The sequence below is a fragment of the Mytilus californianus genome, unplaced genomic scaffold (assembly GCF_021869535.1).
Source record: "Mytilus californianus isolate M0D057914Y unplaced genomic scaffold, xbMytCali1.0.p SCAF_14, whole genome shotgun sequence".
Lineage (NCBI taxonomy): Eukaryota > Metazoa > Mollusca > Bivalvia > Mytilida > Mytilidae > Mytilus > Mytilus californianus.
The window spans coordinates 39397320-39460254 of NW_026262626.1; the positions used below are offsets into that span (position 1 = coordinate 39397320).

General features: G+C 32.3%; 1 protein-coding gene and 1 long non-coding RNA gene across 2 annotated transcripts; both read left to right on the top strand.

Moving 5' to 3' along the window:
* Positions 1–25435: 25435 nt before the first annotated feature.
* On the top strand, positions 25436–27167 carry LOC127724524 (uncharacterized). The gene is made up of 2 exons (XR_007992544.1): positions 25436–25587; positions 26858–27167. It is a non-coding gene; the product is annotated as an uncharacterized LOC127724524 (long non-coding RNA).
* Positions 27168–31249: 4082 nt separating this feature from the next.
* Positions 31250–60076, top strand: LOC127724964 (probable DNA double-strand break repair Rad50 ATPase). Its single transcript, XM_052231964.1, has 3 exons — positions 31250–31649; positions 57051–57107; positions 60006–60076. The coding sequence occupies exons 1-3, from the start codon at positions 31277–31279 to the stop codon at positions 60074–60076; spliced, it is 501 nt and encodes a 166-aa protein (XP_052087924.1). The 5' UTR covers positions 31250–31276.
* The last annotated feature ends 2859 nt before the right edge of the window (positions 60077–62935 follow it).

A 62935-nucleotide genomic window follows, 5' to 3' on the forward strand; every position in this document is an offset into this window, starting at 1 on the left:
TCGCAGGCAAAGATGACCTATGAATTGGCTATGTTAGGTCATTGCTGGTCATATAGCTTTATATGCGTTTTGGTCTTGTAAATCCTCGTCTTTCAAATGCTTGGGATTGTGCGTTTCTGATGAAGGTAAATCCAGAAAAGCACTTCGTGATCATTTGTCCATTATTGATTCTAAAACGTGTTTTTCTTTCAAAATTTGCATAGGGTTTTATGTCGCCTTTTGTTTTTTCGTACTACATGATTTTGTTACCTTGGTACGCAGCATTATTGAGGAATAATAATGATTTAGACAGAAATGATAATGCAACCGATTTTTCTAAGATCTGAAGTGAAATTGTATTAAGATAGTTGTATATAAATAATAATGGAAAAATGGATTAAGCTTGAAGTTTAACTCGAACTCCAAGTCTAAATGTTACTCTAACTCAAAGTTTAACACGACATGGAAATTGAAAAGAAACTCGGACTGTTATTTGAACCTTGACTCGAATTCTTACTCAGATCCAAAGCATAACTCAAAATTAAACTCGAACTCGAATTATAACTTGTAACTCGAAAAACTCGAACTTAATTTGAGCTCCAACTCGAACTTAATTCGAGCTCCAACTCGAACTTTAATTCGAAGTTGACCTTAACTCGAACAGTGAGAAAATAAATAAAATCGAGAACAAAAAAATCGGATACGTTTATGCAGTTTCTATACAAAAAAAGAATGATGTGAATTTATTCTCACAGTTTTACAAAAATAAATAATAATTTAAATATTCATAATACATGTAATGTTGTAATCAATTATTTCTTTCAGTTTAGACTTTGTATACTGCCACCTTAAAATTAATTAACTTAATTTATCTCCATAATTGATCGTTGTTTGCTTCAAGTCAGGTTGCAAATTTGGACTCTTCGCCAAATAATAAAAAAAAAAAAAAAACAATCTGTATATCTTGATAACTAATTTTCAGAGTTTTTTTAAATTTTTTTTTAAGGAAAAATTGAAATCATACTAAATATTGTTGAACTAATATGCACATTCACGGTACTACAATCTGTCTATACCTATATTTTTGCATTGCACAAGGCTCCTAAATCCATTGTACTGGATGTGTACTGATTGATATCTTGGTCTTAGATACATGACTTTTTTATAAGTTTTTATTGGCTTTGAACTAGCGATCAGTAACTACTGCAAGTACTCTCAGATCTGTACTTTGTGTCTTTTTTGTTGTTAGGGATGTATACATACCCTGCATCGTCAGTTCTGTGTGTTTTGATAGATTTGTTTTTTCTGATTTGTATTAAACTTTTGAGTAAAAAGATGAAAACAACACGTCAAATAATTTTATGCGGCTGAAGCGCTTTTCTGTATTTACCTTCATCAGGAACGCTTAAAGCCGAATATTTGAAAGCCGAGAATGTGTAAGAACCGAAACAGTTGAAGAGCTATATGACAAACAAATACCTAAAAAAATAACCAAATCCATCTAAGGGCAATTTTGCCTGAGGGGTTGAAACCTTAGTTTCTTTATAATTTAAAAATTTATAAACGGTCAATTGTAGAAAGGTTTGTTCTAAATCTTGTCAGTAACGAAGTACTGACTACTGAGCTGATGATACCCTCGGGGACGTAGTCCACAAGCAGAGAGGTATCGACCCAGTGCTGTAAAATATTAAAACAACACGTTAAATGATTTCATGTGTCCGAAGCGCTTTTCAGGAGTAAAGCCCTTTTCAACTGATTTTCATAGTTTGTTCATATGTTGTGCTGTAACACCACTGAAATATACTATTACGAATACTCTTATAATTGTTTTGCTCATTACAACAATGAGTCTCCACACACTGTAATGACCGGAGTTCACACTTGCATGAAGTCTGATATTTGTAGATTTTTTAACCACTTTTAGATTTCTCTATCATATTTGACTGTTGGTTTTATACTCCGTAATTCAAGGTTGTGTATTGTATACAACCGGTGAAAATACTTTTGACAGAACTGCGTCTTCTTAAAATTATACAACACTTAACAAATGATATGTAGTGGTCTCTAGGATACCATGTATGGTGTATTACAGGCCATTTGAAATAATTGGCGCTCTTAATTAATTATTATTAATATTATTACGTTAAATAACTAACCATTCTATAACATGATGTCATACGCTAGTATATGACGTCATTTGAAAAAAGAAGAAAACATAGAGTGTCATTATCATACTTACAAGAAGTTTAAAATGAGTAATTTTTTGTTTACATTATTTAATTATTTATGCGCTTCGATCTTTACGCTAAAAGTAATTAGTTAATGAAATATCGGTAAGTAAAACTTTCAAATTTTGTCAATTTTTTTTCAATCATACGACATGAACAGAATAAACATTGAACAATTCATGGGATCATTTTAATTTATTTGTACTTTGTCAAGACTTTATTTAATCCTTGCCGAAACTCATCCACATCGCAAATTTTAAATACGCCTATGCTTGATGGTCAGTTTATTTTGGACCAACACTGAATATACTTATTATAATGTAGTTTTAATTTATATCGCTTATTCGGAGACTTAGGGGAAAACCATTTGATTTTCTTAATGTTCAATATTTTCATATTCCATTGTTCTTCCTTTTAATATATTATAAATGATTATAAGAAGAGTTTGTTTTCTATTACAGTATCACATTATTTTTCTATATTCTAAAGAATATTCTTTGTTTTAATCTTTTTTTAAAGTTTTTTCAAAGATGTCTTCACTGGTTCTTGAAAGATGAAGATGCACTCGTGTCGTTCCTATTTAAGTTTAAATATATTTTACATTTAAAAAACCTAGTTGCAAAATTTAATAGAATTAGTACACTTGTGTTAGTATTATAGTAAATAATACTTATACAATATGTTTTAAAAAATATAAATTTTTCATTAAATATACATTGAGTTATGTCATGACTGAACATTAAGATGTAATTTTTTAGCATTTCTGGAGCAGTAGCCGTACCTTTCTGGTTACTAGTTGTGTGTTGCATATGCTATAAATTGCAACACTTCTTAGTGACTGGATTGGTTGAATAGAATCTTCCAAGAAAAAAACAAGCAAAGAACTTGTTATCGGATAATGTAACATAAATAAATAGCTAAGTATACAAGGACAGTTCCAGGATGAAGGTACAGAAATTGTTACATTAGAAAGGAGTGTTTCATTAGAGTTGATAAAAGTTTATAATTAACGCTATCAACGATATTTCTCAACAATGTAACTTAAAAGTTTGTCTCTATCAAATGCTATGTTATTAGTAATGTTACAGTAACGTTAGTTTTATGTAAATATAAGAAATGTAACGGTAATGTCAGTTTTATATAAATATATAACGTAATAAGAAATGTTACTCCAACGTTCGTTTAATAATAAAGTATGACGTGATAATGGATGTTACGCTAACGTTAGATAGTTGTAAGTAAATAACGTAAACAAAAACGTTACTTTAACGTTAGTTATATATTCTTTTTAACGTTTCTTAGAACGTTGCTTTGACGTTGCTTGGAGTCTACAAAATGACGTTAAAAATACGTTCGTCAGTACGTAATTATAACACAAAATTTTACGTTATAATAACATTTTATTAACGTTATTTTGTTTGCTGGGTTACTTTCGTTGGTTTGTCTCGTAAAGATGTGGTAATCTGCATATTTCATAGCAGTATATTTGTTTGTTGCTCAATGTCACCTTATTTCATTCCGCTTTTTATGCAATAATCGTCCAAACTATCTTCATATATTTGTGTACGTAAGATATCATAATTAATCAAGGACTTAAATATGTAGCAAGTAAGCACAGGCTAATTGACAAATATGCATACAGGTAATTTGGTGCAAATAAATTCCGAATTCTAGCGCAATTAATACCTTAAAATTAAAAAAATTGGCACCTAAAAAAAAAAAAAAAAAATCGGCCGCATTGTTCAAAGCCAAACAAAAAACCAATAAAAAAACTGCTGCACTGATATTTTTGCATGAACAGTTAGTTAGTGTTAGGCGCAACTTTTTGGAAGTTTTGGTCCTCGGTGCTCTTCAGCTTTGTTCTTGTTTTGGCTTTCAAACTTTTTTTATCTGAGCGTCACTGGTTGGTTTTGTGTGGACGAGACGCACGTCTGGCGTATTGAATTCTAAGCCTAGTACCTTCTGCTAGCTATTATTCGTGTGTTTCTTTGTCCTATATGTTCTCCCATTTATTTGTATTGTGGTCCTGTCATGTGATGTTGTCGTTTTGGTGTTGTGTTTGACGTTGCCATAAAAGCGGGAGGTTTGGCATGCCACAAAACAAGGTTCAACCCACCATTTTTTTCTTAAAATGTCCTGTACCAAGTCAGGAAAATGGCCATTGTTATATTATAGTTCGTTTCTGTGTGTGTTACATTTTAATGTTGTGATTTTGTTGTGTCGTTGTTCTCCTCTTATATTTGATGCATTTCCCTCAGTTTTAGTTTGTAAACCGGATTTGTTTTTATCTCTATCGATTTATGAGTTTCGAACAACGGTATACTACTGTTGCCTTTATAATGTCCCAATGATGAATATAGGGAGCCAAGGTCACGCCGAGGGGCATTGCAGCTCCGAGGCTAATATTACAGACCTTGGACACATATAACTGGACCATTATGAACTCACTCCTGACTTAATACATCTGTTAAACACTAGACAGATGATATATTTAATAAACCAACTAAGTAAACTATTGCTACACATCCCAGCTTTCATTATAAATCGAAACAGTGCCTATTACAGCAAAAAGGCATTATTTCAGGAATGACTGTTATACTTTTTTGTCTATGAAGCAATACCATCAAAAATGTGGTGCACACTGAATAAAACGCGTACTTAAAAGCGTGCATAGCTTACTGTTCGGTGTGAGCCAAGGCTCTGTGTTGAAGAACGTACTGTGACCTATAATAGTTTACTCTTATAAATTTTGACTTGGATGGAGAGTTGTTTCATTGGCACTCATACCACATCTTCTTATATCTACAACATGTTTAAGGTTATTTCGAATAGACAGAAAAACATATTACAATCAGTCCTTATAATTTAATTCATGAAAAAACGTTGATGACGTAACGGTCACATGACAAAATTATGTCAATGAGCTCATAGGCATAAAACTTTCAGCCAATCAGAAGAAGTGTTACATCCAAAATTAAATTATTTAGGGATAATCGTAAATAAATCATAATCGTTAATAAAACCAGTCGTTATGAATTTTTATGAAACATTTAATATTAAATCACATTCCGTAACCTGATTGGGCATGGTGTCACCATATTTACGTTACTTATAATAAAAGATTGCACGGTTCACCGAACAAGCAAACTTGCCTTGTTTTAAGTACATCAACTCTTAATTAGCACATACTTAATTACAACTTCTCGTCCAATCAAACTGCTTGAATTTGCCTTCTATGTTTCATAGAACATACCTTTCCGGTGTACTAAGTAACTATGCATCATTTTTTTACTAGATAACATTTTTGTTCGCTATGGAGATTCCGTATATCGTCAAGTTATCTGAATTCCAATGGGAACTAACTGTGCACCACTTATTGCGGACCTGTTTCTATATTGTTATGAGTTACAATTTATGATTAAAATCAGCAAAGAACCATCGAAACAACATCTGATACAAAAATTTAATAACACTTTTAGATATTTGTTTGATATATAGACTCTCAATAATGACGACTTCAGTATGTACACTAAAGAGATTTATCTGGTTGAACTGACTTTAAATCTATACTACTAAAGGAAGATCTATACTACTAAAGGAAGAAACCGATTTCATTGAGCCGCAACTCCTCTGAAACCATACAAAGTCAGAAATATTTGTGATATGACGTATAAATGTAGTGTTTTGTATTACCTAAATTTGTCTTTAAAACAATCTTTTTTTCCACAGAAAACGCCAATATTTGAGAAAATCTCCAAATTCGGAGACCGTTATCGATCCGTGTCTTATACGCTTTCGGGCATGCTCAGTCGACGTACTGCCCGACAACTCGACCCACGGCCAACTCGCACCACTCAAACACTCTCACTAATTATTACAACTTGCATCACTTTATCAAACTCGCACCACTCAAAAAAAAAAAAAAAAAAGAAATATAACAAACTCGAAGAAATGTGTTTAATCATTAGATTGTTTTCTTCTTCTTTTAGTAAATTCCTCCTTTCTCGGGGCACCCGTGTCACACAGAGACAGAACTCGCACCACTCGAAAAAAAAATATACTACAAACTCGCACCACTGAAGAAATGTTTTAAATCATCAGAGAGTTGTAGATTGTTTTCTTTTTCTCTGAGTTATTTCCTCCGTTCTAGGAGCACCTGTGTTACACCGAGACAGAAGCTACTAATTGGGCATTCAAACTCCTATGGAAGAAGGACTGACAAACTAATAAAAACATAATGCGTCAGTGCATAAAAACAGTTTGAGAAATACGAACCCAAGCTGTGTATCAACATAAACATTTCAAGTAGTCTTTAAGCTGCGCTCGCGCGATTTATTTCTCGTAAAGCTATACTAACAATGAACACTGCCCTTTCCTGGATCTTGATATCTATATATTTAACGGGAAGCTTAATACCAAAATTTATAGTAAAAGTGATGATTTTTCATTTCCTATTGTTAATTATCCATTTTTAGATGGTGACGTTCCTTTGTCACCATCTTATGGTGTTTATATATCTCAACTTGTTCGATTCGCTCGTGTATGTAACAACGTATAAATTGATTTTAACGAAAGAAATCTCTGTTTTACTGAAAAATTATTACACCAGGGTTTTCGATATCACAAACTAGTCAAAACATTTGCTAAATTTTATCATCGGCACAAGAACATCATTCGTAAATATAATTCAACATGTAGACATCTTATACGTTCAGGTATTTCACATCCAATCTCTTATGGTAATATTCTTTACAAAGCACAAAAATGTCGGCATTCACCTCAAAAACTAACCAAACCTTTAAACGGACTTATTCAGAAGTGATATAGTTACGATACTGTTGTCAGGTCATTAAAGATGGCATATTTTGGTAGTAATATTGATTCACTCATAGGGTCTTTGCATCGGAAATAAACACATTTCTTCTAAAACCAGTTGTTGGCATGATACGGGGTATGTTCTTCTCATATATTTTATGATGGTATGATACTAAACCCCTAACGGTAGGGATTGTGCTTGATTTTCATATGATGAAGACATAATCTTTCAATCAGTTTAATTGAGTTCTGGAGCTGGCATGTCAGTTACTGCTAGTAGTCCTTTGTTAATTTATGTATCATTGTCCTTTTGCTTGGTTTCTTTTGTTACCTATTCTGAGATCGGACTCGGACTTCTTTTAAACTGAGTTTTACTGTGCGTATTGCTGTGAGTTTGTATTTTTCTACATTGGCTAGAGGTGTAGGGGGAGGGTTGAGATCTCACTAAACATGTTTAACCCCGCTGCATTTTTGCGCTTGTCCCAAGTCAGGAGCCTCCGGCCTTTGTTAGTCTTGTATTATTTTTTATTTTAGTTCATTGATATGTTTTGGAGTTTAGTATGACGTCCATTTTCACTGAACTAGTACACATTTTTGATTAGGGGCCAGCTGAAGCCCGCCTCCGGGTGCGGGATTTTCTCGCTGTGTTGAAGACCCATTGGTGGCCTTCGGCTGTTTTCTGCTCTTTGGTCGGGTTGTTGTCTCTTTGACACATTCCCCATTTCCATTCTCAATTTTATCAATCACCACAAGGGTAAGATTTCATTGTCTCGTAGTGAAAATATTAAAAACAAGAAGTTCCACTGGCTATTTTGGAATAGCTATATACACCGTGTATCATCGGTACAGCGGATATAGGTACTAACCAAGCGGGACTAGATCGATTTTTACCTGACACGGTAAGAAAATCTTTGTTTTGTTTTATCTACATTCAGTGTACATTTCTCAACATCTGAAATTCCTGCTCCCAAATAATTTTCGCATTGATTTTTTCCTATTTATAAGACAACTTTTATATTCTAATAAGAACAATAAACTTTTATATGCGCAAATAGTTGTGAATGTCAACACCAACTTTCAATTTTGATACAGTTGTCGAGCCATTTACATGTTTTATAACTGAATGAAAGCTAATACAGGGCAAAAGTAATAGTTACCAATCATAAACCTACCTGTGATAACTCATTCCATGAAACATTTTGGGTAATAAACAAGTGTGGAAAAGCTTTATACCGTGCATTCACTTAACAATGCACCGTACAGAAGGATTTATGTGGTCAGCTATACACCGTACACAACGCTTCTTTTCGGAATAAAATATCGAAAAATAACATACATGTATGTATGAAAGATTTCAATGCCAATTATCGAAACAGCTATACTTATTACGCACACACAGTGGCCTTCTATCAGAAAAAGAGTTGCAATGAATATAGAATCATATCGAATGAGACGAGCGCCAACTTCTTTGACAAGTATTTGCACATGTTTTTAGTAAGCGTTCTTGTTTTGGGAAAATAATGAGACTTCTCTAATCATCAACCTACGACCAAATCATTTCTTAAAACAACAATTATGTTTAGATTGAATTACACATTGATATTATGTTAACAAAACAAAGATTTTCCTACCGTGTCAGGTCAAAATTGATCATACCCGCTTGGTTAGTACTTATATCCGCTGTACCGATGATACACGGTGATATATATATAGTATTTTGTGTCCCAAATTAAAAAAGCATAAATAGTTTTCACAGTGATTTTTATCATTCCATGACAACTCGCTCCATTGCCTTATCGCCCCATCGCATGAAATGTAGACTAATGCCGATGATTTTAGGCTTACCAACTCACCTTACTATTGAAAAGTATTCTAATCCCGATGAATAAAGGTCTGCCAAGTCGTCCCACTTATGAAAAAAAAATTAAATCGTACTGAATTAAGGTCAACCAACTCTCCCCACATAAGTTCAGTTCAGTTCAGTTTCTTGTATGTTCCTCCATTAATTATGGAGCACTACCCATAGGGTATAATTGTAGCAACTATATACACCTTAAAACATAGGGCAAAATATAAAATTATGTAAAGATAAGTGAATAAAGGCAATATTTTTATTAATTAATAGGATAGTTATTACAGTTTTAAACCATAAAGTTAAATAATCATAATGTGCTGAGGTGTATGAAAAAGTTAGGTAAGAACTGAATATATTCACAAGTAAAATTTGAAATTTAAAAACGTTTAAGTTAGTTTAAAATTTAAATTCTATTGGTTAGTTTAAGGTGCTATTCTTACATCAGAATTTATAATGAAAAGATAATTTAAAAATGGTGTTATGTAAATGGGTTAGGGCTTAGAACAAATCAACGTATATACATACGTTTTTCTTCACAATTTAAATTATCTATTTTATAGATATTGTCATTATTCTTTAAGGGTACTTGATATATCTTGAAAACTTTGAAGAAGTTTTTTTTAAGTCTTTAATTATAATAAAATAGAAAAATGATAAAAAAGAAGGAACTATTTTATTTTAAATTATCTTTTATACTGTACTTGTGATCAAGCTTTTATCCTTTTTGTGCGCAGCATGTGCATCTCATAGCACATATTTCTAGCCAGAGTCTCAATGTTTTTATACATGGTTGAATAACAGTATGTCCTTGCTAGTACAATCCATTATGAGGTAGAGTAGATTCCCTTGTTGTATGATCTTCCTGTATGTTGAAGTATCGATTTCATCCATTTTCTGTTTGATTTTTTAGCAATATTTAGATCTTTTTTCTCCAATTCTGTGCAATGTAGAATAAACTATTCTAGATCATCATTTTCCTGTTTACGGATTGTACATAAAGGGTTAACTTTTGGATCGAAATTAGCTCTTTTGGCTTGGAATATGTACGTTTGAGTACTTAGTCTTGCTTTTATTTCTCCTGCCCTTACATCTTTAGTATTGTTTTTTTACACTTTTCCATATATTGTGAGCTTAATTTAATGGATTGTCCTGTATCTCAATGTATTTAAGCGATGTTTTTTTCCATTTTTTCGTTGCTCAATGATTCCTTTTGATTTCTGCATGAGGTTTGGTAGATCTTTATTGATGATTTCCTTGTAGATTTGGTGGTCACAGTCAGCCCATTTAGGTTTTGCTATGATAGTTGTTGCTTTTTCCCTTATTTTTTTCAGTTGGCAATTCAGTGTCAGAATAACAGGTACATGGTCCGAGGTATTCTGTGGGTCAGTAACAAGGACATCAATTTGTTTGAATTTATTTGTGATTTCCGAATTACTTTTGAAGAGGAAGTAATCAATTTGTCCTTTAGATTTACCATTCTGGTGATAAACAGTTTTTTTTCACTGGACATTTATCAGTATTTCCTATACATTTTTCCTTGCAGAAAGTCTGTAGAATTTTATCATGAGGTGTAGAGCTTCTGTAAAGTGACCCGTTCATGTCTCCACAGACTATGATTTCGTGTGTATCATTATATATCTCTATCATTTCATCAATTTGAGCCAGAGTGTCTTTGTGTTATATATTGGCATTTTTGTTATCTGATGGCATATACATATTTATAAGACATGTTGGTTTATCTCCTTGTTGAATATGTTTGGCTTGTATTCTATTTCCACCGTCTATCAGTTCCTTTATATTTTCATTGATTTTTTTCCAGGCTATGGCTACTCCACCATATCCCCTTTTCATTGATACTTTGAAATCAGGGTCGTCATTATCATCAACGCTTTTAGCTATATAATCGCTATTTTCAGTAATTTCACCCATGATTTTCTTTTCCACATTGAAGAGCCAGTGTTCTTGAAGTCATACCACCTGTACATCCCTTAGCAAGTTTTTAATATAGAGAGCGTTTGATTTCACATTTTGTACATTGAGTGTACGTATAATGATGTCCTCCCTTTTATCTTGTTTGGCCACTGGCTAAGAAATGATTTGGTTTCTTTCTATTCCCATCTTCTTTGGTTTCTAGATTGTCAGCCTGAACTAATCCCTTTAGATGCTTGGGACAACCAACATTGGCCACCCTCTGAGAGGGAAACTTCTGATGGCAGTCCCATTCCAACCGCTAGAAACCGTTGTGATAAGACCAGTTCTGGACTTGACTTCTACTTGATGGTTTACTTCTCTATGCGTTTTACGTTCATCATTTCGGCCGAATTATTTAGATTGATGTTCATTCTAAATTCTTCTGTTGGTTCTATGTTTTCATTGTTATTATCAGCATGTTTTGTTTGGAGTTGTAATTGATTTTTTCTTTCAATTTCGTCTGCCTGACTTTGTTTAACTATTACTGGCTTGCTAAGAATTAAATGAATACTGATGAAAACCTTAGAAAGGCATCTTGTTTTTTTTACTTCTTTTATTTTGGTTGAAACAAAGCAGAAAGACGTACGTATCAGCTTTTCTGTGACGTACGATGTTATTGACCATTGTAACTATTTATGACGTTTGTTTTCTGGTAAATATAAAAAAGGTTTTACACGATAAGGCAAGAAACATAGATGTTTACATAATTTTATTCTCACCTGATAAGTTTTTAACATTTTTTTAGAAGTGGGGCCGGGGAGTTGGAAGAACGAAATTCATCGTGATTTAAATCTATTCATAAGTCGGACGAGTTGGCAGGACTAAATTCAGCAGGATTTAAATCTGTTTCGTCAATGGAGCGAGTTTGAAAGTCTAAATTCAGCGGGATGAAACTCTTTTTCATAAGTAGTGCGAGTTGGTTGAAAGTTGGGGCGATTGGATCTAGGCCGATTTGGGAGTGGGGCGAGTTGTCGAACTTCAATTTAATATATCCGGCAAACGGTTTTAATTCTTTTTTGAAAAGGCAAGTTTGAACTTTCTGTCATTTATATACAAAATAAACAATATTGTTCTTGATACCTTGATTAGAGTAAAAGGCAATCTTATAATTGTGATAATTCATCATCCATTCAGTTATATTGTATTGTGAAGGGAAATTCAAGCAACTTGATGATGGTGGCAATCAATTTTTAACGTTCTTACGGAACTTGACCCCTTTCGTCATGAATGGACAAATCGTGATTATGTCTGAAGGGATTGTGCCACCAATATCCATGATATCTTTATCTGATAAAGCTTTTAATTTTTATTTGAAACCGTGCATTGCAATTTAATAATCCTAATAACAACAAATTTCTCTATAAACATTTCAATCAGCCTGACTATTCTATTGTTTCAATGAAAGTCCGGATTATAGAGAAAATATATCATTCAACAAATGACCCCATATTGAGTACACCATATCGTTTACAAAGAGAAGACTTTTGGACAAGAGAGTTGGGAACAGCCATTCCCTATGGATGCAATGACAAAATTGATGGTGTAGGTATTTTGTCTAGTCCCAGGTGTAGTACTGTCAATACATTACAATTATTTAATACTTCTGCCCGACGAAAAGAAGTCATGGTCACAGAAAATATATACCACCTGCTGTGCACACCGTGACAATTGATAGTCTGTTAACGTCTGTTCAAAAAATTTTAGGAATTCATCATATCCGAACTAAATTATACTCCATTCCATTGTCAAAACTTTTTTTACTATTTCAAGAGGCCCAAAATACTTCCGTTACTGATTCTCGTTCTGTTTTGTATAGATTAGTTGCAATAATCATGGACATTGCTAACCATAGACTATTCAAACCCGTATCGACTACATCCAAAAATGAGGAAAACGTAATTTGTTTAAGGTACAATTCGCCAATAAAGGTTTAGATGCTGTAAATATTAGCAATATTTTCCATCAGAAATCTGTACAAAAAACTATACCCGATTACTTCAAAAATAAAGCTACACCTGTTATTTTTTATACTTACACCAAGTCCTAGCATCCAAGATTTTCAACCACAAGAGAGTTTTGGAGGCCTTTAATCTTAAAAATGTGAAATCCAAGCCTCCGGAGTTGCTCATGTGCATCGTCATAATACAAGTATAGTCCAGCTGGTCATGTTATTACTGGTGACCTTAGCATCGTTACCAATGAACAACTAAGAGAGTTGTTAGCCAAGGGACCAAAATATAGAATTCCCCAGCCCTTCAACTGGAAAAAGAATTTCAAGTTACTGATGGATGCAGTTGAGGACTATGCAAGAAAATGGGTAAAGCACGAACCAGACAAACCAGAACTGGACACTTTGTCTGAATGGATCAAAGCTATTCGATCATGCATTCAGAAGCGCATTCAAAAACTACGATGCAATATGAGCACAAGAGTTACCAACCCTTTCAAAAATCAGGATGTTGTGGATGCTTTATCCTCTTTGCATGACAAATATGTCGTTGTTCCAGCAGATAAAGCCTCCAATAATATTGTCTTCATATGTAAAAACCATTATTTGCAATGTCTCACAACAGAGTTTGGAATAAATAGAACTACTGGTAACCCTACATATTCTTTAACATCATTTACCAGGGACGAAATTTCACAAAATCACAAATCTGTCCTTCTTTCTTTTGGTATCAACATCAAAGAAAACGAAGAAAATTTACCATCATTATACTGGATACCAAAACTACACAAAACTCCATATAAAGAACGATACATAGTTGGGTCATCAAAATGTTCGACTAAACATCTTTCTAAAGTACTGACTACTATTCTTTCTACAGTTAAAGATGGGCTTCAAAAATATTGTGATGAGTGCATATGTATATTCTACCAGTGGTGTTAACCAGATGTGGATTCTCAAAAATTCAAAAGATCTACTGCTTAATCTTCGATCACAATCTTTGCAATTTTGCAGCAACATAAAGACTTTTGATTTTTCTACGCTTTACACTACTATTCCCCATGCTCAGTTGAAAGATCGACTTCACCATCTCATTAAACAGAGCTTTTTCTATAAAAATGTGAATCGTAGATACAAAATTCTTGTTTTGGGTTACAATAATTCATATTTTGTGAAAAACCACACTGAATCTACCAGAAAATATACTGAAGATGATATTATCAAAATGCTGGACTTTTTGATCGACAATATATTTGTTGAGTTTGGAGGATTTATATTTCAACAGACAGTCGGAATTCCAGTGGGAACTTATTGTGCACCCCTACTGGCCGATTTGTTTTTGTACTCGTATGAAGCAGAATTCATTCAGAACCTTCTAAAAGACAAAAAGAAAAAGCACCATGCGAAATTCTTTAATTTTACTTTCCGATATATTGATGATGTTCTATCATTGAATAACCCATATTTCAGCCAATATTTACATCTCATATATCCCAGTGAACTTGAAATTAAGGATACTACTGATACTAGAAGGACTGCTTCATACCTTGATCTTTTCCTCAATATTGACACAGATGGACGACTTCACACGAAAATCTACGATAAACGGGACGATTTCAACTTCCCAATTATCAATTTCCCATTTCTCAGCAGTAACATACCCTCTGCCCCTTCGTATGATGTTTACATATCTCAATTGATACGTTATTCTCGTGCTTGTTCACACTATACGGACTTCATATACAAGAGTGTGCTCCTTACGCAGAAACTGCTCCAACAAAGTTATGAAGAGGACAGATTAAAAATGACACTCCGTAAATTTTACAGACACTATCACGAATTGGTTGATTCATACGATGTGTCTTTGTCCAAACTAACTAAGGACATTTTTACCACGTGTTAGATTGTGGTTTGTCATTACGTCGTCTGATCTTTTAATTACCAAACGTGACTTTTTCCCGATTGTGACTGTTTTGCTGAGTGTGAAACCGCATTGCTATAAGACGTGTCACGGTACTTTTCTATCCCAAATTCATGTATTTAATTTTGATGTTATATTTGTTATTCTCGTCGGATTTTGTCAAATTTCTTAACGTCTTTTCTGTTATATTCGTGTGTTATGGTAAAGATAATTAATCACCCCCTTCATTTATTAGATTTGAGTTTAGTTCAACGAAATTTATACGATATATTTGGTTTACAGTTTGATTCAGAAGAAACACCGACATAATTAATTATCTATATCTAATTACTACCACAATTTGATATTAATAAGTATTGTAATTTTCATTGTTATTAATAAATGTAATGTCAGTATTACAAATCTAATCTTGAATCAATCCTAATCCTTTCTTATTTTTGGGAAATATTTTTACAAATTCAAATGTGACGTCACTTTGTGTGTTTTTTTCTAGAATTTAAAATGTGACGTCACTTTGTGCGTTGAGGCTTTGGCTAACTCGGCTGTGTATTTTTATGAGTTGGATTAAGTTGTTTTATGTAATGTATCCGTTTTTATTCTGTAGTTAGTCCCCACTTCGGTTTTATCATGTATATCTATTATATAGTCATTCTATAAAATTTACTGTTTGCAAAATTATAAACTATTCTAAATAATAAGGATGTTCTTGTCCCTGGCAGAAAACCCTGGCCGCGTTAGGCGCAACTTTTTGGAAGTTTTGGTCATCGGTGCTCTTCAGCTTTGTACTTGTTTTGGCTTTCAAACTTTTTTCATCTGAGCGTCACTGGTTGGTCTTGTGTGGACGAGACGCACGTCTGGCGTATTGAGTTTTAAGCCTAGTACCTTTTGTTAGCTATTATTCGTGTGTTTCTTTGTCCTATATGTTCTCCCATTTATTTGTATTGTGGTCCTGTCATGTGATGTTGTCGTTTTGGTGTTGTGTTTGACGTTGCCATAAAAGCGGGAGGTTTGGCATGCCACACAACCAGGTTCAACCCACCATTTGTTTCTTAAAATGTTCTGTACCAAGTCAGGAAAATGACCATTGTTATATTATAGTTCGTTTCTGTGTTTGTTACATTTTAATGTTGTGTTTTTGTTGTGTCGTTGTTCTCCTCTTATATATATTTGATGCGTTTCCCTCGGTTAGAGTTTGTAACCCGGATTTGTTTTTATCTCTATCGATTTATGAGTTTCGAACAGCGGTATACTACTGTTGCCTTTTTTTAACTATGTATGCTTGTTTTTTATCAACTTATTTTGTCATTTAACCATGTAAAGATGTAGACATCGCTTTATCTTAATATACAGTCATACTTAAGCAAATATCTGCCATCTTTTCATTCTGGATTTAAGGGCTTTTAAAATCACATATTTTTTGTTATGTGAGATTTACTTATAAACCACGAAGTTCTCAATTCGTGTTTGCTGCTTTTATAAACTCGTGATCTGGAAAATCGCAGTCACAAATATGATAGCTATGAAACTAATGAGTAAATTTACAAAACATACAACTTAGTTACTAAACTCCGTTTTACAAACACATGTGAAACAAGTAGACAGTCAAAATAAACTATCAATAGACCAATTAAAAAAGAGTACAATGTACGTTAAAGCAAAAGAAAACAATATTACTATACAAAAATGTGTGTTGATTTCATTCAAGGTAAGAAAGTTAATTTGATGAAAAGCAGAAAAATATGCAAATTAATTTTAAATCATTTCAGACACGTGTTGCAAGAGAGTTGGTGCACTGAATGAGTAAAAACTATCGGACTTCAATGAAATCGATAACAAACATAGCCAAATCGTATAATTAAATTAACTTAACAACAAACACTTTTCAGTTCATTTCTACGTTTTTAAATAAAAATGAACAGCAGTTACATTCCTCTTTTAATTCAGATAATTAAATTTCACAAATTGCCACAAAAGCAAGGTGTTTTATCGATGAATATTGTTACTTTTCCTTTTTGAGACGGTTATTATAAAAATAAGAAGATGTGGTATGATTGCCAATGAGACAAATCTCCACAAGAGACTAAATGACACATAAATTAACAACTATAGGTCACCGAAAGGCCTTCAACAATGAGTAAAACCCATACCGCGTAGTCAGCTATAAAAGGCCCCGAATGATAAATGTAAAACAATTCAAACGAGAAAACTAACGGCCTGATTTATGTACAAAATAATGAACGAAAAACAAATATGATTTACAGCTACAAACGGCAACCACTGAATTACAGGCTCCTGACTTGGGACAGGCACATATAGAATGTGTCGGGGTTAAACTAGTCTGAAGGCGCCAACCCTCCCCTTAAGCTAGGACAGTGGTGTAACAGTACAACAAAAGAACAAACTATAAAAATCAGTTGAAAAGGGCTTAACTCATCAGATGGATACAAAGCAGAAATATGTTCCTTTGACCCCTATACCTACTGTGTAAAAATAAGGAGATGTGGTATGATTTCCAATGAGACAACTATCCACTAAAGTACAAATGAAGTGGATGTAAGCAATTATAGGCAACCATACGGCCTTCAACAATGAAAAAAACAATACCGTTTCGTCGGCTATAAAAGGCCCCGACATGAAAAATATGAAACAATTCAATTGCGAAAACTTACGGCCTAACTCATAACAAAACAATTTACGAAAAACAATTATGACAGACACGAACCAAGACAACTACTGAACTACAGGACCTGACTTGGGACAGGCACATAAAAAATGTTGCGGGGTTAAACATGTTTGAAGGCGCCAACGGAGAGCTACATGCCATTTCACAGTACATCATAAGAACAAACTATAAAAATTAGTTCTGTATTGTATACTTCCAAGCTCGTGCACCATGTACTAAGTTTAATACATAATCATATACATATTGCTAGCCAATTATTATGATCAAAAGCGTTTTACTTTTTTTAACTCGATCGCAACATGTTCATGAATTGCAAATCGACTATTTTAACTCGCAACTCGACTTTTTTTTAACTCGCAACTCGACTTTATTCACTCGCAACTCGACTTTGTTTTAACTAGCAACTCGACTTTTTCTTAAATTGCAACTCGAAAATCAAAAATATTGTAAAGTTTTCTTCACCTGTGATCATACACCCGAAAAACAGTTTATGAATAAATGTGAAATTCTGGAAAAAGATTAAAATACGCATTAAAGAGAGACGTATTTATGATACACATTTCTTTTAATTTTCGAAAACAGTATTAATTTATTCAGGTAGATCTTTATAAGCATTATATATACACCCGAAAAATTTTGACAATAACCTTGCAGAAAACTTGCCCGGAGACGTCGAAATTTTCAGGCAGCCACGTCGTGCATTTTCGCAATTTTGAGGTTACCAATGTGGGTTTCAATTTGGGGTATTTTTTGCGATTTTATTTGCCAGTACGTGACATATACTTTTTATCTATTATTTCAAGAAAGCATGCATGACAAAAGGCAGTTTATATAGAAAAATGAGAAAACATATATTTTCACCTTATTTTTACTTATGGCTTAAAAATGGATCCAATCTTATTAAAACATACTCTAAAATTTTTATAACTATGCTTAACATTTTAACAAAAGTGCAAAAATCCTAAACTTTCGGCGTCAATTTTTTTTTTATTTGGTGATTTTTTTACAACTCGCCTTGGCCTACAGCATATTTCACAATTATAAGAATGACAAGGGAAGTTGACACTATATCGGGTGCTCTTAATTATTTTTTGTTCATTGTTTCGTGCCGTTAGCTCAATGTTGAAGACTGTAAAGTTGGTCGGATTTGCCCTGGTAACGTTATCCCCTTTCTTTGTGCAATTTCACTAGTCTCGACCTCCTAAGAATGAGAATGAATGGTTGGCTTGTACAAAACCGCACATATTGTAATAAGGGTATTATATATTTACGACACAACTAGCATAACAACTAGCCCTACATATATATAACATAAAACAATAAATACATTTTTATGATTATTTCACACCAAACGACAATAATAGCTGTTCCACTCTACTGACCATGATCACAAACAAACGTTATATTTCCTTTAGTTACAATTCATACAGACTGGCTTCACCATCTGATCTTATTGGCTGATACATGTAATACTGAGACTAAGCAAGGATGACACCCAATATGATGCATATACAATCGGAGGTTTCATAATCATTAATTAAATAGTAAAATTTCCGAAAATTACATCACGTCAAAAAGCTTAAATGGAGATGGATTGAAGTGTTGCGTTTCTTTTATTCTGCATACAACTAATTCTGTTTCAAGCAACAGAGGGTAAGTCCATAGTTATTTTAAAAAAAATGCTCCCAAGGGAAATAGTCTAGCTAAAGTATTATTTAGATAAATTCTGGAATAAAAGACAAACTTGCATCTTTGATGTTTGAGCTGTAAAAGCATCATTGTATTTATCATTTTCAGGCAATGATAATGATTTTATATCAAGCTCTTAAAATTAAGTCTTAGATATTGCAAATAGAAAAAGAAAGTGTCGAAATGATTAGGAATGTGTGCTTTAAAATATGCTGTAAATTTTGGACTGAATGAAAATATAGGGGTAACCTCTGGGACTGATAGTCAATAATGCATGCATCATCGGTACTATAATTAGTAGTAATAAAACGCACGTACAAGACACATATGTCAGGAAAAATGCTGCAGATAAAAAGTGTTGAAATCTTTTTACATTTTATTTGAGAGCAATAACTGTTTACAATAGCAGTGTATAAACAGAGGGCTGTCTGCCATTTAAGTTATATCAATATTTGTACAAATCATCGCAAAACCATGATGTCATTTTGATTTTTTTATTTAGATTTTAGTATTTATAATATATAATCTAAAATTTGGTTAAAAGAAAGAAAGTAACCACTTTCTCCTTTAGGTTCAGCTGAATGGGGATATTATCAACGCGGTATTCGTAAGTATATAATTAAATGAGGGTTTGGATGGGGGTCCTTCATTTCTGTATTCTTCAATTTTTTAGGCCATTTTTCTCTTTTCTTTATACTTTTCGACCATTATTCTCGATTCTTTGTTTTTTTGGTCCATTTTTCTTTATTCTTTTATAGTTTTTGCCCATTATTCTCTATTCTGTAAACCCCCCATCCACACCCTCTTATATTGTCCTAGTAATCAAAAACATATCCATGTTTTACATCAGAAAAATCGTTCAAAGTCTAAATAAATGCAACAGTTATCAAAATATTGATGTTAAGGTGAAGGAACAGTAAATGGGCTATGTCACAGATTTTGGTAAAATTTTGCTAACAACTTTGACTCGTTGAAATTTAGGTGAAAATCGGAAAAAAAAACAAAACAATTTAATGCATTATCTATTTTATTGTCTGAAATGTTACTGATTGAATTCTTTCACATAAGGTGAACATTTGTATATAAAGCACATAAAATCGGCGTTAAACGTTCTCAAATTTGTCTTAAAATCAACAAATCTCCATATAATTAATTTATATCATTAAAACTGAAGTTTATGTATGAACAACATATAATTTAAAAAAAAAATATGGATTTGAAATTTGAGATTTGATGATTATAACACAAACTAAGAACGTTTACGTTTATTTGATGTGTTTTCTATACAAAAGTTAACTTTTTCAAAGAATCAAATCAGGAATATTTCAGACAATAAAAGAGACAAATGCATTATTTTTAGATGTTCAGTTATAGTTCAAAGAGCCAAAGTTGTATGCACAATTTTACCAAAATCAGTGATATAGCCCATTTACGGTTACTTGACCTTAAAAATATCTTAAAAAAGAGTTGTGATGAAATATTATTCAAATGTTCGACAATCTAAGTGTCATTAACTCCACATTCTCCAGATACAACAAAATAAACAACAAATACCAAAATGACATTAACCAACCACTAACGATGTGTTTCAAGTTTAAAAAAAAAAGACCTTAAACGTATATAGACAAATATCTAATTGAAGATGACCATGTTTTAATCATTTAATTTAATATTTTTAGACGCCTTTTGGTTTTGGTTTTGGTTATTAATTTGTGTTTCTGTTTTTATTTCGTTTTCGTTTTTGTGTCGTTTGATGGCTTTTTCATTGGTCCATACTTTTGTTAATCACACCTCTTCTTTTGCATATGCAATATTTAAAAAAGAAAAGAAAATAACTAAATCCAAAAGTAATAGCAAAGATTATCGCTATTTTACGAAAGTTTCCTTTGATCTTGCTGACTGATAATTTCCGTTCTCAGCGGAGTCGAGTGCTATGAAAACGGAGTCGAGTGATATGAAAATTATCGCTAGAAACTAAGGGAACACGTGCCGTTGTCAAGGAAATTAACATCGTCTTGATAGGTAAAATAGCGATAAACAGATTATCATTGGTCATCTCAACTCGATTGCTTTTCTCGCTTTCGCCTTACCGGCTCAAGCGAGAAAATCAATCTCGTTGAGATAACCAACGATAATCTATAAATATTGACTTTGCGCTACTGATAATTCTTATTACAGTAACCATTATTGAAAAAAGGAAAAACTTCGTATTCAATTATTTTTTAAAATTCAGTCTTTCTTAAATGCCTTTTTGCAAATGTTATTGTCATTTTTTTTTCTAGCGCCATCATTTTGGCATTGCTTGGAAGGCAATGGAATGTGCATTGGGAGAAGACAGTCACCTGTCGATATTAAAACGAAAGATGTGGTAAAAAACAACATAATTGTCCCGTTTGACTTCTCGGATCTAGAACATACAGAAGGAGTAAAAATGGAGATGAGAAACAATGGTCATGCAGGTAAACATATTCTTAAAAAAAATATTTTTATAGGCTTATATTCTTCGTGAAAGTTTACATCTTAAATACGCACAAAATTGTTATCGAATTTGAATTATACTTGTAATAAGTTAGAAAACTTTTGTTGTAAGTGATGTTTTTTTTTTCTGTTGTGTTGTTATTTTTCTTTCTTTTTAACCTTTTTACTATATTCTATCGTTTGTACAGTTATAATAGACTTTCCGGATCATCAGCCACTCATTAAAAGAGGAGGTCTTCAGGAACCCCTTTAACTTAAAGAATTTCATTTCCATTGGGGGAGTAAAAGTCAATGGGGTTCAGAGCACACAATAAACGGACACTGATATGCCATGGAAGTAAGTAGACTTAAGCCAAGGCTCCGTGTTAAAGACCGTACTTTGACCTATAATGGTTTACTTTTATAAATTGTGTCTTGGATGGAGAGTTGTCTCATTGGTAATCATACCACATCTTCTTATATCTATTGGTTATTATTCTCCTTGTATATTTTAGACGACACACTTTTAAGTAGTCTAGACAAGATGTATATACATATACTGATAAATTTATGAACCTAAACACATCCTTACAGTTTATATGAGGTTCTCGATGGGTTAACTTAATAGAGAATAATGGGCAAAAAATAGAGTATAAAATGAAAATTACACTTTATAATTTCATGCGTACTAAGCGCTTTTCTTGATACGCCTTTACCAAGAACGTTACAAGACGACTATTTGAAAAACAAAATGTTATTAGTATAAACTATAAAGAGAAAAGAACAAAAAGAATACAATATCATGGGATGTCAAAAAGTAAAGAATGTAATATAACGGGAAAAAAATAATAGAAAAACATTGCCTAACAAGTTAGCATTCCCCCCCCCCCTTCCAAATAAAAAAATACAGACCCTCATAAATACTTACTTTCATCAAGTGAATGCTTTTTAACAGAACATTATGCAAATGTTGGTCACAAACGTACATGTCATTAAAAGATATGAATATTCCTTTCTTTGGTGTATTGAACTTTTCCTGAACCTTTACAATGTACATGTTGTATTTCAGGTCCATTTTGATTTTGTCCCAACAGGAAATGGACCAGTAGAATTACAAGCAGTGATTTCAGTATTAATCCATGTAAGGTCATTTTAACTCATCTCGTTACCTAAAAAATCAAAGCAGAATTCACAAATTAAAGTGTACATGAAATTAAGGCAAATGAATAAAAAGACATATGAGCTATACACCAATAAGACAGAAAACAAACAACAAACAGACAACATAAAGAGGTGACACATGACCCTTTAAATACCACATTTATGATGAAGGTAGGATATGAGGTTTTATTATTATCCTTCATCTATCGAATTGATTATTAATTACTTTTTGGCTCAAGAGAAAAATACTCCTGCATAATAACACAAGACGAGAAGAAATTGAAGAACAATTGATAAAGTAGGGTCTGCTAGTGGGGCCACTTGCGGGAAATTTCGCCTAGCATTGGGTAAATGGGTGCGTTATAAGTAGAAGCAGGCATTTTAATTTGTACAAGATAATCCTTTAGTTATTCCTTTCAATGTGTTAGTGACAGGGTTCTTCCACGTTCAGAGAGCATGACTCTTTTAGAATGTGATCGGATTAACGTCCTGGTCCTTATTTGACTTTTGATATATCATGTTATGGAGGGGTATTTGCGAAAAATACCAGTCGAGGGATTGTTAAATTTCCCGAGCCGCTAGGCAAGGGAAATTTGGTCCCAAGACTGGTATTTTTCGCAAATACCCCTCCATAACATGATATATCTAAAGTCAAATAAGGACCAGGACGTTAATCCGATCACATTCTAACATGATATATCTGTTTAATTACACCGAATAGATCTTGATTGAAACTCTCTGTACTGGTGAAAGGAAATATTTTTTTACTAGTCAGCTGTAACCCATAAACATGCATAATTTTGAGGATAAGTAGAGACTATCATAATACCGCGGGAATTATACATGTACTTATACGCGTTAGCGCTGTCTTGATGTAACGTCATATCCTAATGATTTTGGCGGGAAGAAGCCCGCGAGGGTAAAAAAGGAATATCCAAAATGGCAAATACCACGGCATAGAGGGGAATTTGATGCAAATTCACCGGCAGTGGTGAAAAACATGCAAATTCGTTTGAAATGAGAAAAAAAGGTTAGAATATGCGAAAAATACACTGGCTACCAACCAATCAAAATTCAGCATTCTTATATAAGGCGTAAGTAGTATTTATAACCCCTCAAATCCACTGCTTGGTACCGAAGCACAACACACATAAAAGTACAGTATTTCTACAAATGAAAAGCATACCTGTGATACAAATAACATCTCTTTGCTAACAAATTTTTTTACATTGTTAATATATATGAATTCAATGACAGATGATTTTCATTGCAGCCTGGCAAACACAATCCTAATTATGACAAAATAGTGTCAATGCTCCCATACATAGCCTCACAAGGTAAGTGAAACAGACAACCTTTTCGACACACATTAGGAATGAAAACCAAAACAAAAGATTTTGATATGATTTAATAACTTCATCAATAAATCAAACAGAATAAAGTTTAACGGCGTTGTATGGCATGTTTTTATGAAATATATGTTATTAATATTCGAATGAGATATATACAGCATCAAAGCTTAAACATGTATAGGTTTGATGATTGCCATACCACTACCTTCATCCCGAGCATCGCTCTCGTTTTCATCTTTAATTCAAGCAGCATATTATCCAATTACTTGCAGGGTAATAAGATTTACCCGATAAGGCTCTTGCTGACATACCAGGCAATCTATTTGTATAATAATCATTGCTGCAATTTGAATTATTCCAATCAAATTAAGAATTATAAATTTATGAAATTCTTTTCGCATTTTCCTCGTTCAATTTTCTGACTTATGGCAGTTATGCCTCTAACATTTTAATTGTGACATTGGAGACGTTCAGGTCACCATATTTTCTATAGTCCTGCCTTCAACCAGGAAAATGAAATGAAAAGTAAAACTTTAATATTTTTGGCGATTTCTTTTACCATGTATCAAAAGGGCATAATTAATTAATTTTGATTCTTTGATAAGCCATTGAATCATGTTATTTCTGGCTACATGTTGATAATTTTCTGAGAAATGGTCGCGAACGAAGACACAGGCTTAAACAGACATAGTTGGTTGGATGGAGTGACAGCATGCATTATTTGAAACAGTACCAAAATATCAAAATCGTTATCTAATACCAATTATCGTGGTTTAAATGACATTTTTTTCCTTCTTCCTTAAGAGAAACTATGCATTGCGCTCAATGCAGATGAACCGAGTACAAGTAATCCATTATATTAGAATTAAATTGCTTATCAAACTGTATACGAGAAGTTTGCTAACATAATGCAATGTTGTTGAGCGAAGGTCAACGGTCATGCAGCCAGCATTACCAACATGATCATAGGGAATCATTAGCCCGTTATAGACACGTTGATTTGAAACAATAATCAGCGATAATTAGTCAATACAAAAATAACGTCAACAGAGTTCCTTCTATGAAGTATTTTACAATATATTTATAATTATAGCCTTTGTATAAGGTCGATACGAGGTTATATCGACCTAAGAGAAGCATATTGACTGAGGATGAAGTCCGAGGTCGATATGCTTCTCCAGGTCGATATAACCTCGTATCGACCTCAACCAAAGGCTACAATTGTTACATTATATTATTAAAAAAAATATTGGAGTGCAAACTGAATAAATACAAATGTACATGTGATCAAGTTTTAACGAATCATAACTCCTTAAAAATATTCGATTAATAATATTAACAATTTTATTTCAAAATATTCTGATTTACAGGTAGTAAGATAGTCCTCGACACATTTCCAGTCATATATCTCTTCCCGGAATCAACCACATGTTGGTACCGATATTGTGGAAGTTTTACAACACCTCCATGTACTGAGGATATTATATGGACCATTTTTGAACACAGCATTTCTATGTCAGAATACCAGGTAAATAATATATCATTTTTTTTTATCAAAATTATTTAACTACTCCAATTACTGTAAAAAAGAAAAAAAGATTTAAGAATATTTATTACTTCCATTAAAGCAATCTCTAGCAAGGACCGAATACTCTGCATGGGAGACTGCCATTAAAGTGCCAATTGGTCCATCTGTTCAGCTTCTTTATCATATACTTATAGAAAATAATGGTATAATTCTACCCCTTGATAAAACTAATTTGTATATATTTTTATTCATTATATTTGAAGAAATGTCTCAGCCGTGTGACATGACTTTCGTTATCAACTGCTTGCGGTTTATATCAACTTATTTCGGTTAATATCGCATGCCTTTCTGTAACGTTATCGTATAGGATTTTGACGTCATTCTGCAAATCCGGAAAATACACCTTATGGCACATTTTTAGTGAAAAAACATAACTAAGTATGATAAAAATTAAATATTAGGAAACAGAAAAGTATATTATTAACAAATGCAAAACAAATGATTCAATAAATCCATTTTTCAAAGTTTTAAAAAAAGTTCTTGGCTGTATGTCTTCTGCTGAAGTATATGATAAAAAGAACAGAACATGTCATTTTTCATATCAGACCCCTTATCAGCCCATGGTCAAAATCATCTTTCGAGCCTGTCGGCTCTCGGGCTGATATCAATAACTAGGGCTGATAAGGGGTCTGATATGAAAAATGACATGTTATAATCTATATAATCTATGTACATGTGATATATGTAAATGACAGACTGCTTATTAGTGAAAAAAATCAATAAAGAACAATACTCAGAATTTGCTGAGTCATTAACATTTTTCAGTTAAAACTAAAAAAAAAAATTAAGTGACTATGCATAAAAGAATGTTTGATGGGACCATCAAGTATGTATTCAAATAATTCTTTAACTTTTGAAGACCTTTTTCTCTTTTCTTCATAAATTTTGCAAATTATTCTCTATTCTTTATATACTTCAGCACCCCGTTATTCTCTATTTCTTTATTTTTTTGTTGTCCAATTTTCTATAGTATAATATTAAATTGGATCATCATCTTTAAACCATCCAGACCCTCATAGAAAGGAAGAGATACGTCTTATCAGATCTTGCTCGATATCTTATTAAAAGCTTATAAATAAGATATCTTGATTGATACTAAAACCCGAAAGATGTCAAGTATTTAAACATGCAATTATAAAACAAATGAAATTGGATAAGTTAGCAAAATTACAGACTTGTTTTTTTCATATCTATATATGGTTCGTTGTAGATAAATGCATTCCGGGCCTTGATGGGAACTCCAAGTATGTTTGAATACAATATCGTGGATACATTTAGGCCTGTTCAACCATTGTTGCAACGTACAGTAACCCTTAGCTGTCCTCGAAGGAGAACATATGACAATTACCGTCGTTTTGAATCTGATTACGGATGCATCAACCATGGATATAGGAGAGAAAAGAGTCAAAAGACGAATTCCCAGTCAACATCTATATCCGATTACAGCGTGTGTTTATGGGTTGATTTTTACAACCAAAACTATGTTGATGAACCCTAGTTAACAAAATTAATTATTAAAATATAGAAGAAAATTGTCTTGAAGAATTGATTGATACGGTATCATTTTTCTTTTTTAGTATTAGCATTATTCATGGAAAAAATTGATAGCTTAGAGAGCAATCATTTGATATTCTGTTAAGGGGAATAGGGAAAGAGTATTTCTTTAAAAGAATGGTCTAGCCTTGTAAGAACCGAAAAAAAATATCTTGCTACAGACAGTATGGAAAAAATATATTCTTGCATACAAAATGTAGGAAACGAGTGTGTTCAAGAGTGAAAATAGATTTTTGCGGTACAATGTCGCGCGAAATAAATTTATGTAACAGACCTTCATGTATCAGCAGGAAAAATAAAAATTATGTCCACAAAACATCCACCTGCCCCTTCATAAATTCTAATGGTCATCCCCTTACAGAAATTCACAATTCACGGGTGTTGTATTCCCGAGTAGAATTCTTGATGTAACGCAGTCATTCTAAATTATATCAATTATCTTATGGTAAAAACTAAATTATTTAAATGCCCAAAAAGGCGCAAGCCAGGGCCGACAGTGCAAGGGCTGGATAGCCATGCAAGGTAGTTAAAAACTTCCATAGTCGTGATGTAACGCTATAAGTAGAGATTTACGGAAAGTCTCGGTATGATCACTAGCGACTGTTCACACCGACTTTGACAGATAAAATGAAAGGGGTCGTCTCAGTAGTGAATTTTACGGCGCATTTGATTCATAAGTTATATTTCTGCAATTAAATAAAATTGGCGAAACATATTATCACTCCACCGACCAATAAGCAGCGAAATTTGATTCTTGATATTCTGTAAATAGTTATCAAAGGTACCAGGCTTATAATTTAATACGCCAGACGCACGTTTCGTCTACATAAGACTCATCAGTGACGCTCAGATCAAAATAGTTATAATGCCAAACAAGTACAAAGTTGAAGAGCATTGAGGACCTAAAATTCCAAAAAGTTGTGCCAAATACGGCTCTGGTTATCTATGCCTTGGATAAGAAAATCCTTAGTATTTAAAAAAATACATACTTTTTTAAACAGGAAATTTATAAAAATGACCATATAATTGATATTCATGTCAACACCGAAATGCTGATTACTGCGCTGGTGATACCTTGTAACAGTATAGTTTTTTCTCAGTACACCTACAATTCATAGAGTACTAATAAAAAAACAGTTAGAATCATTTTCCTGTTCAACAGACAAAAAAATAGAGGAAGGGTAATTAAGTTTGGTTCGATGGACCAATTAGAGTTTGACGAAATTATGTCAACCAATCACAGACAAAGGTGGACACGTTTTAAAATTTATCGGAATAATCAGTCGCAGTTTTAGTGGAGGATAATCCCAGGATCATTTCTACCATATTGTTTTGAACCTACATTTAAAATGCGATGACGAAAATAGAGGAAGGGTAATTTAGTTCGGTTCGATGGACCAATTAGAGTTTGACGGAATTATGTCAACCAACCAAAGACAAAGGTGGCTACGTTTTAAAATTTGTCGGATTAATCAGTCGCAGTTTTGGTGGAGGATAATCCCAGGATCATTTCTACCATCTTGTTTTGAACCTACATTTAAAATGCGATGGCCATTTTAAAAATTGGATAAGGCTGTCAGACATAGTTTTTATAGTTTGTTTTTTTTTTAGTTGACAAAGAACATTTCTATATTCAAAGATAGGTTCAAATACATTTCAAGTCCGAAAATTTACGTTATATCTTATTTTATATATATATATATTAAATGCATCCTCAATCTCAATATGTCCATCAAAAAGTTTTGCAAATTTAGAATTCCAACTATTTGCTTATATAAATTTAGAAAATGACTTTCTGTGGTTGTATACGTTGAAATGCTAATTGTTTCGTATTTTTTATTTTTATTTTGGTACGATCCCCTCCATTTTACATGTCAGAGTATGTGTAAACAGTCGGTACAGAGACTTTCCGTACATCTATAATAGCACGGAAACACGCATATCGACATAAAAGTAATTATAAACATTATTTCGAAACAAAGACATTCAAGTAATTTCTATCCCACGATGAATATTTTTCCCAAAATTTGCATACAAGTTATTTTCACGCACTTTAAATATGTAATTAAAAATATACCTTCATGTGCTTTTTTATGCTATTTTAAAAAAAATGATGGGTCCATGTACTCGTTTTCAAGTTCAATCATTTTAAATAATATAAAAAATAAGTCGGAAAATGCATATTTTACTGATACATGATTCTCATAAAATTCTTTTTATTCCCAAAAAAGTTTTTTTTTTTTTTATGAACAATCTATGAAAATTTTGGCAATTTTGCACGTTTTATTGCTTGAAAAATAGCACGGTGATACATACTGTTAATTATATTTTTGAAAAAAAAAGCATAGTAAAATATTGATTTAAGCAAAGTATAAAAAAATCCATTTGAGGAAAAATACACTGATGATCCACCATAATCGGTTATTTGGTGGAAAGATGTAACTACAATTTGACAACGCTTATATATATCAATTGACTGATGCCGGTGATTTTGAACAAATTCATATTCCAACGGACGGTGTTTCTGACGACTGATTTTGGTAAGGCAGCTGACTGGTATTTGACAAATAATGATACATACATTAAATCTCTTTTATTACATGACAATAAAGTAGATGTATACTGTTGTTATACTTGAAACTTTGAATGTGGGTTTCAAACTTTCGATAAGAGATATTTTGCGGGAAACTTTTTCTATGACGACCAATTCAGTGTTCTGAAGAAAGACAACTCTTTTCTTAAGGATTATGTACCCTTGTGTTGATTCAATGCTAAACATATAGAAATTTTATAGAAAATCCACAGCCTTTCCCCTTGTACTCTCATATTTGGCAATTCGGTGCTTGGTAGATAGAGGATTATTGCATGCAGTGCTAGCAATAATTTCATTAAAACAAGTTTATAAATTTAGATATTGGTTAAAACAAATATAAATATGGACCAATTCAAGTACACCTTCTAGGGTGCGCTCGACTTTAGTGACTCAGCACGAGGTGTTTTGGAATTTAAAGGTTGTTTATGACTTTTTGTTAACAATAAACGCTAGTACATCATAGAAAAACAAGTGAGTAATCTATGTTTAAAATTTTATAACAAAAATCTCTGTATTAAAATCTGTGGATTTTCTACAAAAATCTTGGTTTTATTTTCACCAAATTCTTTTTTTCTTCTAAATGCAATTAAACTATAAATAATAATGCTTTGCACGAAGTTTCCCTTTTGTATATGTTCAAAATGGCCCATCTCTATTATTCATTATCTTTGGTGTTTTGATACTATTGCAGTTTGAATATTTCGTAATTCACAGGGCACAGAAGGGGTCATAAACCTTAAAACAACATAAAAACTGCTAAAAACTTTTTTAAAAGGTTGGTGCCATATATTTATTTGGGTTTTATTTGAAAGAAAGAGTACACAAAGCAAAAATCTTCTTATAATTTTCTTGAAGAAATGTATATATTGTTTAATACTGGACATATTATTTCACTCCTGCGTAACATTTTTTGCAGGCATGAGATAAATCATATTTTTAAGATCAAAACACCAAAAATCATAAATTCTTGTATAAATAATTGATAGATACAAATATTTTGTTTAAATAACGTGAACAAATAATTATGCTTGTCGGTTCGATTGTATAAAATGATATGTATTTGAATTATTTGTTCCCCAAATCAATAAATACCTGAATACAAAATTTAAAGAACAAAATCACTGATAGAACTGAATAAGCATATCTTTTCACATACTACAGGTATATTATCCATACCATGAAAAGGTGTGGATGTGGTTTATAGAATAAAGAATAATGAATTAAAAGTTAACGAATATAGAAAAATAGGACAACATAAATAATGAATAGAGAATAATGGGATGCTCAAACATAAAAATAATAATTGTAAAAATAAAGAAAAGAGAAAAAATTGTAAACATTTAAAGAATAAAGAACTGAAGACCCCACCTGCCAGACCCAAATGGACTTTAAACTTATTCTTTGTTGAAACAATAATTAAACATGTCAGTCACCCGTGAAGGTAACTAATACGGACATTGTATGTTTTGAAACATAACAGAAATGCCGAATTATTTAGTTGTTTTAATACTGTCTGTATTTGTTTTGCATGGTGCTTTATATGTACATAAAGTGGAACAAAAAATTGTCCAAATAACAGACGAGTTACTTCAACACGGAAATGAAATAAAGAAAGTGAAAGAAGAATTTGAATCGACCAACAAGGCACTAACACAAGTGAAAGTAGAATTGGAATCGTCGAGAAAGGAACTTAAACAAGTGAAAGTAGAATTGGAATCGACGAAAAAGGAAGTTACACAAGTGAAAGTAGAATTGGAATCGACGAAAAATGAACTTCAACAAGTGAAGGTAGAATTGGATTTGACGAAAAAGGAGGTTAAACAAGTGGAAATAGAATTAGATAAGATTAAAAAAGGTAAATAAACACAGTCGAGAGCATATTTCAGCTATATCATGATACTAGTATAGGGAAATGTTCTTTTTTTAAAGCGCAAATGTGTTCTATAAATTGAAGCGCAAATGTCCATAAAAAGCGCAAATATCCTATGAAAAAACACAAACGTCCCGGGCCGACTAGTAAAAATAATCCAAATCAAAACTTTTTATACTTAGGGAGCATCCATTTTCACAACATATCTCAAGGGTTATTATAGAGTCAATTTTTCGTCCCAAAAATGCACAATATATTTGCCGATTGATGTCAAGAAAACATTCATATTCATCAACTTATCACAATTTATAATGATATTAATAGATCGATTACCTAATCATTTTTGCTAAATTGTGATTTGTCTATATGCCTTATTGTTTTTCTGTACGTATACATCCCGTCATTGTGTTATTGTGCTATCGTAATTTTGTATTCTTGTCTTCCATATTTGCTAATGTGCTTTGTTTTTATGCCTTGTTGTGCTTCTTTGTTACATATTTGTTTGTTTTTATAGTGGTTATGATTACAACAAAATGATTACTGTTGTACCCCTATTTTTGACATTTTTACCTATTATGTTAGTTTGTTTTGTTCACACATTGTTGTCAATATACTAGTTATGAAATTTGATGCGACTTTCATACAAGTGAGAGGTTCAACTAGCTATAAAACCAGGTTTAATCCACCATTTTGTTGATATATATTCCGTATCAACTTCACAAATAATACACGATGGTCTTGAAGAATAGATTTTTGGTACTGACGTTGTTTATCTTCTTAATAACGTGTTCCAGTATTCTTTTATTCGTCATTATGAATATTACTTTTACTGTTTAGTCTGTGTTTTGTGATATCCATTTGACGTGACTCTGTAGTTATACATCCCGTCATTGTGTTATTGTTCTATAATAGTTTTTGCATTCGTGTCTATCATTTTTGCTAATGTATTTTGTCTATATGCCTTTTTGTGTTTCCTTGATACATATGACGTAGCTCTGTCTTATATATCCCGTCATTGTTTTATTGTTCTATAATAATTTTTGTATTCTTGTCTTTCATTTTTGCTAAAAATCTTTCTCTATATGCCTTTTTTGTGTTTTGTGATATATATGACATGGCTCTGTACTTATACATCCCGTCATTGTGTTATTGTTCTATGATAGTTTTTGTATTCTTGTCTTTCATGTTCGCTTAATTGTGCTTTGTCTATATGCCTTTTTGTGTCTTTTGATACATATGACGTGGCTCTGTACTTTTACATCCCGTCATAGTGTTATTGTGCAATTGTAATTTTTGTATTCTTGTCTTTCATTTTTGCTAATGTGCTTAGTCTATATGCCTTTTTGTGCTTCTTTGTTATATATTTGTTTGTTTTGATAGTGGTTAAGAATATTACACAATTTTAACTGCTGTACCCCTATTTTTTTTTACATTTTTACCTATTATGTTTGTTTGTTTTGTTCACACATCGTTGTCAATATAATGGAATTTGATGCGACTGTCATACAAGTGAGAAGTTTAACTAGCTTTAAAACAAGGTTTAATCCACCATTTTGTTGATAAATATTCCATATCAACTTCGCCAATAATACACGATGTTGTTGAAGTGTAGATTCTTGATTCTGACGTTGCTTATCATCTTGAGAACGTGTTACAGTATTCTTTTATTTGTCTTTATGAATATTTTGTTTACTGTTTAGTCTGTGTTTGATGATACCCATTTAACGTGACTCTGTACGTATACATCCCGCCATTGTGTTATTGTTCTATGATATCTTTTTTATTCTTGTCTATCATTTTTGTTAATGTTCCTTGTTTATATGCCTTTTAGTGGTTTTTTTAATATACATATGACGTGGCTCTGTACTTATACATCCCGTCAATGTTCTATGATAATTTTTGTATTCTTATCTTTCATTTTTGCTAATATGCTTTGTCTATATGCCTTTTTGTGTTTCTTTGTTACATATGAAGTGGCTCTGTACTATACATCCAGTCATTGTGTTATTGTGTAACGGTAAATGTATGAATATACATTTGTTTGTTTTTATAGTGATTAAGATTATAACACAATGGTGACTGCTGTACCCAAACTTTTGAAATTTATACCTATTATGTCTGTTTGTTTTGTTTACACATCGTTGTCAATATATAATGGAATTTGATGCGACTGTCGTACAAGTGTGAGGTTTAGCTAGCTATAAAACCAGGTTTAATCCACCATTTTCTACATAGGAACATAATGCCTGTACCAAGTCAGGATTATGACAGTTGTTATCTGTTCCTTTGTTGTGTATGAGCTTTTGGTTTTGCCATTTGATTAGGGACGATCCTTTTTGAATTTTCCTCGGAGTTCAGTCTTTTTGTGATTTTAAATTTTATTAAATGTAAGGATACATGTAAGTTCAGACAATCATTAACTAGATCTTGGTTATAATTCCTCATGCCCAATATTTCTTTTCCAGCCCTAAAGTTAGTAAGTGATTGAATAATATTTCTCTAAAACAAGCTTACATGTACCTATAATTTAAACAAAGGCAACAGTAGTTTATCGGTGTTAAAAAGTCAAAAATCGATCAACTAGTTACAAAACAAAACCAAGGGAAAAACATCAACTATATGAGGAAAGAAAACAAAGGAACAACAGGAACACCGAAGTGCAGCAAAAACAAACGCCAACTGCAGAACTGTAAAACTGTTACAATTGCCCCTTCAAAAACAATCATAATTTATTGATTACAATTTTTGATTTTTTGGTTTGTTTAGGTTTTTTAACATGTTTAATTACTATATTTTCAGACATACTTAATGGTAGCATTCCTTAAACATGTTTAAATGACTAATTTATAAACTAATTTTGTAAACAAGATAAATAGATCATCATTAACAGCGATTCAACCTTCATGTTTTTCAGAACTTCACACACAAAGACCTGGGTTTTATGTAACTCTGTCGTCCCATACTACCTTACATCAGACTCAAAGAATAGAGTTCGACCAGATTATAACTGATGTTACAAATAATTATGATAAGATAACTGGAATTTTTACAGTTCCAAAGGACGGACTATATCATTTTTCGTTTACAATGTTCTCTTCAAAGGACAGACTACATGCCGAGATTGTGCATAATCATCAAGTGATTGGCCGAAATGTTGGAACTTCCGTCTACGTGTCAGCAACAATTAACGTAGTGATTTCCTGTAAACAGGGAGATTTAGTTTTTGTACGGCACTTAGCAGGACAAGGTGCTGAGACCATCTTTGGGGAACGATATCCAGCATTTTCGGGCTTCTTAATTAACTAAAAGCTGACGTGACAATATGGCAGGTGACAGACGTATTTTTTTTATTGTCCGGTACCTTATGTGATTTCCTTGGAAAGAAAGAAGTCTAAGAAGAAGGGTAGAAGAATAAATTCAACTGAAAATAAAAATAATACTAACAATACATGTGACATTAATTCAGGTGAGCAGTTCCACATTGTGCCGGTAGAGTAAACACGGGTGCAAATATAAACAATAACAATAACAATATTAAAAAAATGAGCCAGTCGAAGCTCAATCAGACTGATACACAATTAATGTACCAACAAGGTCCAATGTTTCCATTTCCATAACAACAGCAGTTTTGTTCTAGTCCGACCACTGGAGTATATCCTCCTCCAATGCAACATGTTTCACCCATTACATATGCACAACAACGACCACCATGGGTAGACGAGATGTTCAAACGTATGGACAAATTTCAGTCCAAATTAGATAAACTTGACCAAATCGATAATCTAGTAACCACAATAAATTCTAAAGTTATTCGTCTCGAACAAGGCAGACATTCTTTGGATGAACGTTTAGAGCATGTAGAAAAATGCACCTAACTCATTAGCGATGATTACGACGGGCAGAAAGTGAAGTTCAATGATATGAAATCTGAACTAATCAATATTTCTAAAGCTATGAAATCTAGTACTTCTGAAGTTAATAAAATAGATAAAAAAAATTCTTTGTCTGTTTCTGACTTACGAAACGAGTGTGGTAAATTGAGGGAAAGTATTTTGGATATCCAAATGAAGTCCACGAGTAACAATTTGAGTATAAAAGCAAAGTTTCAGTTATTGTCTGAGGTGATCTTAACAGCGGTACAGGCGAATTATATGATATCTTAGAAACTGATAATTTAGACCGGAACGCATGAAATTATTAAACGTGTTGTTTTCAATTTTTTACATCACTGGGTCGATACCTCTGCTGGTGGACTATCAGTCCCCGAGGGTATCATCAGCTCAGTAGTCAGTACTTCGGTACTGACATGATTTAACAAACTTTTCTAAAATTGTCAGTTTTTAAATTTTGAAATTATTAAGAAACTAAGGTTTCAACTCCCTTAGGCAAAGTTGACTTTAGATGAAGTTGGCTATTTATTTTAGGTATTTTTGTCATATAGTTCTTCAACGGTTTCGGTACTTATACATCCTTGGATTTCAAATGTTTGGCTTTGGGCGTTCCTGATGAAGGTAAATCCAGAAAAGCGCTTCGGACGCATGAAATTATTAAACGTGTTGTTTTCAATTTTTTACATCACTGGGTCGATACCTCTGCTGGTGGACTATCAGTCCCCGAGGGTATCATCAGCTCAGTAGTCAGTACTTCGATACTGACATGATTTAATAAACTTTTCTAAAATTGTCCGTTTTTCAATTTTAAAATTATTAAGAAACTAAGGTTTCAACTCCCTCAGGCAAAGTTGACTTTAGATGAATTTGGCTATTTATTCTAGGTATTTTTGTCATATAGTTCTTCAACGGTTTCGGTACTTATACATCCTTGGATTTCAAATGTTTGGCTTTGAGCGTTCCTGATGAAGGTAAATCCAGAAAAGCGCTTCGGACGCATGAAATTATTAAACGTGTTGTTTTCAATTTTTTTACATCACTGGGTCGATACCTCTGCTGGTGGACTATCAGTCCCCGAGGGTATCATCAGCTCAGTAGTCAGTACTTCGGTACTGACATGATTTAACAAACTTTTCTAAAATTGTCCGTTTTTAAATTATGAAATTAATAAGAAACTAAGGTTTCAACTCCCTCAGGCAAAGTTGACTTTAGATGAATTTGGCTATTTATTTTAGGTATTTTTGCCATATAGCTCTTCAACGGTTTCGGTACTTATACATCCTTGGATTTCAAATGTTTGGCTTTGGGCGTTCCTGATAAAGGTAAATCCAGAAAAGCGCTTCGGACGCATGAAATTATTAAACGTGTTGTTTTCAATTTTTTACATCACTGGGTCGATACCTCTGCTGGTGGACTATCAGTCCCCGAGGGTATCATCAGCACAGTAGTCAGTACTTCGGTACTGACATGATTTAACAAACTTTTCTAAAATTGTCCGTTTTTAAATTTTAAAATTATTAAGAAACTAAGGTTTCAACTCCCTCAGGCAAAGTTGACTTTAGATGAATTTGGCTATTTGTTTTAGGTATTTTTGTCGTATAGCTCTTCAACGGTTTCGGTACTTATACATCCTTGGATTTCAAATGTTTGGCTTTGAGCGTTCCTGATGAAGGTAAATCCAGAAAAGCGCTTCGGACGCATGACATTATTAAACGTGTTGTTTTCAATTTTTACTATATGGCGTTGAGTCCGATGACATCCCCAGTATTACTGAAAGGCGCTCTATGGACACAGTTACAAATGTTTTTGGACGGAAGTTGCTACAGATGTGCTACAATACGGGCCTCATGATTGCAAATGGTCGTCTAGGCGACGATTGCGACGGAAAATTTACGTTTTGCTCTTCTAAAGGTCAAAGTGCTAATGACTATGTGCTTGTGTTTCCAGAATATTACAACAGAATAGCGGACTTCAACGTTTTGCAATTTTATGCATTTTTCGAACATGCACTGATTTTTTTCTTCTTCGTTTATCCCCCCGTTTGCAAACACACAATTTTCCAAAGACATATAACATTATAAAGTGGGACTCAAGTAAAAATCACGAGTATTATCAACTTCTTTTAGAACACAGTGAATCACTTTTGACGCTCGTAAATAACTTATCCAGCGCAGACGATGTGAATGATGCTGTAAAGCAGATAAGTTGTGTTCTGTATGACAATGCATTTAAAGGTTTTGGGAAAACCATATTAGTGAACAATTCGACAAATGTGAAAAGACATAATAACGAATGGTTTAATGCAAACTGTGTCCTTGAACGTCGAACATTTAATTCATCTCGCAATTTGTACCAACGTTATTCTACAGACACAAATCTACATTTATAAATCTTAGCCCGGAATAGTTACAATAAGGCGACACGTGTAGCGCGAGCCAGTTTTAAACGTGCCAAAGGACTCGAAGTTTGCAAAATAGGTAAAACGAACCCACGAAAATTTTGGTCAACAGTTAAACCGCGAAAGAAATCAAAATGTTTAGCTGATAGTGATTTGTTGTTGCGTCACTTTGAACAATTGCTGGGGGAAGACCCTTCAGATATATGCGAAGAAGTCATTGGTCTAATTGAAAATAGCTCGTTTTTGGACACTTTTACAATAGACTCTTTAGATAACGAAATATTGGAAGATGACATTATACGTGCTATAACTAAACTTAAATCTGGAAAGTCTGCTGAGAATGATTCCATTATCACCGAAATGTTGTCATCGAATCCAGTTTTCGTCACTCCTACTTTTAAAACTATTTTCAACTTTATGTTTGAAAATGGCTTTTTTCCTGATACGTGGTCGGAAGGCATCCGAAAAATGGTGACTTAACAGACCCGAATAATTATCGACCTATCATTTTAGTGAGTATTTTATCAAAACTGTTTACATCGATACTAACCGAACGATTACTCAGCTTGGCTGAGGACGAGGAAAAACTTATCGATAACCAGTTTGGATTTCGACCTGGTCGGTCTACTGTAGACTCAATATTTGTACTTCAAGGTATATTAACATATATTCTACAACAGAAATCGAAATTATATTTCGCATTCGTCGATTTCCGGAAGGCATTCGACAACGTTATTTCTATGGTACAAGCTATTAAAGAGGGGAATAAGCACGAAATTTGTTCAATCATAAAAGCAGTTTATGAAACTGTTCGTCTAAGAATTCGCACTGAGGGTGAATTTTCAGAGGCTTTTGACAATTTCTTGGGAGTGAAACAAGGTGAACCATTCCTATGGACAATTATAACAGTGTTTTTAATATCAATGGATATCTATTTTATTTAATCTTGTTTGCTGACGATACCGTCCTGTTCGGAAAATCTGCCGAAACACTACAAGTCTTACTTAGTCTCGAAAAACTTTCATTTTATTGTAAAAAGTGGAATATTAATGTTAATACCGACAAGACAAAAGTTGTCGTTTTTAGAATTTGTTGGCAACCTGTTAATAACAGCTTTTTCTTCGACAACCAGGAGCTTGAAATTGTAAATTCTTATGTATACCAAGGCATGCTATTTTTTGCACTCACATATGAGGATTTCTCAGCAAGGAGCAAGGGCACTTTCTTCCTTATTCGACACTCTCAAGCGAGTTTATATTGAACATAGTCAAGCATGTTTTTTGTTTTACAGTATAGTGGCCTGTATACTGAACTATTCGTCTGAAATTTGGGGATTTCATCGAGCCAATGAAATTGAACTCGTTCATAATCGTTTTTGTCGTTTAATATTAAAGCTTAGTAAAAATGTACCAATCTCCTTTTTATGTGGTGAACTTGGTCATCTACCTATGTTCATTTTAAGGAAACATAGAATTAAAAAGTTTTGGTTGCATATAATATATGATAAACCTAATATGGTATATGATAATTATAACCTCTTACGCATTGATGCCTTAAATGGCAAGAGAAACTGGGTTTCAAATGTTCGTGATTTATTATTTAGTTTAGGTATGAATTATGTACGGTCTGATCAAGAGAAAACTAATGTTACATTTGAATATATAAAATGTCGTATAAATGATCAATACTACAAGAACTGGTTTGCTATTTTGAACGATTGTGAAAAACTGTTTTTATATAGGAAATTGAAAAATGAGTTTTGTTTAGAAGATTACATAAAGTATGATTTTAATAGTAATATATCGACTAAACTACGTTGTGGAACATTAAAACTAAATATTGAAAAAGGATTATCGCCCCTGATACCAAGGTCTCTTGTGGTGAAAACAAAACAACAAAATGTCTAAAGATTGGGAGAATGAATGGGAAAGTGACATATGTAGTAGGCAATCTTTGCAAACCAACCCATACTGCGATGATCAACACTTAAAAACCAGTCAAAATATATCCGACTCGACTGACAATGTAAACAACATGGCGCCAATATATGCAAAAGTAACTGCTGGCAACTTAACAATTGATACAGATACAAATGATACAAACGATACAAACGGTGTCAAACCAATATTCATTAAAGAAACAGACGTATTTGGAGCCTCAAACCCAGCGAAAGAACTCTGGCTTACCCACACAGAAATATGCAAAAGGATGGCAATGTCAATAAAAAGAGAACACTAAAGGGAATTCAGAGAATAGGCAAAATGTGGAGATTATACCTAGAAACAGAAGAACACAGACTTAAACTCCTAGGTGAAGGAGTAGTTCTCAGAGGAAAAACTATCCCCCTTCTTCCCCACAACCCAAATAATCCAAACTACAAAAGCAACCTAAGAAAAGTCAGAGTAAAAAATGTGCCATTGTCTGCTGATGATGGTCAGATACAGAGAGAATTAGAGATGAGAAACATAAAAGTCATTTCATTATACAGAGAAAGGCTGAGAGTTGACAATATAATGACAAACTGCCAGACAGGAGACAGAGTATTTTTTTGTGAGAAATTTAAAAAACAATTACCCAAGACAATGCAATTCGGGAAATACCTAGCTAGGGTTTTACACTTTGGACAGATAGATGAAAACACTCTATTTATTTGTAGTAAATGCCTCTAGAAAAGCCACTTTACAAGTGACTGTCCCAATGAATGGGTGTGTAGGGGTTGTAACAAGTCAGGCCACAAATTTTTAGAATGTCCAATCTTTTTGGAAAGAATGAAGCGAAAAGAAACAAAAGACCAACAAGAAAAGGAAAACCAAATTATTATACATGACTATACAAGACAAGAAACAGAACAAAATGAGCACATAGAAGAAATTACAATTTTGGAACAGAACAGGAAAGTAACTACAAATGACAAAAAAGATCAAGCCCAAGAAATGAAAAAAGAAAAACATGCCAGAAAAAAATGAAAGCATTTCGCACAGTGTAGACTCAAAAACTTAAAATACTGATAAACCAGCAAAGGAAAGAACAAGTCAAAGACAATTGGACATTAACAGATTTACTACTCCAAATAGAAGACAAGAAGCTCTGAAAGGAAGAACACCACCAACTCCACCAGACCAAGATAGAGAAATCAAGTCTTCAAAAACTTAATCAAATAATTAAAACATATCTTTTATCTTAATATAAAAAAAGTAGAAAAAAAATAATGTCATTGTATATATTGTATATAGTCTTTTTGATTGTCATTTATCATTTATTACCAAAGCGTAATAACACAAGTGCATTCAATATGTCATACACTCAGTATCAACATAAAAGCAAATGCTATCTTAATTATCTAACTCTAAAAATGTTAATATTGATGATACCAGCACTTTTGTATATTATCAACACATTTACCTTAAAGAAATGTAACTCAAATACATTTTCAAAAATGGGTTTTCCCATAACTATTTTTAGTAACAAAACACACATTATTCGCAACAAGTATAACGTAATAAAATCACAACAAAAAGTATTTAAAGAAATGAAAACAACGGCTATACTTACATTAGCTGTTCTGACAAGTACCGCTTGCCTAATCTGTTCTAATAAACCTGAAATTTTTTCAATTAAAGTAACTAAAGTAATACATATTTATAATAATAAATTTTCATATTATTATTGCATGACGATACTGTTTGTAGTTAAATGTATTAAGGTACACAAACAAAAGTTATGTAACAAGGTAATGAAATCGTGTAGTAAACGAAGGACTTTATGTTTTAGAACTTGTGATATTACTATTACGCAATATGTACATTTACAGCCATATAGACATTGGTTAATATGTAATTTGCTGTATATTATTTGTTACGAGAACAAAACAGAGAAACCAAAAGACTATTTAACATCGTATAGGTATTCTCTGTTTTTATCATACATGTGTTACAGTTTGTATGATACCCACTTTGTACGCGCATGGGTTGTCTGCCTGCGCTATTGTTATATACTCGTATTTATATATTATATACATTGCCCAGTATGTAAAACTCTTATAACAAGTATAAGATCAGAAAACATCATGAAGTTTATATGTAAAGTAAGAACAATCATGTTAAACCACCATACACGGCACCCAAGGACTTCAACTAAACTAGTTATCTTTCAAAAAAAAAAGCAAATGACATAAAAAATCTAAATTTAAAGTCCCAGAAAAATATAACTATACAAATAACAAGTGTGTATGTGTGAAGAAAACAAAAGAACAACGTGTATTTGTATCCATACTTTTTAAAAGTAAAAGTGTGCTTAGGAAGGAAAGAATATATAAACCACCTAAGATTAAAATCAAAATTGTAAACACCTTTGAAATTTTTATGAACGGCATTATAAGTAATTCGACAACTCTAAACACCTTTATCATCAGGTTGTCACGTATTACACCTTCCGAATCTATCAACAAAAAAAGTAATTACAAGCCAGTCAAGCGTACGTTAAATAAAGTAAATAAAGAATTTAAGAACAATCAAAACAATACTCAGTATGATAAAAGACATCCATATTTGTACGCTTAACGTCAAAGGACTCAGAGATAAAAAGAAAAGAGCAAGATTTTATCAGTGGATAAAAAATCAAAAAAGCCTTATAACTTTTATACAAGAAAGTCATTTTGACGAAAATCTAGAACAAAAATTATATACTGAAACTAGTAACCATTTCTATTTTAGTCATGGTACAACCCAAAGTAAAGGTGTAGCTATTATAATTGATAATAGACTAGAATGCAAAGTAATCAATGAAAACAAAGACAAAGACGGCAGGATACTAATGTTAAACATAGAAATAGAAAATATAATGTATTCGCTCATTAACATCTATGCACCAAACATAGAAACTGAAAGAAACAAGTTCTATAAAAATCTGTCTGATTTCATAAATAATTATGCAATTGGAACTGTCATAATAGGAGGTGATATGAATGATGCACTGTCAAACGTAGATAGAAAACTCGCTATTGATAAACGTAAAAATATAAAACCAGTGAATAGTTTAAAAACTTTATTTAAAACGCACAATCTTATTGATATTTGGCGAAATTTAAACCCCCAAAAAATTCAGTTCACCTGGAAAAGACAAAATTTCAGTCAAGCAAGTCGAATTGATTACTTTTTAATAAATAAAGACTTTGTACTTAATACAAAATCAAGTGATATTAGACCCGCATTAATAAAAAGTACAGACCACCAAGGCGTATCTCTCAAATTACAAAGCGTAACTGCCGAAAGTAAAGGCCCGGGATACTGGAAATTAAACAATTCTATTCTAGAAGAAAATGAATATTGTAAAGAAATAGAAATAATAATTCCAAAATATAACACTATCATCCAAGACACAATTATAGATTTGCATCTTCTTTGGGATGCGATAAAACTTGATATTAAACTGTTTATCATAAACTATTGCAAAAGTAGAGGATACAATAAAAAAAAAGAAATAAAACAATTGGAAAAAAATTTAACCATTTTAACTGAAAAATATCAGAAAAATAAAAACAATGATGTATTGCAAAAAAATAAATCAAATTGAAAATCAGCTAGAAAAGCATTATGAATATAAAGCAAAAGGCGCCCAATTAAGATTGAAACAAGACTGGGTAGAATAAGGCGAAAAAAATACAGCATATTTTTTAGGCTTAGAAAAAAATAAACAACAAAAAAAACAATTATAAAACTAAAAGATCACCAAGGAAATATTGTTACAGATCAAAGCGAAATACTTCAAATTGAAAAGAAATTTTACGAAAATCTATATTCAAAAGAAAACGAAGATATTGCCCAATCATGGGAATATATTAACAGCACTGAAATAAAAAAATAAATTATCAAAACATGAAAGTCAAACGTGCGACGGATATGTTACAATAGAAGAATTAACACTAGCAGTTAATAATTTAAAACCCAATAAAAGCCCAGGTAAAGATGGTATCACGACAAATTTTTATAAAAAGTTTTGGCAATCATTAGGTCCAATCCTTGTTAACATTTTTAATACAAGCTATGACAGGCAAAAGCTACCATTTTCCCAAAGACAAAGTATTCTTAATCTAATATACAAGAAGAATGATCCACTAGATCTTTCAAATTATAGGCCAATTTCCTTATTAAATTCAGATTATAAAATATTATCATACACATTAGCTCAAAGAATAAAAAATGTACTAAATCTAATTATAAACGCAGACCAAACAGGGTATATACAAAAACGATATATTGGTTTCAATCTCAGACAAATACAAGATATCATAGATTACGCCGATAAATTTAATGTTGAAGGTGCAATTTTGTTTCTAGATTTTTCAAAAGCATTTGATACTTTAAAATTGTCCTTTATGTACCAAACTCTCGAACATTTCGGCTTTAATATTCATTTATAAACTGGATCAAGACGTTATATTCTGATATAAATAGCTCAGTGTTCAATTATGGATGGATTTCTGAACCAATTAGTCTAAAAAGGGGGGTACGTCATGGATGTCCTTGTTCTTCCATGATCTTCGTGATCGCAGTAGAAATCATGGCATGTAAATTAAGAAATGACAATAACATTAAAGGCATTGAAATAAAACTTGACCATTCAAAACATAATTTGAAAATTTCCCAGTTAGCAGATGACACCACTTTGTTTCTCAAATCAAAAAATGAAAACTATAGCAGCATTAAACGTTATTGAAATATTTGGCACATTCTCTGGTCTTAAATTAAATAAAAATAAAACGGAAGGCATTTGGATAGGAAAACTGAAAAATTGTAAAGAAAAAGTAGATAATATAAAATTCACAGATAAACCCGTTAAAGTGTTAGGCTTGTATTTCGGTACAAATAAAACAGAATGCGCAAAACTAAATTGGGAAAACAAGCTTGACGAAAAAGCAAAAAAAACTTATGTCTTTGCATCGGCACTAAACACATTTATTTAAAAACCAGTTGTTGGCATGACACGGGTTATGTTCTTCTCATATATGTTATGGTGGTATGATACTAAACCCCTAACAGGAAGGATGGTGCCTGATATTCATATGATGAAGACATAATCTTTCAATAAGTTTAATTGAAGTCTGGAGCTGGCATGTCAGTTAACTGCTAGTAGTCTGTTGTTATTTATGTATTATTGTCATTTTGTTTATTTTCTTTGGTTACATCTTCTGACATCAGACTCGGACTTCTCTTGAACTGAATTCTAATGTGCGTATTGTTATGCGTTTACTTTTCTACATTGGCTAGAGGTATAGGGGGAGGGTTGAGATCTCATAAACATGTTTAACCCCGCCGCATTTTTGCGCCTGTCCCAAGTCAGGAGCTTCTAGCCTTTGTTAGTCTTGTATTATTTTTAATTTTAGTTTCTTGTGTACAATTTGGAGTTTAGTATGGCGTTCATTATCACTGAACTAGTATATATATTTGTTTAGGGGCCAGCTGAAGGACGCCTCCGGGTGCGGGAATTTCTCGCTGCATTGAAGACCTGTTGGTGACCTTCTGCTGTTGTCTGTTCTATGGTCGGGTTGTTGTCTCTTTGACACATTCCCCATTTCCATTCTCAATTTTATTATGAAATCATGGGAAAAAAGACATCTTACTATCATCGGTAAAATTTTAATAATCAAATCACTTATAATTCCACAATTCACATATTTAGCAAGTATGACAGTCATAAATAAAACGTATATTTGCAATTTAGAAAGAGAAATTTTTAATTTCATTTGGGATGGAAAACAAGATAAAGTGAAACGATCAACTCTTATATCAGATTACAGCAAAGGAGGACTCAATATGATTGATATCGACAGTTACTTTAACACACTTAAAATTAAATGGGTATCAAGATTAATAGAGTCAAAACATGAAAATTGGTCAATTATTCCAAGATTCTTTTTTGATAAATATGGTGAAAACTTCCTTATCTTTAAAATGAATTTAGAAACTGATAATTTAAAACCACTTAAAATTACAACTAGATTACCAGAATTTTATCTAGATATTGTAAAGTGCTGGATACTTAAAGGTGGAGGTCAAACTAAATCGCCCACTAACTTTAGAGATATACACAAAGAAATTATATGGGGTAATAAAAACATGAAAATAAAAAATAAACCATTATTGATGTTAAGCTGGATCAAAAGCAACATAATCTATATTAATGAACTTATTGACGAAAACGGTCAAATCGATGAAAAGACAATACTGCGAAAGTTAGAAATAAAACACAACTGGATAGCCGAACTATCAATACTAAAAAAAGCTATACCAAGAAGTTGGACAGATATCCTAAAAACAAATAACTCTGTTAAAACCCGAGTTAATATTAACGAAAAATTAATTAGAATGAATAAAACAGAAATAAATTTATCAGACCTAAACAATAAAACCGTCTATCAATATTTTATAAAAAACAAAATAACTCCTAACATTGAAATAATAAAATATTAGACGCAAAACAATTACAAGAGAGGGACGAAAGATACCAGAGGGACAGTCAAACTCATAGATCGAAAACAAACTGACAACGTCATGGCCAAAAATAAAAAGACAATCAGACAAATAATAGTACAGATGACACAACATAGAAAACTAAAGACTAAGCAACACGAACCCCACCAAAAACTGGGGGTGATCTCAGGTGCTCAAATTAGACAATCCTTATCCTTTACAAACAATGAAATATACATAAACAAACTTAAAGTTTATAAATGGAAATTATTTAGCTATATATAACCGAACCAAGAAAATCTTTTCAAATGGAAAATATCAAATACCCCAGAGTGTGCTTTATGTAAATGCACAGATAATTATCAACATTTTTTTAACGACTGTAGATTTGTAAAAGACTTTTGGATTAAAATAACAGAAAAAATGAAAAACATAAACTTTTGTAAGAAAATCACCCTAATAGATATAGTCTTTGGATATAAAATCGGAGACCGACATTATAATGATATAAATCTTATTATAACTTTGATAGGTTTCTCAATTTACAAATCATTTTACACGTCAGAACAAAGAACAAAATCCGCCGACATATACACTATCTTTAAAAACGAATTTGAATTTTACTTTGAAGTAAACAGACATGTGAAAGAACGCAAAAGTAAACTAATTCGCAAATTTCAAAAATTTCTGTAAAATGTGCTAGATTAAAATATATATACATAAATACATATATAGTTGTGAAGCATAATGCATAGAATAATAACTAAAGTATCTATAAAATGAGATACTACACGTGCAAATTTAAAATTGACACCTCTGCGTCCGTTAAGAAAAATCTTAAATTACACTTAAATTTTAAAACTTTAAATCATAAAACAAAACTCACGAAATATTATGAAAGACAATTAACATTCTATTTCGATAACAAGAAACATATAATACCTTACCTTTTAATTATAATCCAAAATCAATAAGATTAACACATGCACTTTATTATCCTTCAATCATGTCAGGTTACGATTATTTGATCACACTGGACACACGCACGATTTTTCTAAACGAGTAAAATATGTGTCAGGTAGATTGTATAAGGATGGAAAAGTAAAGGTCAAATCCGGAACAAAATATACGTAAATGCAAATTTAAATAATTTGCAATTATATAAGTTTATATTATAATATATTTGTATTTGTAATTAGCTAACAATTATAAAGTAAAACTTATCTTTAAGACACCCTGTTCTTAAAGATATTAATATATCATGGTACCTTGTTTGTGAAAGCTGTAGCAATAATGTTATTGTAACAGCTTAAGACCAATAAATCAATTATAAGAAAAAAAAAAAAAAAAAATATTGAAGTTGGTCGTTTTGACAATATTTTAGAAAAAATCGTATATGTATATGCTGTCATATGAATTGTATTGAAAATGAGTACCATTTTGTTTTAGTATGTCCTGCCTTTAGATCATAAATATAATTGTTCATGGCCCCAAATAGAAAGCTGGTATTTCTTTTACAGGCTAGCTCAAAGAATTTAACTAAAAAATTGTGTAAATTTCTTAATGCGGCATGGAAGTTAAGATCACAAATTATCATTGCATAACAGTTGTAGTTCTGTGCTTGTTATGACCTTATTGTGTTTTTCTCTGCTTGTTTACTCTCATTATTGTCATTATATATTATGTTTTTTTGCTATAGCTTTATGTCTGCTGCAATAAAATATTCATTCAATATTCATTCAATATTGCAATCATGAAAGAGTGTAAATCTGTACTGAAACAAAGAGTGTCATTTTCAAGCTGAAGTGTTATTAACCCTTCCACTTAGTGTTGATTTTAAATCTTTAATCTCTGTTAAATTCATTCATAAGACTACTGGCAGTTTGAAGATACTGTATTGACTCTCATGATCGAAAAACATATAATGAGATATGGATGTTTTGAAGATTTTTTGTTGGTTAGATGCTGTCTCAGTGACATATAATTCACACCACCTTTATTCGTATACTTATATATTTAGTTTTAAAGATATATAAAGTCATTCCAATTACCCACCTTTTTCTAGCGGGTGGTAAATGTAGGAATACTAACTAAGGGTGTTATAGCATGCGTTCGTTTTTTCTGTATAACTTTAAATCTTTAGATATTGAAACATTTGACAGAATGAAACTTCTTCTTAATCTTAACCTCATAATGTATTTATGCCTATTTATAGGTGTTAGGTTTGTCATGACGAGGTCTATAAAACGTACACATACTACATTACATATGTATATCGGTAATTTCTTATGATTTTAGCATATTATAAAAGAAACGTGAAATATGGTTTTGCTGCTTCTCATCTATGCATGCGGAATGGAGGAGTAAAAGCAAAGACTGACCTACCTGTAGTCAGAATAATGTGTCCAGGTACGTTGACATGCCTTCCTGTTGACTTTTATCTTGCGAAATAAAGTTTGAGTTATGATTCCAGTTATATTTTGAGTTCGAGTTGATGAATGCGTCTGTCTTCGAATTATGGTTCGAGTCGAGTCGAAGGTCGAGTCAAACAAGAAATATCAAGACATAAGAGGGTGTCCCAACGGAATTTCAACTATTATTTATAAAAAAAACACCATTCCTACTGTAATGAGTGTGTGTCTTTAGAATAATCTGGGATATATATCCGAGACTGCAATTTATCAAGATAAAAGGTTAATAATTGGTATATAGTAAATTGCAGAATTTTATTCGCTGTTCTGTCCCTTTGTCTAGATAGTAACTTGAACGCGTGTTTTTTGTTTTGTTGTTTTTTTATGAAAGGTAGATGTCGTATGATTGTTTGCCTTAGAACATCTTCTGTTTAAGAAGTATTCCGTTTGAAATTTGAAAAAAAAAACAGTTCAGTTTTCAAACAGTTTTTATAAATAAGATATTTACAAAAAAATCGGTGAAAGTTGGGATCTTACTTTTAAACGACAAAATTTGGGAAAACTCGTAATTAAGTTAAGGATCTACTTACCCTCCAGGAGCACCTGAGATCACCCCCTGTTTTGGTGGGGTTCATGTTGCTCAGTCTTTGGTTTTCTATGTTGTGTTTTGTATACTGTTGTTTGTCGTTTGTCTTTTTCTTTTTTAGAAATGGTGGTGTCGGTCTATTTTCGACTTATGAGTTTGAATGGCTCTTTGATATCCTTCACCTCTTTTAAAGTAGATACAATTGATATTGTTACGAGAATAATTTGACTAAATTATGTACCACACCTAAACCTCTATTATTACATTTAGATAGATCTACTACAAGCATGATAGTGAACTCCCCGAGACGATATCCAATGGAAATAAGCATTAATTGTACAATGATAACACATTGGTGCAGATTGCTTTTAGATGAAAACAAGTTATCATCCATTTTATATAAATTTGCATATTGTCAAACCTATTTCTATGTGTAGAATACCGACTTCACAAAAAAGTTATTAAAATGTACCAAACTGCGATTAATTGTCCAATTTAAACAGATTTGAAATCAGGCTATCTAGAACACTTCTTAATGCATTACGTGTAGATTTTTCACGGAAAATCCGGAATTTGAAAATCATTTCAATATTATCAATGACCTACATATTATTTATACACTTTGTAAATTCCGAAGCTCAAAAGACTACTAATAGAAAAGGAGAGATGGTATAATATTGAGAGAAGTGAAAGAAAGTGTTCTATAGGCAATAATGGAGATATCGGAGACGAACATCACTTTATCTTTGTTTACCTGACTAAAGAAGATGAAATAAGAAGGTGTATAATACTTGAACCAGTATTTAAACATAAAATAGATGTTTTACCATTTAGCACGGTGTTGAGTTCCTAAAAAAAACCAAGGACACTCAAAAGATCTTTACAATTATACTTGATGTATAGATAGTAAAATGCCTCATTCTACTTTATAATAATTTTAACATGTTTTTTACACTTAAACTATTTCTTTAAGAAATGTATTCACATTATTTGTGTGTATAAGTATATTTTTTATATGTCATCTCATCTCATTATTTTTATGCATGTTTAATTTAATGTCTGTTGATTTTCATTTCAACTTCTCTGTGTTCTCTGTAAACGTTATTCTTGCATGGTTTAACTATCTATCTACAAAAAGGGTATGTGTAAGTGAAACAGCAACCCGACAATAAAAATAACAAAAAGAAATTTATAGCCAAAAAAAAAGGGTCGTAAACAATATATATCATTTTGTCAAGCCTGCTTCAATCTACACAATATATCAAGCTCTAAATTGTCCCAAAGTCTATTAAAATTGTGATTAAGTTTTTCAAAAACCAAATGAAGATCTGTCATCAACACCAAGTCATACTTTAAAAAGCATATGCCATACGACAAGTACCGAAGAGGTTCCTGGTTTGGAATGTCTTGTACTAAATCAGGAATATGGCAGTTGTTATCAAATAGTTCGTTTCTATGAACGTTGCATTGGCGTTTGATTTTGATGCACTTCAGTGTTTCTGTTGTTCCGTTGTTTTCCTCTTATAGTTGATGTGTTTCCCTCGGTTTTAGTTTGTAACCCGGATTTGTTTTCTCTCAATCGATTTATGACTTTTGAACAGCGGTATACTACTGTTGCCTTTATTTGGGAAAGGCACATGAACATTTGTCGTGGCTAAAAAAAATTATCAGCTTTTAAATTTCGATATTAAGATGAAACAAAAATTTACATCAAAGAAAATACACTAAAATCAGTTCAGGAAAAGTACTTTACTCTAAAACATAAGAAGATTTCGTAGAGCTCAATTTTAATCAATACAAGAAGACTTGTAATGCCCCCCACCGCCCCCCCCCCCCCACCCCCTCCCCCAAAAAAAAGTACAGAAATACAAAAACGAAATATTTAATTAGTTGAGTGAATGCCCAGATTTCACTGCAAACACGCGCATATCAAACCAATTTCGAAATTATTATATTCACTCGAAGAGTCAGATGGATATCTCCATATAGGAAAGGAAAAGTAACATAAGGAGAAGTCAATAACTGTCTAGTTGATCAGTCTGAATATAACGTGTGCAAGCATAGGCGCTTGTCGTAGACAAAAACGTATATAACTTTATCAAGTAAAGGTATTTAGGTATTTTATTTGAGACATGTACCTCAATGTGCAAGTCCAAAGGTTAAGGTCTATCACGATGCTACTACGTCCTCATTACGCTTTTACAACGATCCCGCTACGATTATACCACGTTCTCACCATGCTTATTCTGCGACCTCACTACGATTATCACGATCTTACTACGCTCATCACGTTCTCACTACGACCATACCATGATCTATCCGATTGCAACACGATCTTACCACGCTTCTACTGCGATTATAGCGCGCTCTTATCACGATCACACTACGATCATACCACGTTCATACTGCGATCAAGATCGAATGACGCTCTCTCAATACCAATATAATATCATGGCCTGGTCGTTTATATTTTGTGTCTGTGTTAATGATTGTAGAAGCATTACTACATGTACATGGTCTTGTGTTTCCATGGTTCAATTGCAATTGATGTTTCAAACAAAACCTGCAGAGCCTTTATATATTTTTATGTGACAATGACAATGAGCATGACTAGAACTCGACATGGTCGTAGTATGAACGTAGTCAGGTCGTAAGAAGAGTGTGATGAGGAAGGCATGAGCGTGCTTGATTCGGACTATGGTCTTGAACAGCGTGGTATAAACGTGGTATAGTCGTAGTAGAAGCATGGTTGAGTCGCTGTGAGAATGTGATGGTCGTAGTGAGGTCGTTTTGACGTCTCTGTGAGATCGTAGCTCAGTATCTCCGACTAGAATCGCGCTATCGCTACGCTCTCGCTACGATGGTACAGCGATCTTTGCGATATTACCACGACCTTACTACGTTTTCAGTACGCTTCTACTACGACCTGATTTCGCCACGACCGCACCACGATGGTTTTGAACATGTTTAAAGTTGGTCCACGGACACCACGACCGTACCACGACCTTACTGGGAACTACACGATCGCACTACGATCGTCAAAATTTGCATTTTTTTTAGAGATCGTAGTGCGATCGTGGCCTAGTGTGACGGGGGTTTTAGAAAGAAATAGTTAGTTGGATAAATGTCATATGTATTTCTATCAATATATATCAAAGTATCTAAGCAAAACTAGTTGGTAATCTTTTCTAATGTTTCTCGTTCGAAATTTCAAGGCATAACCAGTTCCGATGAGAAATATTATTTTGACACAGACCCATGAATTTTCTAATATTATTCCCTAGTGCTGCATGATAAGCGCTAATAATTTGATGATACTGATTTCAAGTTTGAGGGACAGCATTATCTCGTAAATTCTTTGTTGATGAATTAAAAAATTTGAGTTCTAACTCTCGCAGGCAAAGATGACCTTTGAACTGGCTATGTTATGCTATTGTTAGTCATATAGCTTTATATGTGTTTTGGTTTTGTACATCCTCATCTTTCAAATGTTTGGAATTTAGCGTTTCTGATATGGGTAAATCCAGAAAAGCACTTCGTGATCATTTGTCCATTATTGATTTTAAAACCTGTTTTTCTTTCAAAATTTCAAATTGTCGCCTTTTGTGTTTTCGTACTACATGATTTTGTTACCTTGGAACGTAGCATTATTGAGGAATAATAATTAATTTGAGAGAAATGATAATACAACCGATTTTTCTTAAATCTGAAGTGAAATTGTATTAAGATAGTTGTATGTAAATAATTATGGAAAAAATTGAACAAGCTTAAAGTTAAACTCGAACTCTAAGTCGAAATGTTACTCTAACTCGAAGTTTAACACGACATGGAAATTGAAAAGAAACTCGGACTGTTATTTGAACCTTGACTCGAATTCTTACTCAGATCTAAAGCATAACTCGAAATTAAACTCGAACTCAAATTATAACTTGTAACTCGAAAAACATTTACTCGAACTTAATTCGAGCTCCAACTCGAACTTAATTCGAGCTCCAACTCGAACTTGAATTCGATGTTGACCTTAACTCGAACAGTGAGAAAATAAATAAAATCGAGAGAAAAAAATCGAATACGTTTATGCAGTTTCTATACCAAAAGAAAGAATGATGTGAATTTATTCTCACAGTTTTACAAAAATAAAGAATAATTTAAATATTCTTAATACGTGTAATGTTGTAATCAATTATTTCTTTCAGTTTAGGATTTGTATACTGCCACCTTAAAATTAATTAACTTAATTTATCTCCATAATTGCTCGTTGTTTGCTTCAAGTCAGATTGCAAATTTGGACACTTCGCCAAATAATAAAAGAGAAAAGAAAAAGATAAAAAAATCTGTATAACTTGATAAATAATTTTCAGAGTTTTATTAATTTTTTTTATGGAAAAATTGAAGTCATACTAAATATTGTTGTACTACTATGCAGATTAACGGTACTACAATCTGTCTATACCTATATTTTGGCAATGCATAAGGCTATATTTTTTTTGGACTGTTAATGATGTCTTTACTCTAAATCCATTGTTCTGAACGTGTACTGATTGATATCTTGGTCTTAGATACATGACTTTTTTTTTATCAGTTTTTATTGGCTTTCAGTAACTACTGCAAGTACTCTCAGATCTGTACTTTGTGTCTTTTTTGTTGTTAGGGATGTATACATACCTGTGTTTTTTGATAGATGTTTTTTTCTGATTTGTATTAATCTGTTGAGTAAAAAGATGAAAACAACACGTTAAATAATTTCATGGGGCTGAAGCGATTTTCTGTATTTTCCTTCACCAGGAACGCTCAAAGCCGAATATTTGAAAGCCGAGAATTAATAAGAACCGAAACAGTTGAAGAGCTAAATGACAAACAAATACCTAAAAAAATAGCCAAATCCATCTGAGGGCAACTTTCCCTGAGGGGGTTGAAACCTTAGTTTCTTTATAATTTTAAAATTCATAAACGGACAATTGTAGAAATGTTTCATCTTAATCTTGTCAGTAACGAAGTACTGACCACGAACTGATGATACCCTCGGGGACTGATAGTCCACCAGCAGAGGTATCGACCCAGTGCTGTAAAAAATTAAAACAACACGTTAAATGAGTTCATGTGTCCGAAGCGCTTTTCTTGAGTAAAGCCCTTTTCAACTGATTTTTATAGTTTGTTAATCTGTTGTGCTGGAACACCACTGTCTCAGATTATTTGGGTGGGTTAAGCGATCACAAACATGTTTAGCCCCGCCACATTCTGTATGTACCTGTCCAAAGCCTATAGTTCAGTGTTTGTCGTTGGTTCATGTTTGTCATATTTGTTTTTCGTAAATTCGTTTGTTAAAAATTGAATTGATTCATATTTTTCATGTAAAGGCCTTTTAAGGCCGGCTTAACGGTATCATATAATTGGTAACATTCACTTCATTTGAACTTTGATTGGTAATTGTCTCATTGGCAATCATACCAAATCTCCTTACTTTTTTTGAATACATATCATTTTCTCCAGAATAACAATGAATAAGTACAATATACTGAGTACGAACGGTACAGTTTATAGCTATCTGCCAATTATCTTTCTCCATTCTTTGAAATACATTAGAGTTATAAATGAGTGATTTTTTATATCATGACATAAAACGTTTATAAAGCTGAATAAAAAAAAAACGTTCTCGTCCTTATGAAATCTGATATTCACATAACGTATCATCTCTTCGCATACTTTATGTACATCATCCATACCGTTGTGTACACAGCGCGGAAAAGGTGTGGATAAGTAGAGAACAATGAATAAAAAATAAAGAATATAAACATAGAGAAAGAAACACCCCCAAAAGAATAGGGAATAATGGGCTGTTTAGACATTGAGACTTGAGAATAATTTGGGAAAAAGAAAAGACAGAAATGACTTTAGAATTAAAGAATACAGAAATGAGGACACCACGTTAGAATTCAAACTTCTATGTGCAATCAATATTGATCAATGTTTAAACATGTCAGTCACCTATGAATGTTAATAATTAAGAAATATTGTGTTTTAAAACACAACAGAAATGGAGAATTATCTAGTTGTTTTGCTAATGTCTGTACTTGTTTTGTTTGGTGCATTATATGTAAGCAATGTAGAACAAAGAATAGTCCAAAGTGAAGACGAAATGGATAAAGTGAAAGTAGAATTGGAGTCGACGAAAAATGAACTTAAACAAGTAAACATGGTTAAAGTAGATTCTGAATCGACGAGAAATGAACTAAAACAAGTGAAAGTAGAGTTGAAATTGATGAATGAGCGAATCAATGTACATAGTAAACAAATGAAAGAAAAAGACAATTCCCGCAGGAAAGAAATAGATAAAAATAAGGAAGACGTGATGGCGTTACTGAAAGAAACACAAAACCGTTACGAGCACACATCAAATGAAATTAAAAAGGAAAAACAACACAGTCGAGAATGCACTACAGCTATATATATATATATATATATATATATTACTTAAATCATTACTTTTGTATACTAGTAGTTAAGGAGCATCATCTTTGACAATATAACTTATAGGTTAATAGTACAATTGATTTTGTCAACAATCTGCATAAAATATTTGCAATGGACGTTAAGAAAACAATTAATATTAATCATGTTATCACAACTTGCAAAAGTACCGATCGCGAAGCAACGATAAAGCAACCAGTGCTTTATAAGGGATTGTTCGGTTGCCAGGTCATGTATCTTTTTAAGTCTAGGTAGTCGTCGGTTTCGATACTGATAGGTTTCACCCTTCAAGTGAAGTGTAATTTGTAATCAATAAATAATAGAGCACCTTACGTGGTATGACCTAAGTTATGATGTTTGTAAACGTTTTAAATACTTGGCTTTCCGGAATATGTCCTTTTTATAGTTTCTAGTGATCGTCCTACAGAATAAAGTGTCACGTACGAAACAACGAAAAGACCACAGATCAGAAAAAAAATCAATCGTGAGATCGTGAGAGAGAGAGAGAGAGAGAGAGAGAGTTTACAAAATCAGTTTCGATGCTCTCGAGATCGTGATTCTCAATTGCATGATCAGTTTTCATATAGACTGACCAATTTAGACAAAATAATCAAACGATAAACATTGGGCCAATGATAATGGCTTTAATGCTTAGCTTATTAAAGACTTGTTTCGGGAGTTTCGGAACTCCAAATTGCAACTTGTTCTAACACTTGAAAATACAACTTTAATCAAATGTACATACATTATTTCTTTATATTTGTTAGAAATATACAACTTGAATACAAAAATAAATCAAATAGTTCATGTTTTTATTTTGTTGTTTAATTTATGTTTAAATAAATGCAATTCAGTTTTCGAAAAAAAAAATTCATATGAGAAGTCCACATACACTATACTTTTTTTTCAACCCTAAAATTTAGTTATTAAATGCTATTTCTTTCAAAACAAGCATGCTCATCATTCATTAAAATTGATCCGTTAAACTACCCCTTAAAACAATCCGTTATGAAAATTTTGATATTTTGTTTGTCTAGGTTTTTTAATTTCTATTTTCAGACATACTTAATTAACATTCTTTTAAAGTGACTATTCTATCATTAACTATTTTAACAACTTATAAATCGTTATTGATAGCGAAATTTAACCTTCATGTTTTTTTCAGAACTTCACACACAAAGACCTGGGTTTTATGCAACTCTGTCGTCCTATATTACTTCAGGTCAGACTCAAAGAATAGAGTTCGACAAGATTATAACTGATGTTACAAATAATTATAATAAGATGACTGGAGTTTTTACAGTTCCAAAGGACGGACTTTATCATTTTTCATTCACAATGTTCTCAAAATCACTTCATCTAAATGCCGAAATTATACAGAATCATCAAGTAATTGGCCGAAATCATGGAAGTTCCGCCTACGTGTCAGCAGCAATTAACGTAGTGTTTTCCTGTAGGGAGATTCAGTTTTTGTACGTCACATGGCAGGAGAAGGTGCTCAGAACATCCATAGAGGAGGATTTTCAGCATGTTCTGGATTCTTAATTTACTAGTTAAATGAGAGCTGCATGCATGAGACAATGTACTACCAAGATGATATGGTTTGACCCTCACAAGTCATTTTTTTTCCATCTTTGTCCATAGAATAAGAAGTTTATGTACAATAACAAGAGACTGTGCAGAGATAAATCCTGATTATCGGTCTGTTGGCATTTAGACATTTAGGCATTTGGGAAATTTTTTTTTTTTTATAGACGACGTTGGGTAATATATTCAACATGTTTTGTGAGATCTCAACCATCCCCTTTACTTCTAGCAATGTAAAGTCCGAGTCCGATGTCAGAAATGACAATGATACATAAATATCAAAGGACTACTAGCAGATACTGACCTGCCAGCTCCAGACCTCAACTTAACAGATTGAAAGATTATGTTTTCATCATATGAAAATCAAGCACAATCCATCCCGTTAGGGGTTTAGTATCATACCATCATAAAATATATGAGGAGAACATAAACCGTGTCATGCCTACACCTGGTTTTAGAATAAATGTTTTTATTTCCGATGCAAAGACCCTATGAGTGAATCAACATTAATACCAAAATATGCCATCTTTAATGCCCTGACAACAGTATGGTAACTATATCCCTTCTGAATACGTCTGTTTAAATGTTTTGTTAGTTTTTGAGGTGAAGCCGACACTTTTGTGCTTTGTATAGAATATCACCACAAAAGTTTGGATGTGAAATACCTGAACATTTAAGATGTTTGCATGTTGATTTATATTTACGAATGATGTCCTTGTACCGAAGATAAAATTTAATAAATGTTTTGACTAGTTTGTGATATCGAAAACCTTGGTGTCATAATTTTTTAGTAATACAGAGATTTCTTTCGTTAAAATCAAATAGTAGTTTTATACGACCGTTTACGGGCGTATTATGGTATACCGTTGTCCGTCCGATTGTCCGTCCGTCGTCAACATGTCGGACAATAACTCAAAAATGCTTTAACCAATTTGCATGAATTTTTGTTGAATTGTTTATATGCATTGACGTGAGATCCTTTCCGATTTTTTATAAATTTTAGGTTTTACGTTTCGGAGTTATGGGATTTTATTCATTAAAAAGGATTATTGTCCAGTTTTCGGACAATAACTTAAATATGCTTTGAGCAGTTTTCATGAAACTTTGGTAAATTGTTTATACTTAGTTGACATAAGCTCCCTTTCGATTTTTATAAATTTTAGATTTTACGTTTCCGAGTTGTTGGATTTTATTCATAAAAAAGGAGGGATTTTCCAGAAAAAAACTCAAAAGTGCATTGCGCAGTTTTCTTGAAACTTTGGTGACTGGTTATATCTATTAAAATAACCTCCCATTAGTTTTTTTTATAAATTTCTAATATGACATTGAGGAGAATTAGAACTTTTTTTTTGAAAAATAGACGGGCGTATCATGCGCTCATGGGGCAGCTGCTCTTTATTTGAGTAGTTCGGGTTTAATCGTAAATCAAATGGTTATGAACTTCCTATGAAAAGAATGAACAAGGTTAAATCAAGAAACATTTCAAAATAAAAAAAGAACACTTGCAAGTGAATAATTCGACCTCATTGAATCCGTATTCATGTGACCTTCAATTTAACCCATTAGCTAGAGATTGGTTACGCATGTTTTAGTCGTGTTCAGCCATTAAAAAGTGAAACAAAGGTGAACCATTTCTTTGACTGTGTCGGTGTACAAAAAGGTTTCTCATACAGGTAAAAACGATAATTAAATTATTTATTTAACCTACAACATGAAATCAAACAGCCCTAAGAAAAATCCAATTGTCCGAGGTCGCTATCTATTTATGTTTATGTTTATATCGGGTTATGTGACCATCGTACGTCAGTCTTCGGAGGTCATTTCGATAGTAAATTAGTAGCGTCTAGACTAGAAAACACACGAAATTCTGATAAATGTTATCGAGAACATGCATTGTTAACTGTTTATTTCAGACTTATTGTAATGTGGATATACGTTTTGGTATGTTATAAATCAAATATGAGAATTTGAGTCAAATCGGTGGACATGATGCCCCTTTGAATTTATAATGCAGTCCAAACAAAATGAGTGTTAAATATTATTGATTATAAATTCTTGCGATTGAAATCATACGTCAAAAAAAAAAAAAAAAAAACACCAAAAAACACCAAAAACTAAAACAAAGACAAAATATTATTTTTGCGTATTAAAATGTTTGAAAATTTTTCTTCGCAATAAATGAAGTTATAACTTCTCAAATATATTATTTTGTTACTTTGACATTCTTTTATCAGGAAATTGTATCAAATGATGCTATTTATGCAGTTGAATGAGAATTTCTATTCATAATGTCGATAGCATCCTTGCTTTGGAATTGAAGTCATTCGAGAAAAAAAATAGTAAAAGCAAATATCAACGTTTTCATGAAGAAAGTTCATTATTTGCAGTAAAAACGTCGGAAGTGATTTATCCCCAGTGGTCAGCTGAAGTAAGGCGGGGGTAGTACAGGTTAATAAAGTGAGCTAGAATAAATTCTATTTAGTGCAGTGCGGTTTCAAAGTAAAAAAAAAAACTAAATAATTACCTACCAAAGCCGAGGTGAAGTCAGGTACTCCGGAATGTTCAACAGTTTCTAATCAACTAGACGACAGACAATTACCGTGAAAGTCAAATAATTTTTTTAGGTCTTTCTATTTTTTCGTGGAAAGACCTTTTGATCTTGTTCTTATTTCTAATTTTTTTCTCCTTCCGGCACTCTTATTTCTTGCGTGTAATTTTTGTTTCGCTACTTGTCGATAAAATCTGTGGTGATATGATAATATAGTTAATGCGCAATTGGCCTTGACCCTGCTTAACCTAAATTAAATACTTTTCTTTGTAAGAGTTATCTCCCCGAACACGGTTTTTCTTGTTTTCTAGTGAGTTAATCTTCTCCATAACCGTAAAAGAAATCAACACATTTGTTTTTCATACATTTCTTGTTATATCATCAACATGTTTTGTTAAATTTGGCAGAAGCGATACAAAGACTCCATATGAGATTCATATCCCCTCTGTATTTGACATTCCTGATTTGTTTATGTATCTTATGACCTGAAAGTGATAGAGACTTACGGTATTTGTGGTACCTGGTTCACAAAAAAGGTATTTGAGGTCAAAGTCAAACGTCAAACAAACTGTACTAAATTATTCAAAAAAAGAACTAATATACAAAATTGTAAGTTGCAACATATCTCCATGATCCAAATGCCAAAAAAAATGGCTGAAATGGTACGATGTCTTTAAAATGGAGTATTCTTCCTTGGAGAGTTTAAAATAAGTCGTATTGAGATATAACTAATAAACCATACAAAATAACGACCTATGGTATTCTGCTGATATAGACATATGACGTAAAGATATGTCAACCGGAAGTAATCTTGAGTAAACAGGAATTAGTGGGTTTTTTTTGCACTTCCTTTATGGAAAAGTATATTTTAAAAATAGGGATCAACCAGAAATGGCCTTCTAAAAAACCGAAAGTAACAAAGTATCTCTCTTTCTTCAGGAAAAAGTAAATAGTCACCATATACTTCTGGTATCAGTGTGAATAAAGCTATTGCATAAGACCGGAAGTTACATTTTCATAACCTTCAGTAGAAAGTTATCTCTCTTATTTCAGGCTCAATTGTATTGATACCATACATTTTTGGAATCATTATGGAAAAAAACCTATGATTTGACTTTAGTATTAACTTTGAGTAAACCAGAAGTCATTTTTATGCATTCGAAAGTTTATGGTGGAAAGACCTTCAATTGTTTTCTGAACAATATATTTTTAATTCTTATTGATTTGAATTTCATAGTTGATAGATTACACTATTATTAGACTATACCTTTTACATTCTTATTGATTTGAATTTTATAGTTGATATGATTACAAAATTATTAGACTACTAGTATACCATATAGAAAACAAATGTAATCATCAGACATTCTAATATCCTAAATATACTATTCTTATACAAGTAAACATCGTACCACAACAGCAATTTGTAGTTAAAATCGAACTGCATTTTCAATGTAAGAAAAAAGATAACAAATGCATAAGGCCATACTCAAGAACAAACTTAATTCATGACAAAGAAAGCACTACGAAAGTAGGCTGCATAAGGTTTTTAGTCTGGTCTGTGTGGTAGTTCTCTTTGTATCATGTTTAAATATTATATTTTCAACAGTATAATCACGTCAACTTTAAACTTTGAGTACACATGTGCATAATAGTGTCAACAAAAATATATATATGTGCCAATTTAGATTTAAGATATTTCAACAAGTAACAATAAATTCAGTATGTGTCTGCGCAAAAGACTAATTTTAAATAGACAATGTTTATATTTCTAACTTAATCATTTTTATGATGTCCACTCTTATTTATCTTTTTCTACCTTGTATCTTATATATTCTTTTAGCAGTTTTATTTGTTTTCTTTCTTCTTGTGTTTTTAATTGATTTCATATCTGATCCGGGAACACACTTATCGTACCTTGATTTTTGTTGTAATAAATCTGATACATTAAATAATCATTCTATTGCTTCAATTCATGATATGTTAAATATTCGGGCATTTAAAAAGGTTTTTTTTTGTGCATTATTTGAATTATTAAAGCCCCAAATGTTGATAGTTGAAATTCTTCAATTTTAACGTCAAAATTTAACACGCAAAGTTGAATAGGAAATTAATCATAATGTCTATAATATATATTCTTTTGCCATAAAACTTGGTCAACAGTCTAAAAATTCATCAAGCTTTGATCGTACCAAGTGTTATTAAGATTGGTTAAGTCTTTCTATCCTATTAGGTCCGGGAATACACTTATCGTCCCTTGATTTTCGTTGTCTACAAATATAGTGACCCCTAGTGTGGACAGTGTGTTACTTGTCATTTTTTTATACCCTTTCCAAATTTATTTCTTCATGTGTTATGCCTCAAATAGCAAGTAGGGGATGAAACAACACTGTAAAAAAATTTGAGTCATGAATTAAGTAAAGTAGTGATTTGGTCCATCTAAAAAAGGTTGAACATCAGTATTTCGGAAGTTGTCAGAAGAATTCAAGACGCCCTGAAAATCAAATTGTCCATCTTTTGAGTTAGAACTGATAAAGTTTTCTATAATTTTGATATAATTTGTCCCAAAATTAGTATATCACACTGTAAAAATATTATTGATAAAGCGCAGGTGGGATTTTTTTAATTTCCATTTATCGACTAAAAGAAATGCACAACGAAATAACTGTGTTCTCGGGCCATCTAAAGGCTTATTATTTACTTGGCTATGAATTCTAATTGCTTCTCTGGAAATTTTAATATGTTGATGTGTATTTCAGTCCTGTTGTTTAATGCTGGTTATTTATTTCAAACATTCGGGAAAAGCTCAATGCAGCATTGGCAGTTTATTTGTGTATTACTAATTGGTATAATTGCATGCTTCATTTATATGACTTTCACGTTTTTAGGGGACGGAAGAATAATAAAGGTAGTTC

Bases quoted from the DNA above. Each gene is read 5' to 3' on its own strand.
- LOC127724964 (XM_052231964.1), top strand. From the start codon at position 31,277: ATGCCGAATTATTTAGTTGTTTTAATACTGTCTGTATTTGTTTTGCAT. The intron at 31,650-57,050 runs GTAAATAAACAC...TGTTTTTTTCAG, and splicing joins ATTAGATAAGATTAAAAAAG to AACTTCACACACAAAGACCT. The intron at 57,108-60,005 runs GTCAGACTCAAA...TACCTACCAAAG, and splicing joins GTCGTCCTATATTACTTCAG to CCGAGGTGAAGTCAGGTACT.